The sequence below is a fragment of the Durio zibethinus genome, chromosome 10, assembly GCF_047325235.1.
Source record: "Durio zibethinus cultivar Kanyao isolate XHJ-2024 chromosome 10, ASM4732523v1, whole genome shotgun sequence".
Classification (NCBI taxonomy): domain Eukaryota; kingdom Viridiplantae; phylum Streptophyta; class Magnoliopsida; order Malvales; family Malvaceae; genus Durio; species Durio zibethinus.
In genome coordinates this window covers 10936779-11008867 of record NC_143171.1, presented here as the reverse complement: position 1 = coordinate 11008867, position 72089 = coordinate 10936779, and the positions used below count along the sequence as shown (strand labels likewise).

Here is a 72089-nt window from a genome sequence, read left to right as displayed (position 1 = left end):
TCTAAGTTTGGGGGTGGTACAATTCTTAAAAGCTTTCATTAAAGATACAGATCCTAAGTAAGGCATGTTTAAGGTTATGAACCTAAATTTTTTTTATCATACCTTAACCTTAGTCTGACATTACAATTTTATTAAAGACCTATTAATCTTTAGTTAAGTGTGGCTACATTAGTAGAGAGAGATGTGAAAAGCAAATTTATGAAGTTTATGCATGCTTTAAGCTGATGTGTTGAATTTATGTTTGCATAATTTTAATTGAATGTCTTGCATTGTTAAGAGATAGATTATTCATACACACATAGAAGCTTGTAATTAAAAGAAAGCTTACTCTTGAATGAATTTGGTGTTTAAGCTACTATGCTTTTGATTTTCTCTAAGTTATATTTATTATGCAATTTTTGAGGAACTTATAAGAATCTAATAAATGAAGTATATATTATGATCTCTAGCATGTTATTTTCTACTATAGCTAAGTTTTATTTTGCTAAAGGATAAAAGTTCAAGTTTGGAGGTTTGATAAGTATATGAAATAGAATTATCTAGACTTATTTTTAGTGCTTAAATGGGCTAATTTTGCTTAGTTTTTTGCTAAATAAGGTTTTTTTTTTTTACTTTTAATGTGTTTAATTTGCTATTTTATAGGAATTTTAAAGAACAAATTGAATCTTGATGAATCTTGAATACTTTTGGAGTTTTTTAATCAATATTGGATGATTCTTGATCCATATGGAGTAATTTTGGACTATTTTTTATATGTTCTTGTTAATTCTTGAAAATCTTGAAGTTGAATTGATGAATTTTTGTAAGATTTGCTTTATCAAACCTAAGAAGTAAGAATTATTGAATCTTGATGAAAAATTTAAAAAATTCATGCAAGAATCAACAAAGGCATGTTTGGTTATGATTAAGGTCATATTTGTAATTTCAAGTTGAATGCAAGTCCATGGTAACTTATATAAGCATGTGTATATGGGATTACTAATGGATGACATGACAGCAAGTCTTTTCTCATTAGCCAAGAAAGATAACTTGAAGGCTTATGTGACATGATGACTTGGCAATTTCATTTAAATTAGAAAAGTCAAAATACCCTTTAGTTTTCCTTCATTGACTTGAAAATCTTATTTTTATTTGGATTGCACTTATTCCTATTTAGGGTAGTATTTGACTTTTAAAGAAGGGTGTGGCATGCACATGATATTAAATTTAGAATTGATTTTTTTCTTTTCAAGAAAAGTCCTACTTGAAGACAAACTCCAAGAAGTCTTCAAAAAGGAATAAGATCTATTTCAATTTGAAGAACACTTTCTAGAAGACTTTCAACTTCTAATTTTCAAGAAAACTTCTTAATTCAAGAATTTGAGCTTGGTTGAACTAGAAAGAGATCTAATCAAAGCTAGCCATTACTTCTACTTATCTGTTTAGGGTTTCTTGTATTCTTGATTCTACAAATAGCTAACTTAGGTTAAAGGAAAAAGCATGGTTGAGGTGACGAACCAATAGTTCGTCTATGAGTTTTCTTTTTGGTTTTCTATTAAGTTTTTATTATTCATGAGCTTTTCTTTAAAACAATGTAAGTTTGTTCAAGTTCAATTATCAAAGCAATTTAAGTTTTTGTTTTCAAGTTTAAGTTCTGTTTTATTTTTTTTTTCAAATCAATTTAGTTTATGCAATTTACTTGCTATTTTTCTTTAAATTGATTTTTGTATATTTTAATTAAAAGAGTTAATTATGTTTGCATGTTCTTAGGTTCAATTTAATTTTGTTAAAGTTTAATTTGTTTAATTTTCATGTTTTAGGTATTAATCAAGGTTAGGTAAGTTTAATTTGTTTTGATTGCATGTTGTTAGGTTTAATCAGTAATCTAATTGATTTAATTAAATTGGTAAGTTTTAATTTAGTAATTTGCGTATTAAATAGTTGAATAGGTTATTAGGTTTAAAGTTTTAAGTTAAATTTAATTTATAACAATAGCATGTTTTAGGATTTAATCAATTTGATTTTGTTTATACTATATGAGATTTCTTGAGTTTATGCTTTTTTCAAATTCAACTAAGTAAGTTGCATAGGTCTAAGTTAATAGAAGTTTAAGTGGTAGTTGGTTCTGTGTTAGTTCATCTTTGCTTATGTAGTTTTTGTTAATTTGTTATATTGGCATTATTTATTTAGGTTACTACATAGTCAATTCATAAGTTTTAGTTCTTGATATCAATTAAACTATCTAGTTTGCATAATTAGGGTTCTATTTAGAGTTGATACAAGTTTAAATTGATTTTTCATTCTTAATTTTTAATTTTAACTTGCTAGTAAGTTCGATTTAGTTTAATTTAAGTTATTTGCATTGTAATTTATTTAATTACTTGCTGTTTACATTAGTTTAGTTTTAAATTCATATTAATTCATTGTTATTGCATGTTATAAGTTTAATTACATTGTTTAGATTTTGTTTTGAGTATTTAATAAGTAATTGCATCTCTATTCTCAATTCTTTAAATATAAGAAAAATGAATCAATTTCGATACTTGTATATCTCTTTTCCAATCTTCGTAGGAACGATCTTAATTTATTACTTGTATGATCTATGTGCTTGTAGAATCTCAATCAACATTCTCATCAATTGTCAACTACTCACGTCCTATTATTGCCTATTTCTTATATAGAAGATAAAAATAGATCCAAGTATATTATTATGAAACTTCTTCTCTAAGCTTACTTTATTACTCTTTATATTTCACTTTCTTTTTAACTCTAACTTCATTGACCTTACTTACTTGAGCTTTAGAATGCATGCCAAAAACTAAACTTCAACTCCTATTGATTATAGTTTCCTTGTTGTAGGTCTAGCCATTTTTTGTCTCATCATCCAGCAGAGCTTCAACTCACCATTACCCAAAATAACCTCAACAAATATATATATTTTGAGAAAGAAAAAAAGTGAAGGAGGATGTAAATTAAATTAAAAATTTGAAAACTAAAGTGTCAAAGAAAAAAAAAGAGAAAACAAAAAAAAAAAGACGAGAAGAGAAGATGATATGGTGTGGCAATGTAAGTATTATAGGTGAGAGTCACACCAGCTAAGCGAGTGAGTCAAGGGTGAAGCCGTGATTTATGAGTAAAGGCTAAGAATGCCATAATGAAGAATGGTAATGAAGATGTTGATATATTATTATTATTATTATTATTATTATTATTATTATTATTATTAGGTAGCGCGGCATGAAAGATGCTTACTTTTTAATAAGTTAGTTATCCCAAATAATAATAATAATAATAATAATAATAATAATCTATTGCTTCTTTTTATAATTAACACTACTCCTACTATTAACAAGAAAATTGAAAATGCATTTCAAGAAAAAAATATTATATATGAGAAACTGTAAATGCATTCCAAGAAAAAAAAAAGGAAAACTAAACCCAAAACTCCACTAAAAAGCTCATTCCCTCTAGAAGTGTTAAATGGGTTGTACTAGGCTAGCATAACTCATTTAAATATTAATCCATATATTAATGGATTGTGTCGACCAAAAACTATTTTTTAACATGCTGTGTTGGTACGACCAATGAAGGTTAAAGATATGGCCCAACATGATAAATGATCCATTGTGTTGAGTTGAATTGCACAATCATTAATACTTTTCAATTATTTTTTTAAAAAATTCATCTATTATTATTAAAAATAACATATGGGAGATAAGTAAACACATAATGAAATAAAAAAGATACATAATTTACATGATTTGGCAAAAAGCCTACATCCAAGGAGATGGGTAATTGAATTCACTAAATAAAGATATTGAAATTACAATCCTAATTTAAAAAAAAAAAACATATACACAAACACTAAAAAGAGATTATACAAAATAAAATTATTATTTTATTTTTCATTCTCATCATCTGATAATTCATTTATATATATGTTTTGTCTTATGTTTGAGCTTTTCCATCTAACCAATCTTTAAGTAATATGCACATTTTGATAGTATCTACTCTCATTTTAATCTTTCTTTCATCAATAACTCTACCACCTACACTAAAACATGAGTTTGAGGTAATTATGGACATGGGTGGGTTTGGGAAAGCACGTGTCGTGACTGAAGTGGCTGAAAGTATTGGGTCATGTATGTTGGTTGTTTTTCCACCAAACCAAAAGATCAAAAGTCTCCACTTCATAATGTGTATGTGATAAAATTAACGTTCAGAATAAAATAAAAAACTAAAAATCAGAACTAGAAGTACTACTATGATTTTGAATTTGTTTTTTACCACTACCATATAATGTATACATAGAAGATAGAGTTTCATGAATTGATTTTTTAACACTATCAATTGTAATCAAAATATGCATATTTTTATAATATGAGTATAAATAATTATACACAAGTTAATTTTATTTTAGGATCCGTGACTATAGCTAAGCAACTTGCAAATAGGAGATTTTGCTAATATTTTTGTAATTTAAATTCCATATCAACACAAAATAAGTTGAACCATTCATGTTTTCTAAATGATGAAGAACATGTACTAATTTCTCAAATATTAAATAATGTGATATATTTAAAGAATTATAGTATGAATGTTATCATCGATTCATATATACGTATAGATCCAAGAAAGGACAAAATAAATGGTAATTCCGTGATAACCATGGCTTTCAACCTTTCGAATAATCTTCACTATTAAAGAACTATAATGTGTATAGCATCTGACCGATTTAGACAAAAGATGATTTGGTGCTTGGCTGCTCCATAAACCAACAATAATAGATATGATAGCTAGTATATTCACCATTTACAAAAGTGATAAAAAGTGATAGAAGTAAATATTATGATGATATACAAAACATAACTGTGGTATGATATGTTTGACATTCTTCATAATTAATGAACCTAAAAAATGTAATAAGAAAGTTAAAGACAAAAAAATGGAAAATTTTGGATGTAAAGGATGGTCAATATGATCTTTTAATAGGTCATGACTCTTTTTTTAGCTCTTTAACCTTGCAAAAAGAAATGATGACCAATAAATGATCATAAAGATATCAAGATATTCTAAAAAAAAAAAGGTAAAACTGTAAGAATGTAGTAAAAAATTGAAAATTGTTGTTTTTACTTTATTTTATAGAAAAAAATTATCTTGTTTTTAATTTTTCAATGGAAGGTCATCAATAGTGGTTTTTTTTTCAACACCTAGTTGGTGCAACAATTTTTTCTATTGGCTAGAAAGTTGAATAAAAACATGAAAAATGTGGGTTATAAATTAAAGAAAAGTGGATACAATTTGCAAGGAAATAAATATATAAATAAGTTGATATAACCATTTGTTTTCAACTTACATTCATACCTAAACCTTAATTTTTTTGCAATTGTTGATTTGGTGATAATTTCTCTTGAACAGACACTTTTTTTCACTGTAGTTAAAGTAATTCTCCTATGTTGAAAGATGTAGAAAGAAAAACAAGGACAACACATTAATCTTGTATGAAAAATAAAAGTATGATGTTATAAAAGCTATAAAGAAGGATTTAAATGTTTGAAGAACCCATGTTAAGTAGACATGATGATTCATGTATCTTATCATGTGAAATATTGAAATTCTTGTATTCGTACTATATTTTACTCGAAAATTACGTGTCATAATTCATATCGACATGAAAATATAAATTTTTTTTTATTAAATCAATATATAGTTATTAATAAAATTTTAAACCGTGTCATTTTTGTATCGTACTCGTGTTTTAGATTGTTAGGTCTAATGTTAAGCTTATTTATATCTAGACATTAAAAAAAGTGAAGATGAAAAAACTTGATTCCTTATTGTTTTAAAGGTGTTTTAGGAGGGAACAAATCAATTAAAACATTGAAGGCTGCTTCTGTGCTTGTCAATTCTTCTCCAATGGTTGCTTTATATTGAACATCTTGTGTTCCTAAAATAAGTATACCAAATGAAGAGCTCCCACCAATTGCCAGTAATGTTAGTTCTTAATGAAGGAAAAAAGTTTTGTTAACTATAAACATGGGAACACCATATTCGATTGCTTGTTTTGTTAGATTGATCTTGAAAATTCTCTCTTAGCTGATAAGATTTTTTATCATTGCAAGAAGCACCATCCTATCAAGTGTTTCTTCTATAGCGATTTGCTCAATTGTTTTCCAAATGAATTTTTCAATTATTGCACTAAAGCAAACTAATTTTGTGGCACTAGTTTCATATTGTTATAGAGAGTTTGTAATTAAAGGAATGTTCAACAACAAAAGGATAAATTAGTTATATAAAAAAAAGAGAAAAGACAAACATATATTCATAGTAAATCTAAATGTTTGAAATAAGATAAAAGAATATGTCCTTACAAAAGTTTTGGAACTTGTTGTCCATATTTTGCATTTGAACAAAAATTAACCATTGATTATTCTCAAACTTTTTGGATATTCAATACAGGAATTGTAAAAACACCTATTAGAAATATCAATTTCTATAATCTTGGCTTGACATGTGAAGAATAAGTCCTACAAATTATTACAAAACAAAAAAATAAAGGGTAAAACAGTAAATAAAGGTTTTAGAATTTAAAAATAAGATTTACTGAATAAATTGATTTATGGATCTTATTTAACCTTTAAGTTTACCAAGTTGATTTTCATTAGCTGATCTATTGTTTGCCTAATTTCATTAATGTCATTTAAGGCGATAGCTCGTGATTGACTGTTATCTTTCAACAATTGTATAACCTATGGTGTAGATTCATACCTAAGTAAATGTAATAGAAAATATTATAAGATAATGACTCATGCAAACAAAATAATAAGAAATATAATAAGATTGTAAAACTTGATTTTAGAATTTTGATATCAATAATTGGTAAATCAATGTATATTTTGGAGCTAGAAAAGCTGTTGAGAGTTGGATTTGTTTATTTAATTCCTCAAAAGATTAATTTAAAAAGATTAGATGTAGTTTGTTAAAAAAATATATAAAAAATTAGTCAACATATCAAGAAATAAAGAAGCTTACTCTAGAATTGTCTAATGGTCATATCAACAAGGATGGTGACAATGTTTGATTGTGATTAGAGCAAATTCTCTTTTAAAATATTAACATTTATAGCCCACGTCACATTTAAAGGGACACTACTGGGAAAAACAATAAATTATAGTGATGTTACTTTAAACATATATTAAATATACCAAGAAATTATGACATGCATATTAACTTTTCATTTCACAACAAGATGTTTTGCCTCTCAACTGCATATTGTTTGTCTTTGCCATAAGCTTTGATAACATGTCTAACACTTATAACGATCTCTATAACATTTCCAATTAAATAAAGGCATAAACAACATCAATAAACTATTGAAATGTGAGGTAAGAAGTTGAATAATGATAGTTAATTTCGATGGTTAAGTGCAAAGGAATAAAAATAACCTGTTAAAAACAAATTGGTGTCAATACGTTTTAAATCAATTCAAAAGGTTGGAATTCAAAATAATGCATAGGGCAGCATCTAGAAGGATAAAAAAGCTAAATAATTTTTGTTTTACACACAAAGTAGATGACAAATCAAGCTGAAACAGAGTTAAAAGTTGATTTCTTTGACCCAAGAAAAAAATAAACAATTTCATACAAATATTTTTCCTTCAATTTTGGTTTGAAATATTGGACATCACTTTTTTTTTATCGAAGCTTCTATGGCATCTCTCTAGACTCATGAAATAAAAACCATCATCATGATTATAGCATGTAATTTTCAACAAATCATAACCAAATCATTAATGCTTTAGCTATATCTTTACCTTTTCATGAGTAAACAATACATCAAGGCTCATAAATTCTTTCAAAACTAGGAAGCATTGAGTCTCACATTCTAACAACATGTATTTTGATTTTTTTAAAAATGTTCATGTTGTTTAAGTTAAGCCAAAAGTTGACAATTGCTTATTTCCTACATGTATAAATAATCAAAAGTAAAATGATGTAAGCAAGGATAGAATATAAAGAAAAAAATATAAGTAAAATGCATATTCACTAGCTACACACATCAACAAATTAAATCAATTTAAAAGATTTGTTAGTAAAGAAACATACATATCATCAATAAAAAAAATTAACAATCTGAAAGGGAAAAAGATTAATGATATTCAATTCACAAAGTAGAGAAAAAAGTAGTTCATTGATACTAAGAGAAAAGAGATGTTAAATCATGAACAAATAATGAAAAACATATAATAAACAACCTAGTGTTAACTCATAAAAAATTTCTTAGTACATAATTTTTTTGTGTAACAATTTGCTTTTTCATCTAAATTTTCTATTAGTATTTTCAAATCACCTTTATGGGTCACCCTAAAAATTGCAACATATAATTGCCCATGAGTCAAAACAAGTCTGGGTAAATAAATTCCAGCAAATTCAAGAGTTTGACCTTAGCTCTTATTAATATTCATGCTATATAAGAACTAAACAAGAAAAAAGTAAATAGCCATTTATGATTTTTTACTATAAAACATATTCTAGAAATGAAAACTTTATTTTCAATATGAATACTTTCAGCTTCAATAAAATTTGCGGGCAATTGTGTGAAAATAATTCTTATGCCATTTCATAAACACAATATTTGATTGAGATTTCTAAACAGCATTATGACACACCATAATTTTAACTGAAGTTCATGGTTCGACAATCTTGCAAAAGTCAATGAATTTAAGAATTTTAAAGGATATAAAGCATCAACATTGGCAATATTACCATTAGCATTCACAATTAAATCATAGTTATAATATATTTTAACATCATTTGGAATACAAGAAAGAACATTAGCATTAATTGAATCCACAATTTCATTGAATGAAGTTACTATAGCTTTCTCTCTAAGGTATGAAGAATCAACAAACTTATATTTTAAATCAATTTAAACAGATTTAATCAGAGATAGCACGGTGACTCATCACTTTTCAATAGCAATTCTATCGATATTTTAATCCATATGCGTTCACCATCAATGTCATCAGTAAAAGATTCAATTGTTCTATCACCCATATCAAGCATCCATCAAGCAATTTCTTTCATTTTCATTCTTGATTGATTATTAAGGAATTCATATCTTAATCTCATTTTAATCTTCAGAGTAAAATTTTTGCAATGGGCCCATAAAGATGATATGTTAATTGATGCATTAATAATCTATGCTTTTGTTTCAGATGGTACAACAGGTAACATATGTCTAAAATCCCCATCGAGCAATATAATTTTGCTTTCGAAAGGTTGTTCTGATGGTGGATTACCACCTATACACATGATATCATAAAGTGTTCATTCAAAGGCCTCAAAACAGTGCCTATGGATCATAGTTGTTTCATCCTAAACAATAAGAGCTATTGTTTCAATTAATCTTGCAAGTTCAATTTCATGATTAATTCGATAGGTTGAGATTTCATCGACATCTAATGGAATTTTGAATCTAAAGTGAATAGTCTTGTCACTAGGGAAGAATAATGATGCAATACCAGAAAAAGTAATAGCTAAAATAATATTTCTAATTGACCTTACTACTACTATGATAGTTTTTCAAAGGAATGTTTTTCTTTTACCACCATGGCCATAAACAAAATACAATCACCTTTATTTTTAGTAAATTGACTTTAACACAACATCATAAATCACTTTTTGATCAAGATTAAATTTGGTGAATGAATTCTTATGTTCAATTTGCAAATCATTCAAATTATAAGCCATTTTTTCTTTTAACAACTTGTCATTTATGAGGTTAACTACTTATACTATTGGCATAGGCAATTTATATTAAGCTAAAGAAAACCCATTTTATCAAACAATTCTTCTGAAGACACCAAGACATGACTTTTTAATACATCTTTTAGAATCTGAAACTCATCCATTCCAAACAAATGATTCAACCTATATTTAATGTCTTCAGCCAAAAATCCCAATTATTTTCTAATAATGCATTCGTATTAGTAACTTCATAGAACATGATCAATGTCACAATCCTATTGCCTAAAAGGATGCTTGTTACAAAGCTTTTAGCCATTCTTTATCATCTCTTAATAAATAGCGAATTTGACATGTAGCTTGAAATGATTGATAAAAAACTTCATTCATAATTCATAATTCTTCAAAGCTTCTTATACTTTTGAAACATTTAAAAGCATCCACAAAAAATAAAGTTCACTAGCTGATGGATAAACAAAATTGCTTCGTCTTATCCTTTGTCTTACTGTCTTGGTTTTCAAAATTTGTCTTTATTGATCCATAGCCATTTAGTCATCAAATCAGTGTAAGTCAGCATTCGAGCATCTAGGTATATTTTACTCATTCCATCCATTAATGAACATAATTTTATCCAATAAAGGTTGTCGAGTAACATTAGTAAGATAAGCATTTTCATAAAAAGTAATGTTATGCTGATTTAGTGAATGGATAGGTAATTTGACAATAGCAAGTTCTCTATGATGTACATAAAATCCAAAAAAACGCTAACATGCTTCATGAGTTGAGATATATCTATAATCTACATATGTTTAAATTTCATCAACTTCAATTGAATCTTGTCGAAAATCAACAGTTTGACTATTATACACTTGTTTATTGATAGCTTTAACTCTATCTGGTCATTTGTGTATGTATTTAAATAAATACTTTATTGATTTGGTCTTGTTATAGATTTTAACATTGATGTGAGCTTGGTGTCACGTAATCAAATCTACATTGTGAGGCATAACAAGCCTTGCATCCAAATTAACTATACATTTTTCACAACCATTGTGTCACTCTAAGGAGGCCTTCTCCTATATGAAACAATTCCACCTTCTTGCATGATAGTTTCATCTTGATATGATTTTGGATAAAATTTAGAACATTTTTTTTATCCTTCATACATGTAGCATCAGGATCAACAAGACTTTAAGAACCATACATCATAAAATTTGTAATAGACTCATAAGTTAGAAGGTCTAAATATTTATCTAAAATTTCAGTAGAGATGATTCTATCAACATCAGCAGTAGACAAGCACTTGTCTCGTGAATGTAACCATAATAAAATATGACTATGTAGCAAACCTTTTCTTTAAAATTTAATCATATAAATCACTATATAAGTAAAACAAAAAAGGAAATAAAATCAAATTGACTTTTCAAAGAACAGATGACAAACAACGAGATTAACATGAATCACAAAGAACTAAATAAATAAGCATTAATCTAGATAAGAAAATATACTTGCCAATACTTCAACAAAATGTTTATTTTTTTTTATCATGTTATCCATTAAACATTTAAGCCTCAATTTAAATAATCTTGCAAGAATATTAGGATTGTTTATAATTCATTGGCCACGATCATAGATAATGCTTAAACAACTTTAAGCTATCTTAGATTACATGTGAAAGTAATAAAAAGATTTGGATGATCGTACTATCTGCATGTCACCATGTCATCTTGATAATTTTGGAACAAAAATTTAGGACCAAATACAAAACTAAATGGAAAAATAATTTTTTTACCAATAGCTCTAGCATTGACAGCACCTTTATTGATTGCATCTTTAACCCCTTGATAAACTTTAGATCTCACTATGCTTGATAATCTTGAATCCATTGTAAACATATCCATTCAACATATAAATAAGCATTAACTATAAATTGCTAAAAAAGTCTTCCCTTTTAGCAAAGTGCATCCAATTTTAATGTGTTGCTATATCAAATAGGCATAATATTCCTTCATCATGATAGTTTTTCTCTTTTTATCATAGTTTTGTGCACCCTTCAATTATGACATTTGATATTTAATCCCTAATAAGAATCCATCTTTACCAGAAAGAATAAAATAGGGTATTACATTGCCATAAATAAAGGGTGTAACTCACTAACCCATCTCAAACCATCACTAGCATGTTCAATAATAATATCACACTCATCAATAATAGATTCATCATCCCTAACCAATAATCTAGCAATCTTTGCAATCAAAAGATCATCATATATTTTATCTTGTCTAAATCTAGTTTCAACGAATTAATCTCTCACTATTCTAAAAGCTTTTACAATGTGATTTGATTAATTCAGCATGTCCATTAAACCATTGACATAACAAGGTTGATAGGAATAGAGGCAGAAACAGAATAAAAAATAGCCATCCTTAATAATTTCATTGGTTGTGTCATAAATGTATAATTACACAAATTTTGGAAGATGACCTTGCAAAGGTAATAAAGATCCCATCCAATTGTGCATTTGACCACCAATTTTGAACACACATAGATTAGGCTTTGCATTTATAACTACATCAATCTTATCACCAACTAATGTAAATTGAAATATCAAGTTATAAATTCTAATATTGTCTCTTAATTTAGTAGTTTTTCTACCTTTCTTATAATCTAACAAAGAATTAAGAAACGGAGGTGTACATCTAGTAAGTGACAATTTAACAGTTCCTTCTTTGTAATAAAGAGTGAAAACAAGATTGTTGTTTGGACTGATATTAGGAACCCTTTCCTAAAGTCACATTCGTGTACTATAATAAGAACAAATGTGATTTAACCTACAAAGATTTAAAGGTTCAAAATATTTTCCTAAAAAAAAAAGTGGATACAAATGATTACGATATGACAACAAAATAACAAAAATATTTTAAAAAAAGAGAATAGAACTCACTATTAGCAACATAATGGCCACTTTGAAAATGAGGACTATGGTCAGGCAAACCAACATTTAATTGGAAAAATCTAATATTAAAGACTGCCTGTCTAACAAGATTCACATTACAATGGTACATAGCACCCATGTTTGATATAGATTGATGATGACTTTTAGCATTAACAATCAAATGCAAGTTGCCATGCTCACTTAGTCTTGGATGCTTAGATGTAGGTGAATTTTTCAACCATTGATTAGCAATCAAATTGATGAAAAAAACATTATCTTAAAGCTTATCCTATAAGGTTGAATGACCAGGGGATAGAATCACATTAGATGAAGAAGAATTCTTAAAGTGGTTAATCTTATATAACATAAGAATGTTTAACCATTTAAATCTAGTGGTCCTAAAGATCTTATGTAAATTCATTAGCAAAACAACAAACAAAATCAAAATAGAAATAGAGAAAACCAAATCAATGCATATAATAGGAAACCAAAAATGCAATGAAATAATTACTTTTATGCAAAAAAAAAAAAAAGCATTCAAAACATCAGGAAAAAGCCATCAAAAAACAAACCAAGGCATAAAAGTGATAATTTTAATAAATTGGTGAAACCAAATGCAATAAAAAAAAGGTTCGATAAGACAAACCTGATACAACTAACAAATGCACTAACAATCAATAAGAGAATAAACGTAACCCAATACGAAGAGAAATTTTCACTGCAAACAAGAGGAAAAAGAGAGAACATATTTAACATAATAATAATAATAATAATAATAATAATAATAATAATAATAATAATAGTAATAATAATAATAATAATAATAATAATAATAATAACAAAGGTTAAAAATGAACCAAATCAACTTAATAAGAGTCAAAACTAATAAAAACATGTTAAGAGACAAAAGTTCATATAACATAATATGTCTATTAACAATCACTTATAATAAATAAACCAACATGGAAACAACATATATGTTAAAAAAGAACCTAATAACAATGAATAAAAAAACACTTTAAAGCTATGCATAAAACCATGAAAACATTGACACAAAATAATCTCGCAAAAAAGAAATGCATAGAAGACTTTTAGAACACAAATGAATATAAGCCCGCGATGCATTCATTTCAGTTGACAACAGAACAAATAGACAAATTTAGCATTCTAGACATATAAAAGAAGCTGTCTCTTATCATTAATGAAAAGCTATCAAAGCATCCAAAACTATTCTACAGCAATTATCATAACATATAGATCCATGGACCTATCACTAGATATAAACTTAGAAGTCGTCACCAATCTTTTTTGTTTAGATGCGATTAGTCACCTAACTAAATCTATCCCATTTTAAAAAGGAGTCTTAAATTTGACTTAGGTATCTTTAAATGGTAGATTTTAGTCTACGAAATCAAATTCAAGTTTGAGAGTGCGGTTACGCATAAGGAAAGTTATAGCATCCTCACGATATCCATTCAAATGATGGTACCAGTTTGATTTCAAGTTATCCAAGTCTTAAAACATCTTTATAGTTTAGCAAATAATTTAATTATTAAAAATTATTCTTGAAATTACTCCAATAGTTTGATAGTAATTAAAGATAATTTTCTCACCTCAAAAGTAATAATAGATACTAGTGTCCTACTTTGAAAAGACCCTGTCGTTGGATTCATTAATATATTTTTTCAAGAAATTATTTTAAAAAACAATCAATAAATCTTTCAATTGTTTGATAGGATTTATATTAACGCATACCCGTCAATCACTTGGTGGGATTTTTATTTGAAAACTTTTTTATGAAAATTTTTAAAAAATGGTCATTAAATGTTCTAATAGTTTGATAAGATTTAAGTTAGATATTTAAATTCTCTAATTGTTTGGTAGGATTAAAAATTATTTTTTTCAAAAATTCATTATGAAATTCTCTAATTGTTTGGTAGAATTCATAATTCAAAATTAAAATTCTCCAATCATTTAGTAGGATTAAAAAGTTTCTTTTTTTCAAAAATTCATTATGAAATTCTCCAAATGTTTAGTAGAATTCAAAATTCAAAATTAAAATCCTTCAATCATTTGGTAGGATTCATGAATTTATTTTTTTGAAAAAATAAGAAAATATCAATTACGATAAATAAAATTTACACAAATAAATAAACAAAATACCAATTAAAATACAAAACATTTGAATAAATAAAATAAAAACATAAAAATATAAAAAATACCAAAAAGAGGATGACTCGGCTTAACTCACTTCAAGGCTTGACTACAGGAATGAAAGCTAGTTGGATCAGCTTAAGCAGTCGCTTTGCTTAACTAGAATACTGGTTGTTGGAAAAGTAATCTCACGCTGTGGGTCGGGTCATGAATGTGGTAAAACACGCAAATCTCAAGTTTTATTAATCTTTAATACGACGCCATATGAACCAGATATAAAAGGCTAAAAATATTTTATTTTTTCATAATTCTTCTGCCCTTTTCTCTCTTTACTTTTTTTTCCTATATTTCCTCTTTCTAAAGTAGATGAACACTGGTCATCAGATTCTGGAAATCACCTTAAAATCTAAAATTTTCACCAAAATCTCATCGGGAGCTTCAAAGATGCCAAAAAATTCAACCATTTTCTAGAAAAAAAATCCAAACCTAGAAATTTAAATCAAATTCCAAAAGACCAAAAATTCAAAAATCCACGACTAAACCCAAAACACCATAATTGAATTCAACAACCTATAAATTTAAAAAGAAATTCAAATTAACCTAAACCCAAGAACAAAAATTAAATCCTAGACAATTCTTAGAAAATCCCATACTTAGAATGATTATTAAAAAGCACCAAAAAGTCAACTTAGAACAAGAAACCAAAAACCAAAACACTTTGAATTGCTTTGAATTACTTGATATTGCTTTCTGTGTACGCTTGTTGTTCATTTTTTTTATTTGCTGATTGTTTATCTGTTTATAGGGATTGAATCCCTTTCAATTTTGAAAATAAATCAATTCAATTAAATCTTTATTGTGATTCGAGTTTATTTGAGCTTCCTTCTTTTTGCATGAATTGGTGCACTAGTTTTCCTTAAATCATCAAACCATTAAGTTTAGAATCAAAAATGAGATTGAATTGAATCCTAAATTCCATTTTTTTTTCATTTTTGGGTTTTCTAAATTTTTTTTTTTTACCTTTGACTAAAAAAGTAAAATCAAACCAAAAATAAAATCAAATCAAAATCAAATTAAAATTAAAATTAATTTTTTTGGGCTTTTATCCCATTAGGCCCAAAACTTTTTGATCGTGGCCTAATTTACAATTGAAGGCTTATTTCAATTTCAAAAAAAATTTTTGGACAAAATGGGTATCTACAGTTGCCCTTCTTTATGCATTTTTTGTGAAACAGGAATTATACAAAGACAAGAAAACATCCATTTTATTCGGGTCAAGAGAAGTCGTAAACTCACAAGAAGCTGTTGACTTGAAATCTAAAGTTTCACAATATGGAAATTCAAGGGTTTGTCATGAAATTTAAAGGTTTGCAAATATTAAAAGAATTCAAATATTCAAAAAAAATCATGTAAAAGTTCCAAGATTCATAAAGGTTTCAAGATTCATAAAGATTAAAAGATTCATAAAGATCCCAAGTTTTGCAAAGATCCCAAGATTTGCAAAGATTCTAGGTTTAACAAAAACTTTAGTTTTGAAAGAATTTTCAGATTCACAGGACTTTTATATTGATAATAATTTTAGATTTGCAAGAATTTCAACTTCGTCATTGTAAATATTTGCAATTGTAATTTTTAGGAGTCCACATCCAAAATTTTTAAATTCACATACAAAATTCAAAGATTCGTATTCAAAAGCTTTAAAATTTTAAAATGTTTTTCTTTTTTTAAAAAAAAATCTCATCATAAAAAAGATCTTCATAATTCAAGGATTCAAAAGTCAAACATTTTCTCCTAACAAATTCAAAATCTTGTATGTGATAAATGTCATGATAATAATGCAAATACCTTTTAAATGATGCATACGCAACAATCTATATTCTCACTAAATGATGCAAATGTATATCCTAAATAATAATGTAGATACCATACCATGATTTAAATGTTCATTTTATGATGCAAATGCATGCCCCGACCATGATGCAAATGAAAAACAAGGATTCAAATATTTACCAAATTATGTACATGTACCTGTTTAAACAACCATGCAAACACAATGCATGTAATGCATATATCATTAAATCAATGTAATGAAAATTCTATTGTGGTAACAGGGTTCTCATGACTTTACCATCCCATATATTCCTTCTTAGCTTCTCTACACTAATAATCTCAAAACAAATTCTGTCAACTGATCCATATTATTTTTCTATTTTAGTTATAACTCACAAGTTATGCTGACCAATCCATCACTGTATTTATCACGGGGTCACCTTATTTGCTCTTTTCAAATCATCCTTTCATTTTTTTCATTTTTTTTGCTCATGTCATCTTGGATTTCTTTCAAAGGAATTAAAGAATCTTTTACGGACATTATTATTCACTTATTTATCATCATGACAAATATGATTTGATCATACATTTTTTCAATCCATTCAAGGGATGCACACTTGGGAAAGAATAAGAAAAATGGGTAATCATTATCAAAATGAAGTCTAGTCAATGACAAATCAAAGATGAATAAAAGCAAAATACTATAATTGTTTAAATGGGATATCAACATCTAGAATAATGATTGTTTAGATAATTTTGAAATCTAACTCAAAATTCTCTTTAAAAAATGCATTCCATTAACATTCTTGATCTTTGAACCAAACATTATCCATATCCTTGAGATCCTTAAATGAAGCTATTTTTCCAAGTCTTTATTTTTACTTAAACCAACCTTTCGATTTAGTTTAAGTCTTTTTTTTTCTTTGTTTTTTACTTACATATTTTTTTCATCTTTTCTTCATATTTCTCTTTCCTCTTGATCCCTCAGTGACATTTCGATCAAAATCTCAAACAATCCAATTGTAAACCTACTTTAGTTTAATTCATGATTCTCTAATTCGAGCATTTATATTTGATCAAAATAGACTTTTTAACATATGTAATTTAGGCTAGGGTTAAAAGTTATGAAAGAAATAATAAAATAGGCCCAAAATGTATTTGAAGGGTAATCAAACCGAGGGTAATTTCTTTTCATGTAAAACACCTTGACATTTTATCCCATCAATTTTTTCTTTTTTTTATTCATTCTTTTTGTTTCTTTTCATTTCTTTTTTTCTCTTTTTTTTTTCTTGTAAATTTACACTTTTCATCATTTTTTAAAAAAGATCTAAGCACAAAGGGTTTTGCCCTTGAAATCATTAAAAATCTTCACTTTCTTTTTTGTGAGCAAGCTTCTTAAACTTCGCCCTTAGTATAGGGTTGATCCTTGGTTAAGATTTCTTGAAAAAAAATTTTACTAGGTTTAAATAGGGTGATAAAGGACAATTTTACTCTTTGTGTGAAAGGTAGAAGAAAGATAGTCATTTCTCATTTCAAACATAAATAGTCTCAATGAAAAACATTTATTGACCAAAAATAAAATCACATATTGTATCGGTTTCATTTTCAATGAGCAAAATGTTTTGTCAAATTTGTTTTCTTTTATTCAGTAATCCTAATAGATTAATAATATCAACTTATTAATCATACCAACATGAATGATGCTCTCAAAATCAATTCATGAATTATTGTCGTTATTTTCTGAACATTCATTATTTGAAATTGGGAAAATATAGTAAAAGATATGAGAAGGTGAAAATATATAATGGTGATTCACAAAAAAGAAGATATGTCATGATAATGCATTATATCTACCATTTTTATTAAAATGATGAAAAATAAAATGAAATCCTAATACACAAAATAGATCATTATTCTAAAACAATCATAAAATGACAAGCAATATCACTCAGCCTTTTCATATCTTTCCCAAAATTTTACCCCTAGGTGATTAGGTAAAGGGTTTTTATTTACATTCAGCTCCTCTAATTCGCTGAAGCTCATCGAGCCTACTCAGATTAAACTTTGTATCTTGTACTCGAAAGCAAGGCAGGTTTCTATAAAATGACTCACATTTTAATTATGGTAATCGTATGTAGCACTAATATTGTATCATCTGGGATAAGGTGGTTTCAATGGTTCCAAATAAACTAGAGATACCAAGTATTCTTAATCAATTCTTGGAATAGTTTAGTATATGTTATGGGTATAAGATCAATGTGAGCTTTTGTTTTTTGATGTTCTTAGATCTTCTCAAACCACTCACTTGGTTGTTAGGTCTTGAAATTGGTGGATTAGGCCCATATATAGGTGTTTGAAAAGTTGGTTGGTAAGTAGGTGGATAAATTGGTTGTTGAACAAATTGGTAAGGGACTTGTGTAATACTATTAATAGTGGTATAGAAAATAGGATGAACAATTTGTGGATATAGAGCATAGCTTCTAAACTATTGCCTTTCCAAAGTCATAGCTTAGGCTTTAACTTCTTTCTATTAAGGCATCCCTCTTTTCTTTGTGCTGCTTATATCTTATTTCTAAAGCTTATCATTCTTGATGGCATTTTCAATATTTCCTTTAAGATCACTATGTCAACAAAGTTATTTGTTGCATTCCTTATTATTTTCTCATAATAAAGTACTTTCAAGGTATAAACAAATAGTACTATAGTCTTTTTCTCAGTTAGAAAAGGTTGACCTTAAGCAACCATATCTTTTACCTATTAGGCATATTCTTTGAAGGATTCTATTGCCTTCTTCTCCATGCTTTGTAAAGAAAAATGATTAGAAGCTAAGTTTATGATATACCAGTACTAGGTAGTGAATGCTCGAGCAAGCTCTTTCTAAGAATGAATACGGATTCCATCTAATTAGACATATCACATCGCAACTAAGCTAATAAGGCTGTTTTAGAACACATTCATCAACAACTTTTCATCACTGGTGTAAACAACCATTTTTTGACAATACATAATAACATGAGTTAATGGACATTTCGTGCCACCATACTTCTTAAACTCAGGGACTTTGAATTTTGGTGAGATTACAATATCTGGACTAAGCATAGGCTGGCTACATCCATGAAGCCATAAAAGTCTATAACCTCAATGGCTCATAGTCTATCTTCCAACAAGTTTATCTTTTGTTCAGACTTTGAGTCCTTTGAACTTTTAACTACCTTCAACTTCAACTTTTCTTTCTCTTTTTGCTCATCTAAGGCCCAATTTGGATTTAATTGTGTCTACTTTTACATGCGATGAGGTATCTTTTTGATGTAAATGAATAGCAGATTTTCGCTTGGGTAACAAAGTTACAGCACAATTGTGTTGACATGGCACCAATGAAACCACGATTGTTCATTGGTAAGAAAGAGGTGTTATAAGGCACCATACCTTCTTTTGGACTCTTTTGTCCTCCTTATATCCTTTTATTACTATTTAACTAAAAAAAGTTGATAATTTAATATATATTTAAAAAAAATAATTTGATATATTACTATCATTTTTATTAATTTATAATTATTTATTAAAAAAATTATTATTTGACATAAATATAATTTTAGTATTTTTAAATTATTTTCATAAATGTCAAATAATTAAAATTTTTTATTACATATAAATTTTAATCTAATATCTTTCATAGTCATTTCTCTTTTCATCACAATTCATCTTACCGCCATCATTGTGTTTACATCCAAATGCATATCTCTATCATTGATTCTAATTTCATCGTTATAGTAATTAATCTAATTACTACAATAACAAATTTCACTTTCACTACTATTTTCAATCTCACCAGAACTAATCTTACTGCCCATCCAAATGGACCCTTGTTAGCTCAAATATTTGGAATAAACTAAGAGGGGGGTGAATTGGTTTTAATGAAATTTTCAAAAACAATATTCAATAAGCATAAATTTTGCTAAATAATTAAACACAATAATTGAAAGTAAATAAGAGATACGGTTAGAGAATTTGACATTGAGATTTATAGAGGTTCAGTCTTTCCTTAAGCACTTACGTCCTCTCTCTTAGCCTCTCTTACCAAAGAGTTCAATCCACTATGATTTGAAGATTATAACTAAGCTTTTCAAAGCTTTGCAAACTCAACAATACACACTCTTAAGGGTTATCCTCCCCCTTAAGCTTACAAACTCAAAATATAAAATTTTTAAATTGTTTTGCAAACTCTAAGAACTTCTCAAGGTTGGGTGTTTGCTAATTTAAAGTACATAACAGTTTGCACAAGAAAATAGAGAAAAACTTATATGAATTCTACACTTTTCTAACTTGGAACAACTTTGAATGCTTGAGCAAATTGGTAGGTGATAGCAATAAGTTTTTTTCGCTCTAGTTGCTCTTAGTCTGCAATTTAATGCTTAATTTATAGGTAGGAAGAAGTTGAGAGTCGTTGGAATGCATTTAATGATTCAAACCTGTAGAAATTTTAGACAAAAAATAATCGTTGAGAGTTTTTGACCTTCAGACACGATTTTGTGCCTAAAATACCTTACCCGATTGATTCCTTCATCTAAGGGATCGATCCATTTTTTAGGTGATCGATCCCCTATATAGGGGGATCGATCCCTTTTTTGGATTTTCAGACTTAGGAGCATTATGTTTAAGCAACTGATTGATCTATTGAAGAGGGGATCGATCCTTTGCCTTAGGTGATCAATCCCCTATGTGGAGGGATTGATCCATTTTCTGGAAAATAGCATGATGAAAACTTTTTGTATGAAAAAATGATCGATCCCTTGAATGAGGTGATCGATCTGGTCAATTTGAAACCCCAACCAATCGATCCCTACAGGGAGGAGATCGATTGGTTTTTGCCAAAATATAAAGAATTTTGATTCTGAAAAAAGACAGAATCGATCTCTTTTGCTAGGGGATAGATCTGGTAAGGAGGGGATCGATCCCTTCTATCAAAACTTACACTTTTCAGGTTTTATTCCTAGAATTTGACTTGTTTTGGTTCTCAAATGTATTTTGGCAAGATAGAATGGTGGAAAATGTTCAATTTAAGCTTAGAAAAGATTGATTCAAGTTAAACAAATTTTTGTTTTGTCAAATAAAACTCTTGATCAATTCACGGCCAACAATCTCCCCATTTTTGATATGACAAAATCAAATAAAAAATTTACATGAAAAACATTTTTCCTTTTGAAAAACAAGCTCCTCTTGAAGTTATGAAAATCAAACTCCCCTTGAATTTAGGCATAAATTTTAAGGCAACTAGGCAAAACCAATATCACCAAAACCATCAATGTCATTAGGATCATCAAAGCAATCATCCAAGTAATTTTTCATACTAATATTTCTTCCCCTTTTTGTCATAGCAAAAAGGATGAAGTAAAGCCAAATGAGAGAACAATCAATTCAAGGCCACTCAAGTTCATATTAATCATCAAATAACACATCAAATGCCACAATACCACAAGCAATATGAGAATGAAAGAAAAATTGCATTAATATATATATTAAGTACCAAAGGTTACAAACCATAATGCAAAGGTTTCAAAGATAGATTTACAAAAGACAAAGATGTGGGAAAACATAAGTAATGGTACTAATAGAGCTCATTGAGGTAGAGGTGGAGAATGGGGAAACTGATGAGGATAAAGAGAGTGAGAAGAAAGCTACCCTATGTACGGAGGTGTAGACCACATTTGCTCAATGTCAGCACGAAGGTGGTGAACTTATACTACCAATTTTTCTACGTTCCCTCCATAGTTTCCAATCTGGTGTTCATACTGCCAACCATCGAATGCAAGCTATTCATCTAAAGTAAGAGCATCTCTAAGGTACATTGAGTATTGAAAGGTGGGGTAGAGGGTTCATCTTGAGGTATAGGCATATCTAAGGGTTTTTACTCTTCCTCTTTCTCTTTGTGCAACTCCAACATCACCCTTTTTAACCCATTGTCCAGTTGCATTCTAAACATAACCTATGCTATGTAGTGTAAGAGCCCCTAGAACACTAAATGGGTTATTACATATCATCTGTTTGTCTCATATGGTATCCACCTCTAAATGCCTTAAAAGGTTACTTATTGCATACCCATATACCAAAGTAAAATCTTTATTTTGAACTATCCTCATCATATCATGAAAAATAAAGTGCACCAAATTTGGTTTCTGTCCATTCTTAATCTTATACATCCACTAATAATCTTGTTTCCTAATGGTGGAGTATTATGTCCCAAAAGGTGCTAGAACATGAGTAAAAATGAGGTGCAGTAACCTATCATGCATAGATAACCTAGAGGCTTGAGTGGAAGTAACTTGTAGATTGTGATCGCTAAAGATGTCTTGAGCAAGTTATACCGTGTCACATCTAGTGTTTGTTTCCCCCTCATTATCTAGCTTAAAAGCTTTAGCTAGTACTTGTTGGGTAACTAGTATTTCTTTTCCCATCACATAAGTTTAGAATCTATCAAGGTAATGCCTATTTGATCCTTCAATCTAGACACAACTAGCATTACTATAGAAAACTCTTACTAAATTCTCAAATAATATACCTTCCATGCATAAATAATATAGGCAACCAAATTCCTTAAAAACATACAGGTAGGGGAAAGCTATTGATCGGAGGAAATATAGGGAAATTACCTTGCCAGGCTTTACTTCCCGATGCATAAAATATGTCTCATACCGGTCCTTGGCATTTGGATTGTTGAAATTTTGATTAAAAGATGGCTTTATTGTCGAGCTTGAAGCCTCTCTTGGAGGATTTCTTCTTCCGGTAGTGACTTTGGTTTTTGGGGCCATTTTGAGGGTTTTAAGGAGTAATTTCAGTAAGAGATCAAGTAGGAGTGAAAAAATTTACAATAGATGTTGGTAAGAAGGATAAATTTTAGGTGAGAAATGAGAGGAAGTATTTAGGGTTTGGAGAAGATGAGTTTGAAAAGATGATGAGTATGAGAGAAAAGCTGAAATGATTGGTCAAACTGAGGGAGACCTGACTTTATCATGCCAAAAAAGCACGACCCAATCGATCAGTTGAAGTAGGGGATCGATCGGTTATGACTCTTTGCATGGAACTAATCGATCATTTTTTAAGGGGATCGATCAGTTTTACTTGTTTTAGACTTCTTGTAGCTACTAGTTGAATACCCGATTGATATTGTCCCAAGGGGATTGATTGGTTTCCTATGTTGTCCCTTTAATTTGGCTACTAGGTGAAGAACCAATTCATCCATTCCAAAGGGGATCGATTGGTCTATGCTGTAGCAATTGTTTTTTAATTAAAAGATTTGAAAAACATGCAATATGATCATTCAAGCATACAATCATGCATAAATTATAAAAAACTTTAGATAAATACACATTTGATTAATCAAGAGTGCACTATTCATCATAACATCAAGAAATTCACTTCAAGGAACATTTATCATGCCAAGTTCACCTCTAATTACATAAAATATATCCTTATCAAAAGGTTTTGTGAAGATATCAGCTAGTTGATGCAAGGTATTAACATATTCAAGCACAATATCACCCTTTTAAACATGATCTTTAATAAAATGATACATAATTTCAATATGTTTAGTTCTACAGTGTTGAATTGGATTTTAGTGAGATTGATGGCACTAGTATTGTCACATTTAATGGGAATAAGATCCATGGTTATTCCAAAATCCTCCAATTGTTGCTTAATCTATAAAACTTGAGCACAACAACTTCTGGCTGCCACATATTCAACTTCGGTTGTAGATTGAGCAACACTATTTTGTTTCTTGAAAAACCATGATATGAGCATATTTTCAAACAATTGACAAGTACTGGAAGTGGTTTTTTTTATCAATTTTGCACCCACTAAAATCCACATTGGAATAGGTATGTAAAGCAAAAGATGAACCTTTTGGATATCATAATCCTAAATTATAGGTGTCCTTAAGATACCTAAAAATTTTTTTGACAGCAAATAAATGTGATTCTCTAGGTGAAGATTGAAATCTATTACATAAACATACACTAAACATAATATCGGGTCTACTTGCAGTAAGATACAGCAATGAACCAATCATAAACCTATATAGTTTAGAGTTAACACATTTACTTATTTTATCCTTGTCAAGTTTTGTTGAAGTGCTCATTGGTGTTAAGCAAGGCTTTGATTATTCCAATCCAAACCTTATGAGCAAATCCTTGATGTATTTAGCTTGATTGATGAAGGTGCCATCTTTTGTTTGCTTTACTTGTAGTCCTAAGAAGAATGTGAGTTCTCCTATCATGCTTATTTCAAAGTCACTTTGTATAATCTTAGCAAATTTTTAATAAAAAATTTCATTAGTAGCACCAAATATAATATCATTAACATAAATTTACACTATGAGAATGCCCTTTCTTTTTATTTTAATAAAAAGTGTAGTATCAACCTTCCCTCTATTAAAACCATTTTCTACCAAAAAATTTGATAATCTTTTATACCAAGCTCTAAGAGCTTGTTTTAAACCATATAATGTTTTTGTCAATTTGTAAACATGATTTGGAAATTTTGGATTTTCAAAATCGGGAGGTTGCTCTACATACATTTCTTCATTTATAAAACCATTAAGACATACACTCTTGAAATCCATTTGAAAAAGGTTGAAATTTTTAAAACATGCAAATGCAAGCAACATTCTTATGGCCTCTAACTTTGCAACTGGGGCATAGGTTTCATTATAATCGATTCCCTCTTTTTGACTATACCCTTAAGCTACCAATCTAGCTTTGTTTCTAATAACATGCCCATGCTCATCCATTTTATTCCTAAAAACCTATTTTGTGCCTGTAATAAGATGATCACTAGGCCTAGGTACAAGATTCCATACTTGGCGTCTCTCAAATTGGTTTAATTCCTCTTGTATGGCCAAAATTCAATGATCATCTCTTAAGGCTTCATCTATATTTTTGGGTTCAATATGAGATAGAAAAGCAACATAATTACATACATTATAAGAGGATCTAGTTCTTACCCCTTGAGTTGGATCACCAATAATTTCATTATCTTTGATATACTTTCTTTCTCTAAGGTGATTTGGCTCTCTCTCTATGTGTTGTGGCTCATCTACAAACTAATCATCTTTCTTTTAATTGTTCTTCTCAATTTCATGAGGTACATCATTGATCCATTCTTAAAGTAGACCTACATCATCATCATCAAGAAGTACCTTTCTCGAAGGTGGGTTAGACTTATCAAAAATAACATATATAGATTCTTCAACCACTAATGTTTTTTTATTAAAAACTCTATAAGCTTTTGAATTCAAAGAATATCCTAGGAAAATTTTTTTATCACTTTTTACATCAAATTTACCAAGATCATCTTTTCTATTATTCAAAATAAAACACTTGCAACCAAAAGAATGAAAATAACTTATGTTAGGCTTTTTTCCTTTAAAAAGTTCATAGGGTGTTTTCTTCAAAATTGGCCTAATCATAGCTCTATTTATGATATAACAAGAAGTATTTATGGCTTTTGCCTAAAAATATCTAGGTAAATTATTTTCATAAAGCATGGTTCTAGCCATTTCTTCTAAGGTTCTATTTCTCCTTTCTACTACCCCATTTTGTTGAGGAGTTCTAGAAGTAGAAAAATTATGGCTAATACCATTTTCACTACAAAATACATCAAAGCCATCAAACTCCTTTCCATGATCACTTCTAATACTAGTAATTGAATAACCTTTTTTATTTTGTATTTGTTTGCTAAAAGGGATAAATTTTTCCAAAGCCTCATTCTTTGAATGCAAAAAGAGAACTCATGTGAATCAAGTAAAATCATCAACAATAACAAACCCATATTGTTTACCACCAAGACTCATTGTTCTAGTAGGGCCAAAAAGATCAATATGAAGTAGTTGAAGAGGTCTAGTAGTTGAAATGCAATTCTTAGGTTTGAAAAAAAATTTTCTATGTTTTCTTTGAGCACATGCATCATAAACCTTATTATTTTTATATTTCAACTTTGGCAAACCAACAACCAAATCATTTTGAGAAAGTTTTGAAATTACATGCATACTTGCATGTCCAAGCCTTCTATGCCAAATCCAACTTTCATTTTCTTTTTGAGCCATAAAATAAACATTTTTGGAGGATAATTCATCTAGATGCACTACATAAATATTTCTTTGACGATGTCCAACAAAAACAAGTTTGTTAGTGTTGATATCAATTACTTGATAGCACATAGATTCAAACATAACCTTAAATCTTTTATCACACAATTGATTAATGCTAATTAAATTATGCTTGAGACCTTTTACAAGTAAAACATTTTTAATAGTAGTAGAAGAATTGTTACCAATGAAGCCAATCCCTTCAATTTGGCCTTTTGAGTTGTCACCAAATGTAACATCTCCTCCACTTTTAGCTTTCAAGTCTTTAAAAAGAGTTTTATCCCCGGTCATGTGTTTTGAGCATCCACTATCAAGGTATCATGGATTGTTCTTGCTTGAATTGGCTTTGTAGCAATGTTCATCCACCTACAAAAACATGATTAAATTTTTATTTTGGGTACCCAAATTTTCTTGGATCCTTGAGTGTTAGTACTAATAATTTTTGTGCTTTTTGAAATCCACTTAATTTTAGTAATTTCATCTTGAGATGTGCTAACTCTTTTTGGAATCCACACTTTCATAACGAGCTTACCTCTATAAGTGATTTTCTTCAAGGAACAATATTGTATTGAATGACCTAATTTATGATAATATGCACATATGCTAAATGAATCATTTGGCTTAACAAAAAAATTCTTTAAATGAGTTTCTTTTGTTGCCACCATTATAACCTAGTTCATCTTTATCAAAGAAAGTTCTTTGTGTTTCAAGCATGTCATTAAGCTTTTGATGTCCCATATAAAATCTAGAAAATGAATTATGCAAATTTTTATTTTTCTTAGTCAAGTCATAGACATTCAACTTTAAGAGCTCAATTTCTTTTTCTAAGTCTTTTTTTGCTTTAGTCAATGATTCATTTTTTAGTTTCAATTTAGAGACCATTTTCTTATATTTCATGCTCATGTTCTCAAATTTTATGGCTAATTCATCATAGGCATACTGTAGTTCATTAAATGTGTATGAATTCAAATCACATAGATTAGAGGTTACCTTGGACTTATCAAGAGCCATGAGACATAGATTTGCTACTTCTCTTTCATTTAATTCATCATCAGAGAAGTCACTATCACTTTATGTTGCTACCATAGCTTTTTTCTTTGGCGTTGTCATGTTTTTCTTTTTTCATAAAAAACAATCAAGTTTAATGTGACCTGGTTTATTGCATTCATAGCAAATAATTTAATTTTTTTCTCTTCTACTTAATTCTCTTTTAGTCATCTCTTTTTGTGGTCTTCTTCTACTTGAGAACTTATTCGTCCTCATGAACTTCTTGAATCTCTTTGTAAACATGACCATTTCTTCATCTTCATCATTCTTCTCTTGTCTAAAATTTTTTTCATCTTCTTGAAAGGTAGATTTGAGAGCAATGCCACATTTCTTGATTGGTTCTTGTCCCATTTTGATCTTCATTTCATAGGTGAGGAGAAAGCCCATCAGTTTATCCAATAATAGTGTGAGAAGATCTTTGGACTCTTCAATGGCTATCACTTTGGTTTTTCAGGTCTTTGGTAGACTATTGAGAATTTTTTTCACCATTTTCACATTTAAGTAAGTCTTCCTAAGAGCCTTTAAATCATTAATAATGTCGGTGAAGCAGTTTGACATCTCACTAATGATTTCATCTAGTTTCATCTTGAATAGCTCATAATCGTGAGTGAGCATGCTAATTTTTGTTTTTTCACTTGATTGGTACCTTCATGAGTAACAGCAAGCTTATCCCAAATTTCATTTGCATTTTTACACAGGAAAACTCTATTATACTTACTTAACCCCAATGCACAAAATAGTGTATGCATTACTTTGGCATTGAGTTGATCTATCTTCATGTCATTGACATCTCATTCACTTTTTAGCTTGATCACCTCCTTACCATCCACCATCTTCATTAAAATTTGAGGAGCATTTATAATGACCTTCCAAAGTTCATAATCATTAGCTTGAACAAACAACCTTATCCTAGTATTTCAATAGGTGTAATTGTCACCAGCAAAAATAGAAGGTCTTACAATTAAATGCCCTTCACTTTCAAGAGATGTTGCAACTGTTTCATTTGTCATGAGACGCACCTCTTGTTGGCCATTATAGTTGTTATAGCTTAAAGTTAGTTTTTTCACATTGATTATCATATTTTTTTGAGCTATTTTTAGGATCTCTCTTAGGTTGTTAAACCTACAAAAAAGAGTACTGGCTCTAATACCAATTGCTGGCTCAAAGATTTGGAATAAACTAAGAGGAGGGTGAATTGGTTTTAATGAAATTTTTAAAAACAATATTCAGTAAGCACAAATTTTGCTAAACAATTAAACACAATAATTTAAAGTAAATAAGAGATAGGGTTAGAGAATTTGACACCGAGATTTATAGAAGTTTGGTCCTTTTTTAGGCACCTACGTCTTCTCCCTTAGCCTCTCTTGCCAAGGAGTTCAATCCACTATGATTTAAAGATTACAACCAAGCTTCTTAAAGCTTTGCAAATTCAACAATACACACTCTTAAGGGTTATCCTCCCTTTTAAGCTTACAAACTCAAAATACATAATTTTTAAAGTGTTTTGCAAACTCTAAGAACCTCTCAAAGGTAGAGTGTTTGCTAATTTAAAGTACACAACAATTTGGACAAGAAAATAGAGAAAAACTGATATGAATTTTACACTTTTCATACTTGAAACAGCTTTGAATGCTTAAGCAAATTGGTAGGTGATAGCAATAAGTTTTCTTGACTCTAGTTGCTCTTGGTCTGCAGTTTAATGCTTGATTTATAGGTAAGAAAAAGTTGAGAGCTATTGGAATGCATTTAATGCTTTAAACCTGCAAAAATTTCAGATAAAAAATAGTCATTGGGAGTTTCTGACCATTAGAGAATCGATCCCCTCCTCTAAGGGATCGATCGGTTGATGTTGGAGAAGGCATGATTTTGTACCTAAAATGCCTTACCGATAGATCTTTTCTTTAGGTGATCGATCCCCTATATGGAGGAATCGATCCTTTTTTTGAATTTTCAAACTTGGGAGCATTCTGTTTGAGCAATCAATTAATCTCTTGAAGAGGGGATCGATCCCTTACCTTAGGTGATTGATCCCCTATATGGGGGGGATCAATCCCTTTTTTAGAAAATAGCATATGAAAACTTTTTGTATGAAAAAGTGATCAATCCCTTAAATAAGGAGATCGATCTGGTCAATTTGAAACCCCAGCCAATCGATCCTTACAATGAGGGGATCGATTGGTTTTTGCCAAAACATGAAGAATATTAATTTTGGAAGAAGATAGGATTGATTCCTTTTGCTAGGGGATTGATCTGGTAAGGAGGGGATCGATCCCTTCCCTTAAGGGATCAATCCCTTCTATCAAAACTTACACTTTTCAGGTTTTATTCCAAGAAATTGACTTGTTTTGGGTTTCAAATGTATTTTGGCAAGATAAAAGGGTGAAAAAATGTTCAATTTAAGCTTAGAAAAGATTGATTCAAGTTAGACAAACTTTTATTTTGTCAAATCAAAACTCTTGATCAATTCAAGGCCAACAACCCTAAGTTAAGGACTGGGACTGAAGTTGATTCAATGGCCTTTTTTGTGAAGACACGATTGTTATAGCTTTGAACGTTCCCTTGATTTGGCGTAGATGGCATTTTTGAGTAAATATATCTTACAAGAAATGTGAACTATTATGGTGAAACACCTTAAGTGGACTGGACATGATATAGGTCATAGCCAAAAGGATATAAAGGGTTAACAACATCCTACAATAGATGGTCTTTAAAGCTAGCATCTTCTTCTACAATTTTTCTTTTGTTCAGCTTGCTCAATGCTTTGAGAATTTTGCTTAACTCCCTTTTCGTTTATTCTTGAGCCTGCTTTAACTTTTTAACACCCCTTGCATTTTCTTGCTCCATTTGTTTGACTCAAGCTCAGGTGTTATATTGGTGGTGAATTGGTTGAACTATCTTTGAACTTTATGTATCATAATTTTAAAATTAATGGACTATTCACCCATTAACTCAATCAAAAACTAAATATAAATAGATGCGATGCACGGGAGAAAATATTTGCCCTTTTAAAAATTTTTAATAAAAAAGAGCTTTCAAAATTTCATAAAATCAAACTAGACATTAAGTAGATTCCATGAAAGTTTTTGTTGAAAAATAACTTCAAAGCGAGTATTTTATGCAGTCTTTATGCAAAGAAAAACAAGTAGAGAAATTGCTTATTTAACTCCATAAAGCAATAACAAAGAAATAAATCAGATAGCACATATAAAGAAGGTAAATAAAACAATATGATTCCTAAACTTTAGGTCAATTCCAAAAGGTAAAGGAAATATGCCTCTACCTACCTCTACTTATAGGTTAGGCTCTTAGCTGACTATATGTGGTTTGGGTTAACTTTAAAGGTTATTGAATTGTTCATCACATCATTATCCATCACAGACTAGTAAGACACCCCAATCATCGCTCATCATAAGCTACTAGTGAAAAAAGTTTAATTTGAGTATGAGTATTTTGCTAGCCCATGTAAAGGCATGAAACCTTACAAAAGGGTAGTCATTTTACTCCCTCTTAAGAGACAGAGCTTAGGTGTAAAGCTCATACAAGTAAATGATAGATATGACTAAAAAAGATAAATAAATAAATAAAACATAGACGAGAAGAAAAATTCTTAAGTTTATTAAGTTAGGCTTGGATAACAAAAAATCATTTACTAGCCTGACTTTTAGTATACTCCTAATGGAGTCACCAAGCTATCATAGCATATAAATCTGTGGATCTATAGCTAGACATAAACTTGGAGTCATCACCAATCTTTTTTGTTTATGTGTGAATAGGCACCTAACTAAATCTGTCTCATTTTAAAGAAGAGTCTTAAATTTAACTTAGATATCTTTAAATGGCATATTATAGAATGGGAAACTAGATTTAGGTTTAGAAATATAGTTACACGTGAGGAAGGTTACAATATCCTCATGCCACCCATCTAAAAAATAGTACCAATTTGATTTCAAGTTATCCAAGCATTAAAACATCTTTATAATTTATCAAAAAATTTAATTATTGAAAATTGATCTTAAAATTACTCCAATAGTTTGGTAACAATTTAAAATAATTTTTTCACTTTAGAAATATTAAAAGAAACTAGTGTCCCACACTAAAGAGACTCCATCATTGGATTCATTAATTTATTTTTTCAAAAAATTAGTTTTGAAAACAATCAATAAAATCTTTCAGTCATTTGATAAGATTTTATATTGATACATATCCCCTAATCGATTAGTGGGATTTTTATTTGAAAACTTTATTATTGAAATTTTTAAAAAATGGTCATTAAATCTTTCAATAGTTTGGTAAAATTTAACTCAAAGATTTAAATCTTCTAGTCATTTTGTAAGATTGAAAATTACTTTTTCTTAAAAATTTATTATGAAATTCTCCAATCGTTTGGTAGAATTCATAATTCAAAATTAAAATCCTTTAATCATTTGATAGGATTCATAAGTTTATTTTAAAAAATTTTAAAAAATATCAATTAAGATAAATAAAATTTACACAAATAAAATAAATAAAAATAAATAAAATGCCACTTAAAATCAATTAAAATACACAACATTTGAATAAATAAAATAAAAAAAATATCAAATATAAAAAAACAAAAAACAAAAGGGGATGGCTCAGCTACAGGAATGAAAATCGATTGGATTGGCTTGGCTAGAATACTAGCTGTTGGAAAACAAATCTCATGCTGTGGGTCATGTTGTGAATGTGGTAAAATGCATGGATCCAAGGCCTTATCAATCTTCAAACTAGTGCCATATGAACTTGGTATAAAAGGTTAAAAATCTTTTATTTTCTCATAATTCTTCTACCCCATTCTCTCAAACTAGTGCCATATGAACTTGGTATAAAAGGTTAAAAATCTTTTATTTTCTCATAATTCTTCTACCCCATTCTCTCTTTTTTCCTTTTTTTTGTTTCCTCTCTCTATAGCAAATGAACATTGGCCACTGAATTCTGGAAATCACGTCAGAATTTGGATTTTTGGTTGAGATCTCGCCAAGAACTCCAAAAGGCCATCAAAAACTACAACCATTTTTTAGAAAAATCTAAAAATTTTTCAAAAAAAAATCCAAACCCAAAAATTTAAATCAAATTCTAGAAAACCAAAATTTTTCAAAATCCAAGACCAACCTAGAACACTAGAATCAAATTCAGTAACCCATGAACTTAAAAAAAAATTCAAATTAATCCAAACCACGAACAAAAATTAAATCATAGACAAATCCTAGAAAATCCCAAACTTAGAACAATTCGTAAAAACCACCAAAAAGTCAACCTAGAACAAGAAACCACAAACCAAAACACTTTTAATTGCTTTGAATTGCTTGATATTGCTTTCTATGTATGCTTGTTGTTCATTTTTTTTCTATTTGTCATTACTTGTCTATTTATAAGGGGTTGAATCCTTTTAAATATGGAAAATAAATCAATTCAACTAGATCTTCACTGTGATTTGATTTGATTTGAGTTTCCCTTTTTTTTTTTTTTGCATGAATTGGTTTTCAAGTTTTCCTTAAATCATCAAACCATTAACTTCATAATCGAATTTGAGATTGAATTAAATCACAAACAAATCCTAAGTTTTTTTAATTTTTGGGTTTTTTGACTTTTTCTTTTTTTTTTTTTACCTTTGACTAAAAAGTAAAATTAAACCAAAAATAAAATAAAATAAAAATCAAATTAATATTAAAATTTTTTGGGCTTTATCCCATTAGGCCCAAAACTTTTTGATTAGGGCTTAATTTACAATCAAAGACATATTTTAATTTCAAAAAAAAAAAAATTGAACAAAATAAGATATTTATAGCAGTCAAAACCAAATACATCAACAGTAATTAATAACAAGAAGACATGAGCAATGCAAAACTCACAAAATAAAATAACATAACAAAATAGGGAACAAATAATCGAAAAAAAGAACAAAATAAAAACCCTCATTTCAGTTAGGATAGAGAACAATAAATAAGTATAGAACATTTAATTTTGATAAAATATACAATTAGCAACCTTAAGAAAAGCAAGAACAAATATAAAAAAAAAAGGAAGAAAAAAGGATTAAATCAAAAGGAAGAAAAACCAATAAAGATTGTAAGTATAAAATTAAGAGCAACATACCGAAGCATGAATCGAAGGTAAGAAAAGAGAAAAGCCAAAAGAAAACCAAAGAAAAATGCATGAGCTAATAATGAAAACAAAGAGAACAAATGAACAAAACCAACCAATATATAGCAGAAAAAATATAACAATGATGCAGCCAATAGAAAGGCATAATGAAACACACAATAGGACAAGACTTCTGTGAAAAGAAATGTGAAAAAAGTACAATATGAAAAACCAAAAATATGAAGCAAGCCAATAACTTTTATAACATACAACGGATTTTAAAGAAAAAGAAAAGTTGAAATTGAAAATGGTAAGCAAGATAAATTTAAAAAACAAACAATGATTTCAAAAGATGAATCATAAAGAAATGTTGAAGAATTAGTAAAACCCTTTGCAAAAATTAAGAGGGCTTGATGATGAAAAAATGAAAAAAAAAATGCAAGAGAAGGATAAAAATGATGCAAAAACAAATAAGGCAATTCTTTGTTTTAGATGAGCAAAAAAAAAAAAGAATGACCAAAATTATTTTTTAAAAGGATGAAAACTTTGGTGATTTTAATTTTCTTAAAAGGGTAAAAATGGGAATAAAAATGAATAAAAAAGGCAATATCATTCATTCTTTTATTCAATAATACTTTTCTTTTATATTGAATATAATCTTTAAAAAATAAAGCCATGATGATTAGATTAAAAAAATCTAATAAAAATTCAATCTCTCACCAACTTTTGTCATCATTCTATAAGCAAATTAATTCCTTACCAACTTTTCTCATGAAAAACATTATAAAATATTAAAAAAATTTATTTTTTTCCTACAAGCTCAAACCTTTTAAAAAAACCTTTATTTCTAAAAAAATTAAAGGAAAAATAATAGTTGATGACGTGACCACTCCAAAAGTCTCCATTCTTTACAAAATTCATTAAATGGATGTTGTGCTATATCATCATGTGATTCATAAGGAAAAGTACAACTATCAAATTATGACTTTAGAGTATCATTTAAATATAAATTATGCATAGTCAAAATTTTGATATGAACTACCCATGATGATATTGTAAGAACAAAAGAAACAAACACTACCAAAAATATAACTTTTATTGATCGAATTTTCTATTGGTAAAAGTCAATTTTTTGTTAGTAATACTTTTACTGACGAAAAAATTCCATTGGTATTAACCAAGTCAGTAATGTCTTTCAATTAGTAAAATTGAAATTTAGTTGGTAATTACTAATGGAAGTTTTCATTGGTAAAAAAATTCGTCAGTAAAATCTATTGAAAAAAAAAATCAATTGGTAGTTCATAGGTAAAAATTCCATTGGAAGCATTTATTGGTAATCCATTGATAATGATAAAATTTTGTTTGTAATAACCAAAGTCCATCGATAAAATTATAATTTCATCCATAATTTAATTAATTTCATTATTATTTAAGAAACCTGTAAATTAAAATTAAAACATATGTAATTATTTAAAAAGCTTATTATTTCTAGTAGTATTAATAAAATAAAAAATTCGCATATCAAATCCACATAACATTCTTAACATCTCTAACATCCACAAAATATAATACTAAAAAATGTTCATAACATCCATAAAAATATCTATAACATCCATAAAAGTCCTAAAAAAAAGCTCAATATGCTAATGCATCTTCTGATCCAGAATTGATGTTGCCATCATTAGATCTAGAAAATTGTGTTGGTGAAATTATCTAAACCCCATCAACTGCATCATCTGATCCATGAAAGACCTAAGCTTATTCCTCAACTCAAACCTTAACTTGGTCATTAACTCATCAATTTGTTCTTATATCTAAAGCTGAGAAGGTGGAGGTTGATGAAGCAATGATGATGGACCATAAACAAATTAAGATGTTGCTACTGTAGTAGTGGACTGACTTGAGTAAAATAGGTCATTAAATCTATCCATAGATCTAAAGCCATAGACATGAGTGCATGTAGCTTTAAACCCTAAAATAGCTTCAGTCTATACCTACGGATCGAAATTTGGATGATTGGAAGAGTTTTCACTATATTTTTGAGATAATGCAGTAGCAAAAGTTTTCCTACAAAAAGTTTAAAACAATCATCATTCCAACACAAGTACACTATCATTCCAACGACATAGTTTAATACCATTCGTTTACAATGTTTAGAGTTTCAATTACTATACTATAAAGATAGTTCATCAACAATCACAATATACAACCAAAATCTCAAAGTAAAAATCGTAATAGTTTTTACCTTCACAAAGTCATTGCATCTCAATAAGCACAAGACACTATATAGTTCAATATCATTCATCCTGCAATGTTTAGTTTTTCAATTACTACACTATCTACTTCATCAACAATTACAATACACAATCGAAATCACAAAGCAAAATAAGTAATATTTTCACCTTTTACAAATGTGATCTAATCACAATATACTATAGAAATAATTCGTCAACAATCAAAATCACAAAGCAAGTTATGCAATAGCTTTTACTTTTCATAGAATTTTTTAATCTCAAAACACACGGCATATTATCTATTTCAATAAAGCAATACAACAATTTGAAAGTATTCACAAAGTCATTGAAAAGTCATATACACTGACAACTTCGAGCTTATTCTCAATAAAATCATCACGTCCTCTTGAATGTCTATGAGTGCGATTAAAAACTTTTATAAATATGGGTTCTCATTGCAACTTAAGTGACTACATTTGTTTAGATACATTGAATGAAATATCCAATAATGCAATTTATATAAAATTGACATTTGATGAAAATAATAACTCATGCAAAAAACATCATATTATTATCTTTTTATGAGCAGAAAATGGAATTAAACCATCAATGTGCTTCATAATACTTCTTTTTTTTGTGTTCGATGATTTTGTTTGGCTTTGGCAGAAATGTTTTCCTATTTCGAGATGTTTCACACATTTTTAATAAGAGATCCCAAATTAGAGCTGTGCTCCACCTCTGTTCCATCCATTTACACTCTATGATGTTATCAACTCCACGCTCTTTTACTCCATCTCATCAAACAACAAGTCTTGCAAGTGATTTTTTAAAATATTGTCCATGCTAGTTGAATTAGAGCATCATCTAACTTAGTCCACTGACATTTTTCCTAACATAAGTAATAGTGAAATACAATAAGTGGTTGATAAAAATTTAATCTTTTCATTCAAATCAAGTAAAAATATATACAAAAAAAAATCCAATTACTACCTTAAATTTATCAAACACCATAAACTTTATTGGCGCAAGAACTTTACCCCATGTTAGCCAAAGACCAATAAAATTTACTTGAATTATTCTTGAAATTGTTGAGCTAACCGTCGATTGCTCAAAACAACTATCAACATCCATTTTGTAGTAAGATGACTTAAATTGTATGAATTCTTTAAAAAAAATAACAATAAGGAAAAATTAATTATAAAAAGTATCTTATACCTTTTTCTTAGTGAAGTAATTCATAACTACTTATCTGGATCTAATAGAGTCAATAATCCGTTGTTTAGTCCCCTAGTCCTCTACCTTATTGTCATACCTTTTTCTTCTCAAGTGGTGGTTCGTTAATGAAAGATGGATTTACGTCATGCTCCATCAACGGATCATCCATCATTGGTGCGAAAGATGATCCCTATGGTGGATCATGCTATATCAATGGTGAAAAAAACTCATATTAGAGATCATGCTGTATTGGTGCTGTTGATGACCTGATACATGAATTATCTCTCATCGATCTTGCTATAGAACCATCTTAATGAATAAAGCTTTTTGTACAATGTCCCATCATATTGTCATATAGAACATAAACATCTCGTAAGAATTTAAAAAACATAAAAATAACAAACATATACAATATTACTTAGTATTAGAATATTAGATGAAATGAATAAAATATATACAAATAAGCATATCAAAACATTATATTGAAATAGGCCAAATCAACTAATAGATTTAACGTTACATGCATTGATCACATCAAATAAGTATTATATATACCATTAAAAGTCATAATTACTACATCAATCACTATTAGAGTAAGTAAACTCATGTGTTTCATCATCATAATCATCATCATCATCATTATCATCATCATCATCATCATCATTTTCTTGTTTTTTTGCTCAAATTGCTTTTTCATAAGCAATCTCTTCATAATCACCAGCAACAAGAATTGTAAGATTATCAAGTTCTTTTGAGATAGTAACATTATATGGAATAGAAACTTCAATTTCTTGGTACTTGTTTTCATTTAAATAAATTATTTGTTCTTTATCTCCATCATTATTAGTTATATGATATAAATTCCTGACCTTTGTTTTTAAGACTACCCACTAATCATTTCATTCTCTTCTTCTAAAAGGATAGCTTCTATAAGAAACTTGAAGTACTTACGAAGCTAAGACAAATCGTTTATTATTAGCAAGCATTGAATTGTGTTTAATTTCAATAAGACCATGATGGGAATTTATCCATATCTCCTTCTCTATGTCAAACCAATAACATTTAAAAATTACAACTTTATTTCTTGCTTCAAAATACTCTAACTCAATGATATCTTCCAAAAAACCATAAAAGCCACACACATAATCGTTGTAACAACTTCCTTTCACACAAAACTCATAATTCATCATCTTTTAACTTTAGTCACAGGTAACTATATGAAACTTAAAACCATTCATAAAGTAACTTTTGAAACGTCGAACCATGTGTCTGGGGCCATAAGTTATCTCAAGTAGATGACAATCAATTTTAGTATTTTTGCACTTCAACCTATCCAATTGTAAAACATTCAAATTGATAATTGTTATAATTATATGAAAATAATATTTCTATTCATATATGCTGTTATGCTCTAAACTTACAAATTATCTTAACCATTGCGAAAATCTTGCATCTTGTGCTTTTTCCAATTTCGCATCACTTATATTCATAAATTTTGTTCTCATTGAGTCATCAAGTATCTTATCATTGTAAATTCTGAATTAGAAATATTTAAAAAACTAACTAGAAATGCATGAGTTAACATGTTGACATAGTATGTACTTAATGTAAAGATTTATCTTTTCATAATTCAATAAAACATATAAGTGTGCCTTGGTATGCTTATCCGCTTATCGCCATTGAGACTTATCTTATAAACCCAATGCTTGGCAAGGATGAGTAAAAACTAAAAAACATCATTTAGATTCCATAACTCCCTTATCATCATTACGTGGAACTCAATTCGATCTTATTGACACATTTAGATCAAAATATAATGAGCAAAAAGTGGATATCTCCTTAATAACATATGCCTCACATATAGATGCTTCAACAAATACTCGATTGGTGTATTTTTTCTTGAGATGATGAAGAAATCTAGTTATCATTATAACATAACATAAATATTAGTGACCAAAAATTAAATTAATAAACATTAATGTCTAACAACTGAAATATATTACCTTTCAAATAAATACATCCATCGATAATGAACAGATCAACCTATTTTTGCCTCATTAGATAAGTGAATCAGCAAATGCTTTATAGAATAAAAAAAAAGCTGGCAAAAAAATCTTTTCTAATTTGTATATTGTTTCTACAATATTTTTTTTCCAACACTTTCATATGATATACATGTAGTTTCATTGAACACAGATCTCTAAAAAAATAAGATAGCTCAGTAATTGCATCCTAAATAAAGTTAGGCATCAAATCACAAAAGGTAATTGGGAGCAATCGTTGCATAAAAATATGACAATCATGACTTTTCATCTTATAAAACATGCAATCAGCTATGTTTACACACTGAGCTATATTAAATGTAAAATTATCAGGAAGTCTTAATTGTTTAACCCATGCATAAACATCTTTTTTCTATTCTTTGCTTAAAGTTTAAGAAACTTTAGGCATGAAAACTTTCCTGTTCATTTCAACCAATTCCAATTCGGGTCACTTGCAATATACCTTAAGATCTAGTATAGCCTTTATGTTATCTTTGGTTTTACCTTAAAAATCCATCATTGTGTTAAAGATATTGTAAAAAATATTATGCTCAATAAGCATCTTATCAAGATTATGCCGAATAAGATTGGTAGGCCAAAAAGTTAATTCCCAAAATATACTTCACCCAATTGTAACTTTCACCAAAATTGACTAATTTTTTATCACTATATTTCATGCCAAATGTGATATTAAGAAAGTTATCCAACCAAGATAAAATTTTTTCACTTAATAATGGAACAATAGGCGAATCACAATCAACCTTTTTTTGAAATTTATCTCTTTTCTTTCTAAAAAGATGATTAAGAGTTAAAAACTAACAATAACAATTAGAAAAGCAAGGCTTCTTACCATAAGCCAATTGAAAAAAACTTTCCTTGTCCTATAATAAAGACACGATAAGATTCCATGAATGTTCCATCCAAACAGCATACTCTTTGTAGGAAAATCATTAATTGTCCATAAAAAAATTACCCTCAAATGAAAATTTTATTTTCTATAAGCATCATAAGTCACAACACCATTTGATCACAACATTTTTAACTCATCTATTAAAAATCTTAAGAAAATATCAATATTTTAACTTGGACTATGTTTTTCTAGACTGACCTTATTCAATAAGATATATTCTCACTTTATACACAACCATGATGGCAAATTGTATACCACTATCATTATTGACTAACAAGAGTATAGTTTCGCATTTGGATCAAATAGACAAAAACCATCAGCACATTATCCTAATTTAACATTTTGAACTTCAACTATAAATAATTCATGGCTGTGATTGAAATGTTCCTAAGCTTAACCATTAATAGGATGTCGAAACATACCATCATAACTTTGGTTATAAAAATGCCATGTCATATATTTAGTAGTTTAACTTGACATATAAAGTCTTTGAATCTCGGTATTAGTAACATAAAATGTAAGATTTTATAAAAAGTATGTTTTTTCTTCTCACCATTTGACTTATTCTTTAAATATCGAGGATGACCATATACCGAACAATATGTCAAATTTACTGTTTCCTTATAAAATAGCATGCAATTGTTTTCGCATACATAAATTTTCTTATAACCAAGTCCAAGTTTCGTCATTTTTTTTTTCATTTTATAAAAGTTTCTAGTAATTTATCATCCATTGTTAACATATCATTCACTATGCTCATCAGATGATCAAAACATGACTCATTCATGTTATATTCTTAGTTATAATTTAAAAGTTGCAATATAACAGATAGGATTGCGTGCTTTGTACAGCCTAACTACAACATTTCATCAGTATCATTCAACAAAAAATAAAAGCTTACCACGTTTGCACTCGAATAATCCTCCTAAACTCTTACATCACTAGCATGAGAAACATTCACCTCAAAATTAGGATAGACAAAATCCATAACCATTCTAGTATACAAATTTTCTAATCTTACTTCATTAATCAATTCAAAGGTATTCTTGCTTATTGATGGTTGTCATACTTCTAACTCTTCATGTGAGACCTAACTCTCTAACAATTAAGAGTAAACCCTTTTATAATAAAGGTGCCCAATCACAACATCCCCATTTAAAAACCATTTATTTTTACGTTGGATACAAGGACACTGAATCTTCCCATTACTTACAAATGATGGTTTAGAATAAGCATATTCAATAAATTCCTCTACACCATTGCAAAAACTTTGACTAATGTATCTATTTACATTTAAACCAGAATACATGCAAAAGTGATCTTTGTCCATTTTTTCAACCCTAATTGCATCATCATAAAGGTCTAAAAAATATTACCCTTAGTATATTAAACTAAAAATTAAGTAATTAAGGTCCTAAAAAACAATTATGAAATTTATAAATACATACGCACGCACATAGGTTTTGAAGGTAATTTTATCATTAAAATTAACAATTCAACATTTATTAATTGATACTGTTGACAATTTAGAGAAAAATTTTAAACTATTTCTAACATTATATATATGTAGCTTTCTATTACTTTTATTTATGTCAAATTTATGGAATAAGGTTTCTTTATCATCAACAGTTGTAGATAAAAAGGTTTATTATTAAAAGATTCCTTTCATAAATCCTTTCAATAAAGCACTTCTCTTTTCTAATAACTGAACATAAAAATTGAAAGTTTCAACTTTTGATATGATATTTTTACCTTATTAGTACAAACCAATATCCACAAAATTAGTGTTTTTCTTTTCAATGGAATTAATACGTATAACATAAGAATATCGAAGATTTATTTGGTATAGTTTTCATTGATAGTTCTCAAGAAACCAAATTCGTATAATCATTACTATTTTTATTTGTCACACATGTAATATATATGCACAAAAATGCGAAGGAAAGGATTAAGGGTAATGCACCTTAGCAGAGGAGATGAGTTCCAAACCACTTGAAAGGCTGACAATTAAGGGTAATGCACCAGTGGCAATAACAAGTGCAGTCATAGGCTCAAGGCACGTGCATGGTCATAGGTGCGATTAGGGGCGCATCACAGGCACAGTCACAGGCTCAAATGTCGGTGAGGAGAAGGTGGCACATGCATAAGCACAAACTAGTGATAAATAGAGTGAAGAAAGGAGACAAGCACAAGTTCACGAGCTCACGAGCTTGCGAAAGTGGCGAAAAAAAAGTGGCATGGCACTTGCTAATGGCGAGGATAAGAGAAAAGAGAGGAGAAAAGAGAAATAAAGTTATGGCTCCAATCAAGGAAAAAAAAAAAGGAAGGAGATTTTCATATTTGATTTACCTTTGCTGATCGATTGCCGATAGAAATAGAGAATTCAAAATTTTTTTAACTTTTAGCAATGAATTACAAATGAAATCTATCGGTATTTTTGACTTTTGCCAAAGATTCAGTCTCTAAGAAAAAAGTTTCCTCCCAACTTAATTTTAAAACAAAAATTTAAACTAAAAATTTTTTGTCAATAGAAAAAAATCCGCCAGTAAAGCTTTTAACAATGGATTGTTGACTAACTTTCTCGTCGATAAAAAACACGCCAAATAGTATTTTTTGCATTGGTAAATTCTTTCGATATTTCATTTGTAATTCATCGATAAAATATTTTTATTTTTTTATTTTTCATTGGTATCTGTCTGTAATTACCAACGAAAAAATTTCATCAGTGATGCTAATATTTCTGGTAGTGAAATGACTAATTTAGATTATAAAATAAAATTATCACTGCAACAAAATAAAATAACTAATATAAAATAATAAAAATAAATATAATTCTATTACTAAAATGTCGCAAAAGTTATTGAGAATGCCTATTTTCTTGGGTGTGTCTTTTCACTTTACTTGATATTTGATATCATGAGAAAATTAAGTAAACTAAGAAAAGTAAAAACAAATAGAATGAGAAGTAACTAAGTAATTATGAGAGATTGACAGAAATGTAGATGACAGAGAAATTTAAATGGGTTGAGAAAATAGAATATTATTTGTTTGATGAAAATTGTAAAAGATTAGAAAGTATTTACACATGTAAAGAAAAATAGCCATTGGTTGATTAATCACAATGAAATTAAATAATTTTACCATTTGTTTGTTTATAGCAAATTGTTATCTATTTATTTGAAAAAAAAAAAAAACAATGAAATTAAATATCTTACAGTTTGATTTTTGGATTTTTTTTTTTTTGGAACTAACTTGATTTATAGAGTTAGATGAATGGTTAGCACGCTAATTACAATTGCAAATAAATTTATTGATTAAATATAATTTTTATCTTTATAAATTATAATTGTAAGTAAAGCTTTTATTGTAGGACTAAAACAATGCATTTTATCTTAATATGACATGTCATTATAAATAAATTATTTTATATATATTATAAATTTAAAGATTTTGATCATATAATTTTTAAAAAAAAATTAATTTATTTTTATACATATAACTTTAAATGAATAAAAATAATTCGTTCATCGAACGATTCATAAATGAATTAAATATAATTTATTTATCAATAATTTAAATATTTAATAAATTTATTTATTTAATATAATTTTATTTTTAAATTGATAAAATATAAATATAATTTCATTGAAATATAAAAAAAAAATATAAACATATTCAAAGACTAAAAACTTATTTATAATAATTATAAATCAACATGAGAATACAAATTTGAATTTATATGTTATGTGGTGTTAATCCACACATTACGTAGTGATACTTACTCTTACCAAACAGTATCATATCAAACAATAAACTAAAAGCTTTCAATCCAGTGCATGCGTCTATAAATTTGATCAAACACAACCCACATCAAACCATATTTGATCTAACTCAATTATTTACCAACAAATTATATCAAACACAACCCATATCATATTAAACAAGTCGTGTCACGAGCCACTCAATTCATTTGACATCTCTCTCTCCTTCCCTCCCCATGGGTCATCGCCATCAGAAAACGGTTATGGCGTGACTACCCATTTGCCAGCTGGAGTGGTTGGGCAGACAGTTTTGGACATCAGCGCAACACGTGTTCCCTCCATTTCAAACACTGCATTTACTCGCACACACTCGCTCTCAAATTTTAAGTTATAAATAAATAAATAAAATAAATATTACTATCCAACTGACGCCTAAGTCCATCAAGGTCTCATAATTTTTTTTTAATTTTTATTATTACTATTAAATCTAGCTTAACAAGTAGATGTAGTACTCCACTAGCAAATATTAGTGGTCTCATAATAATACGTATGTAGTATGTATGTGTGGCATTGACATACTATACTTATGCTATACTACAGTTATTTTAAGAATATAATACTTAAATACTTTTAAATTATGCTAATATGCGCAGTTATAGTGTGAAAATAAAATTATACTCATCACTCTACTAATAGGGGGTATTCCGGAAACGGGAGAAACACGTATTAATAATAAAAAATAAGACACATATATCCAGCAAATGCTTTGCATTTTTGCAGCGGATATAATGGTAATAGAAAAGGACAAAGACATTGGCAACTGAGGAAGGAGTAGGGGTAGATGTTTATAGATAACCGATCAGTTCACGCCTATTTTGTTTTAGTCTCCGCTCTCAATGTCACGTTATCAAATATCTTTTTTTTTTTTAAGTTCATTCTTGCTTCAATACTATCGGATTATTATGATGATTAGTACTTCTGAACTAAAAGTAATAAAATTTTTTCTTCTTTTTTGCTTAAGTTGAAAGCGCTCCTACGCTATGCTATGCTATGCTATGCTATGCTATGCAAGTGTTGGGTTTTTATTTTGGAGATACGGGGGAGTGGGACTGACCGCTAACGAATCTGAATTCTCAACTTGTCCGCCTGCATATAACAAATACTAGTAATTTCTACTCTTTCTGATTGCCGCTATTGCTATGTCTTTTTATTTCTGGAAAATCTTATCTTTATAACAATTACAACAGCTACTACTAAGATTTAATTTAAGTAGAATGATTCATCGTTGTTTTGTTTGTAATAATTGTACTGTTTATTGTTGTCTAAATTCTTCTACTTCTACTACTTACTGAAATAGACTAGGAAATTGTTGCATAGGCAGGCTAGATTGAGAATCCAGATTCAGTTTGGGATCAGGTCAAAGATTCAGGATGACGATGATCTCAATCTCAATCTGGGTTTCTGGAGTACTAGTATATTAGTATAAGCAGCAAACAGAATCAATATTCTCTTCTTTTTCTTCTTCTCGTTCTAAATTTGTGAAATTTGTCCTCCCTGAATTCAGGAATTTCCTCCATACAACATACTACAAACACTCACCAATATGGTTGAATCCTGCGTTGTTCACTCCATAGACGAAGCGGTGGAGGAGATCATGAGAATTCACAGATCTCTGCCGCCACGCCCAGCTCTCGACGAGGTTGAAGCTGCCAAGGCTCTCATCCGAAATGTGGAAAAGGAAGACCAAGCTAGACTAGATGCCATTGGTCGGCAGAGCAAGAACCCTGACGTCCCGGAAGAGCTCTTCATTCTGCTCCTTGAGATGCAAAAGAACTTGGTTTACTTCCTGAGCAAGGAGAAGAAGAGAGAGGCCTTGAAATTGCTGGATCTCGAGACTATCCATGCTCTGTTCGATGAATTTATCCAGAGGGCATCCAACTGTCTATCCTCTTCTTCCTTGAAATCTCGTGATAGGCCCACGCACTCAAACACCTTGCCCCACACCACCGCTCCTCCGCCTTCCAACAACTCACCTGCTGCTGCCACGTCATCCTCCGCCTCCAGGGAGCCTACCTCAGAACTAGTACTCTTCACCAGAGATGACAGTTATGTTAAGAAGGCCAAGTCTTCCTTCTATGCTAACGCCAATGATGGGTTTGGTATTTCCATTTCATCCACTCCTCACATATTGGATTCCTCTCTTAAATCCGGGGGCACCACTGCTGCGGGTTAGCTTCTACTTTTTCTGTCCCTCTCCCCCAACTATGAATTATCAACTACATGTTTCTCGCACCCTCTTGTTCGTTTTTAAGATTAAAAAAAAGGGAAAAGATTTAGACTGAGATTTTAACACTCTTCCTTCCGTCTACTGCTACTACCACTCGTTTCCCTTTTTCTAATAGTCCATGGGTATCACTTTCTTGTGCAGTTCATGATGATGGCAAATTTAGTTTGATTAAGCTAGCTAGTTTAATTGAAGTCTCTTCAAAGAAAGGCACTCGAGATCTCAACCTCCAATCCAAGTTGATGGATCAAATTGACTGGCTTCCTGACTCAATTGGAAAGTTGTCCAGTTTAATTACACTTGATTTGTCTGATAATCGTATTGTAGCTTTGCCTGACACCATTGGTGGCCTTTCATCCTTGAAGAAACTTGATTTGCATTCAAATAGGATTGCTCAACTCCCAGATTCCATTGGAGATCTCCTCTGCTTGGTCTTTCTAGATCTCAGTGCGAACCAGTTGTCAACTCTGCCTACAACCTTTGGGAGATTGGTACGCCTTGAGGAGCTTGATTTGAGCTCCAATCACCTTCCTTCACTCCCTGACTCAATAGGTTCACTCATTAGCCTCAAGAAAATGAATGTGGAGACAAATGACATTGATGAAATTCCACATACTATTGGTCGCTGCACTTCACTTAAAGAGCTTCACGCAGATTATAACCGGCTTAAAGCCCTTCCGGAAGCAGCTGGGAAGATAGAAACCTTAGAGGTTTTATCCGTGCGCTATAATAACATAAAACAATTACCTACAACAATGTCATCTTTGGCAAATCTGAAGGAACTTGATGTCAGTTTCAATGAGGTTGAGTCTGTGCCTGAGAGTTTATGTTTTGCCACCACACTTGTCAAGATGAATATAGGCAACAATTTTGCTGATCTGCGGTCGCTGCCAAGGTCTATTGGGAACCTTGAGATGCTTGAAGAGCTGGACATTAGCAATAATCAGATCCGGGTCCTCCCAGACTCTTTTAGAATGCTAACACGCCTTCAAGTTCTACGTGTGGAAGAAAATCCTCTGGAAGTGCCTCCTAGACACATTGCTGAACAGGGTGCACAGGTAATATTTCCCTTGCTTTTGGTAATTAACCAATACATGCTTTTCTTTAAAAATGAAACAATAAAAGAAAAATTTACCCCATGGCTAAAGCTATTTCTTGATTTCCTCAGGCTGTTGTCCGGTATATGGTTGATCTTGTTGAGAAAAAGGATGTAAAATCAGAAACGATGAAGCAGAAGAAGAGTTGGGCTCAAATATGCTTCTTCTCGAGGTCTAACAAAAGGAAACGCAATGGAATGGACTATTTAAAAGCCTGATTTACAGGACTTTTATATTGGGTGAGTTGTCAGGAAAACAATTGTCTGATCGTTTTGTTGCTAAGTTGTTGAGTTGTCCTTCTGTCCAACCCAGACAAACATAATGAAGGATTTGGAATACTTGTTTTCATATTTGCATAATAAAATCTTGGTTCAACCTTTACACCGAACTGTAGTGGCGAAATCTTCATTCAGGAAGCAACTAGCTGGATTGACTCTCATAGCTGCTCTTGGTTTTGTTTTTCATCTTACAGGTTTTTTAGCAGTTGGTCAGATAAAAACAGTTAGGAAGATGCAACAGTCTCAGGCATTGCTCATGGCTCTGACTTTTCTTCTCAAAATTGTGGATTTCTTTTCCCTTTTTTCCCAATCAATTATAATTGTTTACCCCCCTCGATCTTACGCCCACTTTATTTATGTTGTTCTTGCACTCTATTGAGGTGTATAATTCAGCCCCAAACAGGGGGAAGAGCAAAATGTTGTAATCTGTATTTCTATTGTAAAATTAAGTTTGAGCACCATTTTAACAAGTGGTAAAGAAATTCATTCTTTGAAGACGGAATCATTTTAAAAAGTTTCTCATGTGATGCACGATTTCTTTAGTTAGTTGAATTTTTGCAGCTATCTTGATTTAAGATTCTCTATGTAGGATTCCTGTCTATGATTCCGAAGTGAGAGAGTCACCAGATTAAACACCTTTATAGGCCGTGGTAAGATCTTTGTTTCCTTAAATCATGGTTGATTTAGCTAGGGAGGGATGTAAACTAATTGAGCTAGTAAGGCTCAATTCAAAATTTGAATTCGACTCTTTTGTTATTGAGCCTACCTGGATAACAAGTTAATGAATTTAAGTAATCTAATATTTGAGTAAAAAAGATTCACGAGTTTAATGGAATTTAATTTAATTTTTAATTTTTAATATATTTAATATATATAAGTGAATAATAAAAATATAATATTTAATATTAATATTTACAATTATATCAAGCCTGTCAAATTGAGTTGGAATATCTCAAATAAATTAAAAATCGATCTCAAATATAAAAAATAAAAATTAATCGAATTTAAGTCAAATTTTGAAATTTTATTTTTTAAATTGAGTCTAATTAAACTTATTGTGGGAATTTTAACTTAATTTGACTCATTTACTCCTCTAAACCTAGCCCGACAGCATTTACGAACTCAACAGAAATCAGCCTATTCTAGGGACAGTTATATATGTTGGGACAAAGTCCTGTCTCTAAAAAAAAGAAAAAAAAAAAAGCAACAAGATAGAATTCTCAGAAAAAAGAAAGAAGGGAAATGGCATTTGGAAAACTGGATAGCATTTCATTTGGCATTGGATGAGGGGTTATTGAGGTGTACCGTGTTGAGTGTAAGCGTAGTGAATATTTTAAGTCTATACTGTATAGGAGTAGTAATATCTTCCTTACAAGTTACAACCAGTGAAAGCAAGTAAAAGCGGTTTGGGGACTTTGTTTGCAGTCGGCAATGCAGGAATGCAAGTACAATAGAACATCAGTTTTCCTGAGGCTGGTCTGGTCTCGCACTGTGAGTCGTTGGCTCATCTCCAGATTGGAAAGTTGAGGATTGGTCGCGCCCACTGACAGCCCCAACGGATTCAGGTGGCTGGTAATGGCAGTACCACACGCGCATTTCTGACAATTTGTAACCTATATTCAATAGTGGATCACCTTTGGCAAAAAAAAAAAAAATCCAATTGATCACCTCACTTTATTTTTCATTTTTCTTTGTTTGTTTTAAATAAATTCCTTGGCTTAGTAGGTTTTTGGATTGTTGGTGGATTGAATAGATTTTGCGCACATTTCAAGCCCAAAAAGAACGGCTAATCTCCATTTACTCATTTAGCAAGCCGTATATGGTATTCACAAATTCATAAAAAATTCCATGCCGCAAGACCTGGTTTAGGCTTTTAGATGCTGGAATTTGATACTTACTAGAACTTCCTAATTTTATATATTAGTGTTGTGAAAATTCACATTTAATCTATGAAATATTATTTATTTTGATGTAAATATCTCATTATTTTATCTCTTAAAAAAATTTTACAAATATAAGGTTAAGTCTTTATATATGCACGACGTATTCTTATATTTTTTTTCAATATGAGATTGAAAAAGTTATCATTTTTTCGTTAAAATTTGATGTCTTGTCAAATAGATATCAAGCCCTAATCGAGATTTTAAAAATAACTCCTATCATGTAAAACTTAACTATCACTCATTGAGATTTTAGTTGTCACTCCCATTGTGTAATACTTAACTTTCACACTTTGATTGATGATTGCTTTAATACCAATTATGAAGACTTATACTTAATCTATGAAATATTATTTACTTTGATCTAAAGGTCTCACGATTTTATTAAGCAAAAGTGCATCACTAGTATGAGATTAAGGTTATATATATTATAACAAATTCTCTCAATTTTTAAAATGGGATAAAGTTTGTTATAAGTATATAGCAGAACTAGAACTTGAAGTTTAACTCAATTTATTCATATATCTATCCTTAAGATATGGCATTTAACAGGTTTGGAATTCGAATCTCATCACTTGTAACCCTTTTTTTTAATTATATTAGTATTAGAATCCGAAGTTTTGCTCAATTGATTCATGTAGCTACCTTAAAAATGTGGCATCTAATAGGTTTAAAATTTGAATCTCACCACCTATGACTTTTTTTTTCTTATTTTTAGTTTGCATCCTTTTGCAAAAAATAGTTTCTACTTAATGTAAACTCAAACCTCTCCATGCCATTTGATTCTAGAACCAAGCTCAAGTAGACACTAGAATAGTTTATAAAATGGTTAATGTCATAAATGGCTTTTAAACTATAGTGAAATATTTAATATGATGTATGAACTTTAAAAATCTCTACTATGGTACCTAAACTATGAATCGATTAACTAAAGTGGTATTTGAAGATTAATTATTCATTATGTGTTATCATTTGAAACTAACCACATTAAGAATAAATATTACGTTAATTAAAATATTTATAATTTATATTTCATGTTAAAAGTCATTTATCATGTTACCCTTTCAAAAAATATAAGGTAGGGCATTAGGTGGCAATTAAATGGAAGCCACAGTTTCTTGTCTTGAATTACATGACAGTTTAATGTTAGTGGATAATATGTTGGCTACTAGGTCTCCACTCCCTCTCTATGTTGTAGATTCTGAGGAACAAGTAATAATAGTAGGTATAAGGGACAAGGCTGACTGTCAAGGCCAACCTTAATGTTCTAAACTAAAACCTCAATCAGTTTTCACCCTTATACCATCCAATTCCTCACATTGGTTACAAGAACTTGCTGACATAAAACATGGCATCTATGAATTGTAAACTTGGTAATTTGTGTCATCATGTTGTATTTTGTGTCAAACATAATTTCAAACACAACACATATAACATTGATAAGAACATGAAATGAATACTTAAATGACTTGAATAACCTAAACACGAACATGATACATTTATTATACGTGTTACATGCGACATAACTAACACATTTTAATCTATTTTAAGAATGAGTAATATGACACAACATGACAAGATTAATATGATTATATATGATTAATACTAAAATATCTTATCAACAATTCAACATTATAACAAAATGATAATATAATAAAAATATTAAAATCCTAAACATTGTTAACACTTTAATCATATGTTTTCCTTGAGAAATGAAACATAAATATAATAATCCTAGCAAAAATAATTCTCATAACCATGATAATAAATAAATAAGTAACACAACCACAATCATAAGTCCACAACCATAACCACTAACCAATCCACATATCATAAGAAAAAAATAAAAACTAATAGCAGAACTATAAAAGTCACATTCACATATTAGCATACAAATGAATCCTTTGACACATATCAACATCTCAATTCTCCCTCCCATACACTGTTAATTGCCACATACTTATAAAGTAAAAAATATATATTAATTAAATTGAATAAAAATAAAAATAAAAATCTAAAGAAAAAGTTAAAAAAATTTTAAAAAATTACTTTTTGCATTATTAAACTTTCATTAATGAATCATTGGGTAGAGACGAAAAGTTAAAGCAAAACACTGATAATGAATCTTCTTAATTTGTTAATATCCATCTAGATAAGATCTTCTGTAATTTAATTTAACTTCAACTATGCACCTTTTACATTGATAAAATTATATTCACAATTATGCTAGTGCTAGTTATGACATTAAGAAAACTAAAAGTTCAATAAAAAAAAATATCATTATCAATTTCTCCAAAAAGTCAATCTTTACAACAAATAATTCCTTACACAATATCTAGCTTAAGTGAGTTACAATATTGGTCAAGAACCTTACCACCAATACTAAAAGCGAATTCAGATGTCACTATGAAGACATGAATACCGAAGATATCTTGCGCCTTAGAAGCAAGATCAAGATACTAGAATTGATTTGCCTTTCAAAATTGTAAGATATCTAATTAATGTTTCCCATCATCCTTTATTCATCCAAATAAAGCTATAGTTGAGATTTTTGTACAATATTTCCAAACTCAATGCCATAAGAATTGAATTACTAATTAAGAAAAAAGTATAAAAATATTAAAATAAAAAAATTATAACAAAACAATAGAAAAGATATTAAAATTGAATTACTTTGAAAAAATCATTTGCACATGTGTTACTAGATTCCTTATCAAAAGTTTGATTGTTAGAAATGTTAGAGGATGAACCACAAATAAAAGGTTTGATAGCATATTCATCATAAAGAGAAAACAAACTATCTCTAACATTTTTTAAATCCATTGAATCATTCCCATAAAGCTTTTTGTAACTCCAATCAACAAACTAAAGCTTGTAATAAGGATCCAATATCACAGCTCTAGCTAAAATCAAGCTATATTCATATCAATATTTATCAAACTTAACAAGCATTTGAGCAACCATGTTTTTAACATACACATCATCATCATTCAAGTGTTTGATCAAAGTCAAGCGTGCCTTGAAAACTAAAAGGAAGCATAAGTTGGCTATGTGGTACTTTGTTCTAGAAAACACATAAGTAATATCATAAAAAATGTCTAAGAACTTGGAAATTTCTTAACTTCATCCCACTTATCTTTAGATGGAAAAGTCTTTTAATTCAAATCACTAATTCCCATGTGAATAAAAGCCATGCGAAAGTAAAAAGTACTTTGAAGCATGAGAAATGTAGAGTTCACCTAGTTGGAACATCTTGTCTCAATCCCTTTTTTGCATTTAAGCTCACTAGGTTAACATGCTCTAAAAATTTTTGTTTTCTCACATGAGACTCTTTCACATATTTAATATTTTCCCTCACTTTTTTGATAGCTTTTGTAACCTCTTTCAAACCATGTTGCACTATCAAATTAAGAATGCGAGCATAACATCTTAAATGAAAAAAAAAAAAAAAACCTTATTCTATGAGTGCTTTCTTTACATTCAATTGCTCTTTCAAAAAATCAACAAAAGTATCACTAACAGAAATGTTATCTAATATCACATAAAATAATTTACTTTCAATTCCCTATTCAGCTAGCAATGTATATACCTTTGCACTTGATGCAACACTATTATGTAAAGGTGGCATTAAGGAAAATTTCAAGATGCTTTTTTGTAAAACCTATATTTGATCAATAAAGTGAGCAATAAGAGACATATACTTGTCTATAATGATAAGTGTCCACAAATCATAAATCAGACAAATCCTACTAAATGTTTCTTCAAGCATGTGTCTTATCTTACTTTTTTTTTTATTATGCATATTAGTTAAATTAGATTTGGCAATGTTTTTATAAATTGAAGTGACATCATCACATAGATAAAAAAACACAGGAAACATGCCATTATACTTTACAAATGATAATGGCAAATTATGCATGACAATTGTAACTGTTAACAATTTATGAAAATTTTCAAGATCAAATTTTGAGAACTTTAATATCATAAATCCATGTTATGAAAAAATGATCATGTGATCTATGTCATGTGTGTCTATACTAACATAATTGCTAATATGGCATTTTAGATTGCTAGTCTCATACTTGCTATTATAATTTTTAACAAGACCACAATACCTGCACTTTGCTTTTGGAGTACCATTAACTATTTTTCAAGCAATAATTGAAAGACTAACCAAACAATTGAAGTTTGTTTCCTTTTATGGCTATTTGTCACTTTCTTTTTCTTTCATTTCTCTTTCTCTTAGATTCAGTCACCTCCATAATATCAACATTATCTTCCTCCAAATTCATACTGACAACTTTGATTGAAAGCTAATGTCAATATCATCAAAGTCCACCTAAAAAACAATTATCATTCATCCATAAAATATGATACTAATATAAATAAAGATATATAGTTATTAGCTTCTAATGGTAGATACTTCAAGATTTTTCACCAATGTCTTTTAAAATGTGATAAACCAATACAAATGTGAGCTAAGCTTGGTTTATCTATTATAGTGTGAAAGACAAAAATGAATTAAAACTGACTTAAAAAAAAATTATTCAAAGATTAAAAAAACATATTCGTTTTAGAAGCTTAGGGTAAAAAAGAAAATTAAGCCAAACATTTTTTTAAAAAAAGGACAAAACTTGAAAATATGAATGCAAAATAGAGTGGATAAGTAGTAGATGATCAGTGTTCAATTGCAAAAAGTGCAACCGACACCTATTATTGCTAGGGATTTAAGGTTTGCTTTGGACTTTCATCGATGAAAGAGAGATAGAGATGAATAGTGAAAAAGATAAGAATTAGAATAATGGAGTTTGTTGGAGTCGTGGAAGTGGCTGTGATAAGGAAAGATAAGTGAAAAATATAAGAATAAGAATGAAAAAGCTTGGTGGCAGTAGCTGCAGCAACAAAAGATGATGGGAATTAGGGAAATTTTATTTTCAAGAATGCGAGAAAAAGACAAAAATGTCTTACATATTAAGGTTTTACCACTTTAGCCAAAATAGTATACTTTTTGTTTAATAGTTAGGTTAATTGGATGTCACTTATGCTTGTCACAAATGTGTCACTGATATATGTTGACACGATAACACATTAATTAATTAGTCATGTCTTAAATGTGTAATATGCATAAGATATAAAACACGACACATACAACGTCATGTCTTAAACGTTTTAATATGATTAAAACACAATTATACAAAACACATATATGATTTATTACACACTACAAGAAAAATTTATTTTAGTAATGAATTTAGTGAGAGTTGCACATTGACCTTCACTAAAAGCTTTTATGTAGTGAAGGCCAATAGCAGCCTTTATTGGAATAAATTTTTAGTGAATAGTATGTTTTGACCTTCACTAAATGTTTTTTTTTTATGAGTCACATATAACCTTACTAATTTAATACCTTATGTAAGGATCCAAAATTGACCTTTACGAATATATTTCACTTATATAAAGTTTCATTTTGGTTATGATGAAAGAGAGGTCTGAAAATTAATATAAATAGATTTAGTGAGAAAATATTTCACCATCACTAAATAAAATTTTATAAATTTTATGAATATATATTTTTTTAAAAATAAATATAAAAATATTTAAATATATTCTAATACTCAATGTTAAACAAATTTTTCCCTTAACTTTAAAAAAACAAATAAAATAAATAAATAACATAATATAGCAAATCAAAATTTTCAAAAAGAAATCATTGTGCATGAATCATGATGGTGATATGATTAGATAGCTCATATGCTTCCACACCATTTTACCTTACATGTCCTAGCAACATGTGGCAAACAACCAATAAGACCTACACTCAAGTACGAAAAAAAATTTTAAAAAATATATAATAAAAAAGAAAATTTTCTTACTATGGACCATCTACTTTGATAGGGACAGATTTGAAAAATAATGGAGATTTTAGAGCAATAGCAAATTATGGGTCCATTGGAAATATCATATTTTGAAAAGACTCCACACTAAGATTTCATCCTTTCTTTATAGGATTTTTTTTTTTTCTTACTTTTATTTATTTCATGTTCATTTTAGCCTATGAACATTTTTTCTTCCTTTTAAATAGTAATATATACATTTTTCAATAACAAATTACTAAATAAATTTACAAAAAATTACAAATGGGGCTTTTCTATCTAGTTTGGCTCTTAATACTTACATGTTGATGGTTTTACAAAATAGGGTAACCTCATCATTTTTATCCATTTATTTTAAACCATTTACTTTTATCCATCTTTTTCACTATTTCCCCCATCGTTTAGGTACCCAGCTGATAATTCATTGGTGGTACTATAGTGAAATTGTAGCTAATAAATTTCATACATTTTCTTTCCTTTTCTTTGATCTCATTATTTCTTTTTTTTTACTTTCTTATTCAGGTAAATCTTTTATCTTTACTTTTATTTTACTTCAAATTAACCAATCTATGCATTTTGATGTTTTACTGATATAGAGCTAAGATCTAAGAGGCTAAAAGTTTCTAGAATACTTATTAGAGTTAGATCTAACATGACATGCTTTTCTTTGTCGATGGTGAAGCTAAGATCTAGGGTTTAAAAAGTTTTTAGAATGTTGAAGCTAAGATCTAGGGTTTAAAAAGTTTTTAGAATGTTTATCTTTGCCTTTATTTTACTTCAAATCCATTGATCTATGCATTTTGATATTACTAATGATGGAGCTAAGATCTAGGCTTCTAAAAGTTTCTAGAATGTTATAAGAGTTAGATGAAATTTGATATGCTTCCCTTTGCCGATGGTAAAGCTAAGATCTAGGGTTTAAGAAGTTTCTAGAGTATGTAGTATACACTATATATGTAATATGTTACAAGTATTATTTTCTTTAATGGTAGCTTTCTCCTTTGAATAATGTTTATAATTTGGATACTAATTTCATTTTCTAACTATTCACTTATGGCTTAAAAATTAGCAATTTATAGCCTATTTCATTTTAAAGTAGGGGTTGGGCAACTAAACATTGAGGTAGGAAAGGTTTAGAGAACGTATATGTTGGAATTAAACAAAGCTTTATATTATTATCATTATTATTATTATTATATGAAATATATTTTAAAAGTTATTTTATTAGTGAATCTTTTATAGTTTTAGAATTTTAATATGATTATATTATTTTATTTAGAGATTGTAAGAGATTAAGAAGTTGTGATGCTTAGAAAAAATGAAAGTATGATTTATTTATATTGAGGGTTACTATTTATCCAAAAATTATACTTTTATTTCAAGATAAAATATAATTTGTTGCTACTTTTTAGTCTTCTCTGTCATCATCACCAGTGCCTAGGCCTAGTAAAAAGAGATTTTGACTTCTATTAAAGAACTATTGTAACGAAAACTTGACTGCATGCATTGATCCTTCTTTAATTTGTAAGTTCAATAATTTTAAATTATGTTTGGTTATTACTTATTATTTTCACAATACTATTCTTATTAAAAGTAAAATCCATGATACACAATATTTATTATTTTCACAATACTATTCTTATTAAAAGTAAAATCCATGATACACAATATTTTAAATACTTTAGTTTTTTTATTATTTTCATAATATTGAATATTAAAATTATGTCACGTAGTTTTTTTATTATTTTCATTTTTATGTGATTAGATGTGAATGAGACCTACATTTCAAATTTGATGATGCTACTTTGGTTTTTTTTTTCAAAGGCATTAAGAATATATATTATGTCCATACAAAACCAAACTCATAAAGAATACATAAGATATTGAAATATATTCTCATGACATCAATTAATCTCGTTCTAGCTAAAACTAAGATTTGTTAGGTTTTAGGAACATAATAATCACCACAGCTGCCAAAAAAAAGCCTTTTATTGCCTAAAAATTTGCAAACTAGCGCATACAAAAGTAATTCTTAAGTTAATTAGTCTAATTATGTTTTTTTTTAATGTTTGAATTAAAAATGCAATTTCATCTTACTAATGGATAAATGTTAGATTAAGAGTCAACTTTAAGCTCTATGTATTTAGATGGTGTAAAAGAATTTTTTTTAATTTTGCATTTGCTTTTTCCATTGAGTAATGCACAATTCATTGTCCTTGTGTTGATTGTAATAACATTTATTTTAAAAGTCATGAAGAGGTGCAATTTGATTTATTTAGTAAAAGAATAATCCAAAGTTATACATATTAGTACTATCATAGAAAATAAGTGGGTGTAGCAGATGATTTTTTTTTGAAGAGTCCAGTGCAGAAAATATGTTTGGATTGTTTAGTGAAGATTTAGGGATGTCCTATATAGATAATACGATGTTTTATCAATATAATAGTTTTGAGAAGCCAAATGATGAAACATAAAAATTTTTTAACTTGTTAAAAGATTTTGAAAAATGCTTTATCTAGGGTGCACTAAGTATTCAAAACTCTCATTTCTTGTGAAATTATTGCACATTAAGTGTTTATGTGGTTGGAGTAACAATTCCATAACTATTTTACTAAAGTTTATGAAGAATGCTTTTCTTAGTGCCAAAAAAAAATCCCTAAGTCTTATTACAACGTGAGAAAATTTTTGAAAGACTTAAGAGTTGACTATGAGAAGATTGATATGTTTAGTAATAATTGCACACTATTTTGGAAAGAGAATGCAAATCTTTATCAATGTTTAGAATGTGATGAATCTAAATGGAAGTTAAATAAAAAGATTAAAATAGATGATGTATCCTCTTTTCCTTCTAAAAATTATGTAAAAACTCTTTACCAATTCCTTAAGCACTAAAACTTCAAAGATTATTTTTGTTGTCTAAAATGGCTGTTGATATGAAATGGCATGAAGAGAAATGTATGAAGGATGCGGTAATAAGGCATTCAGCTTATTCTTTTGCTTAGAGAAAATTTGATGAGATACATCAATCATTTGCATTGAAACCTTGCAATATAAGACAAAGGTTGGCAACAAATGGATTTAATCCTTTTAGAAGCATGAGCATTGCATATAGCACTTGGTGGGTTATAGTTTTTCCTTATAACATATCATTGTGGATGTGTATGAAAAAACCATTTTTTATGTTGTCTTTACTTATTCCTAGTCATGATACTCTAAAGGATAAGATTAATGTATGCTAACGACCCTTAATAAAAAAGTTACAAATGTTGTATGGGATGCTAGGATTAAAACTTATGATGCATGCTATAGTTCTATGGACTATAAGTGACTTTATTACATATGTTGATCTATCTGAATGGAGTATAAAAGGAAAGTGGGTTTGTCCATCTTACAACAAATACATTTCAACTTTATATTTGAAGCATGGAATGAAGACATGTTACATGTGTCATCAAAATTTTTACTAAGAAATCATGAATGGTGTAATGATAATCATCATTTTGATGGCACTAGGGAATTAAGGGCAAAACCTTTACATTTGTCTTGAGATGATGTGTTAGAACCATTATATAAGATGGAACAAAAAAGAAAAAAATTAAATAGAAAAAAAATCTTTAGAGATGATTGGAAGAATAATTAGAAGAAGAAAAGTATTTCTTTTGAGTTCCCATATTGAAAAGTTTTCTTGTTATGCAATAACTTAGATGTAATGCACGTTGACAAAAATGTGTATGATAGTATGCTTGGTACTTTATTGAATATTGGTGAAAAAATAAAAGATAATATATATACCCGATTTGATCTCAAGGAGCTGGGTTTGAGAGTAGAACTTATTTGGATGGAAATGGATGACAAATTGATCATACCATCTGTATGTTACACAATGTCTTTAGAAGAAATATTGAAGTCGTGTGAATTCTTGAAAAGTCTAAAGGTTCTAGATAATTTTGCTTCTAATATCTAACGATGCGTTAATCTTAAAGAGTGAAAAATTATATTTCTCAAATGTCAAGATTCTTATATTCCTATGCCTCAATTACTTCTTTTTGCAATTCGTAATTTATTGCTTAGAAATATTTGTGAAGTATTAATTGAGCTAAGCAAGTTTTTTAAGGAAATTTGCTTGAAAGTTTTAAAGGTGGAAGACTTGGATAGTCTTGAAAAGAAAATTGTATTAACGTTTTGTAAACTTGAAAGGCTATTTCTGCCATGAGTTTTTGTTGTTCTAATACATTTTGTTCACTTGCCAAGCGAAGCTAAGATAGGTGGACCTATGAATTATCGTTGGATGTATCTATTTAAGAGGTTAGTATGGTTTTCTTAATTTATTACTCATAATTTACATATTATAGGATATAAAAAATAACAACATTCTAACCATATAATGTATTTAATATAGGTATTGGCATACCTTACAATCTTATGTACAAAATAATAAACCTAAAGGTTCAATTTCAAAAGGTTATCTTGTAGAAGAATGTTGGACATTTTGTTCAAGATATCTTTATGTTATTAAGATAAGATTTAATAAAGTCGAAAGAAATTTTGATGGTGGAATGGATATATCAAGTAAAAAGTCATCTATTTTTAAATAGCTTGGTCATGCATTAAGAAAAACTACTCCACATGAGCTCAGTAGAGAAGATTTATCACAAGCTTATCTTTATATCCTTAGAAATTGTATTGAAGTTCATCTTTTCATTCAGTAAAATAAACTTTATAGAAAAAATCTAAATTTATTATTTATTTCAAGAATTACTTTCCTTAAAACCTCTATAACTAATAATTTTCTTTTACATAATAAAGAACATAAACAGTTTATTAGCTCAACTTTAGGAGAAAGTGCAAAAAACTTAGACAATATCCATGATAAAGAGTTTTTAAGTTGGATTGAGAAAAAAGGTAAGTAATATATATTCCTATTGTTAAGATAGATAATTATTGTATAAATTTATTCAACTAATATTATCATTTTAATTATAGGTCACAAAATTGTCTAGACATGAGAATGGATTAGTGAATGCCAAATTGTTACCACTTGCTCGAGATCCTAATCTTCGAGTGACAAGTTATAAAAAGTATATCATTAATGGGTTTAGGTTTCAAATAAGAGATTGTGAACAAGAAATGAATACTCAAAATACCGAGATCTTTATCATAGGAGAAACAAATAATCCCATTGTAAATAATGTAAACTATTTTGGTGTGTTAGTAGACATTGTTGAATTACATTATCTTGATGCTCATTGAGTTTGTATGTTTAAATGTGATTGGAGGGATGTATTTAATGGAGATAGAAGGATTAAAATTGATATTTGTGGGTTTACTAGAGTAAACTTTTTGTGATCCTTACAAACTAATGAACCATATATACATACATCTCAAGCATAACAAGTCTTTCATGTAAAAAATGTTTTGGCTCCTAATTGGTATTTTATGCAAAAAAACTCATTCTCAAGACCTTTATGATATACCAATTGAAGAAGATAAGCCATATCAACAAGATCAAGCTACTTCTTAAAGTTTAACAATTTATATGGATAGTTGTGAAGATATTTTGACTTGGTAAAGGATTGATGTTGCAAAAGAGACAGTGGAAACACATGTTTTATTATAAATGAGAAAATGAAAGAAAATGAAAGGAAAAGAATGAGAAAAAAAAAAAGGCAAATAAAAGAATTAGATGATGAAAATGAACTTTGGTTTTTTTTTTTTTGTATAAAATACACATGCCAATAGGTGATTTTTTTTTAGACAATTCATACTTATTAAATATCTTATTAACAAATTACATTACATGGTTGTCTACTAATAACATGTTTTTCCATTGATGCAAGTTTATGGCTTCTTTCCAAAGTATAGCCCAAGTGTAATTTATTATTCATAATTTACATATTATAGGATATAAAAAATAACAACATTCTAACCATATAATGTATTTAATGTAGGTATTGGTATACCTTACAATCTTATGTACAAAATAATAAACCTAAAGGTTCAATTTCAAAAGGTTATCTTGTAGAAGAATGTTTGACATTTTGTTCAAGATATCTTTATGGTATTAAGACAAGATTTAATAAAGTTGAAAGAAAGTTTGATGGTGGAACGGATATATCAAGAAAAAAGTTATCTATTTTTAAATAGCTTGATCGTGCATTAGGAAAAACTACTCCACATGAGCTCAGTAGAGAAGATTTATCACAAGCTTATCTTTATGTCCTTAGAAATTGTATTGAAGTTCATCTTTTCATTCAGTAAAATAAACTTTATAGAAAAAATCTAAGTTTATTATTTATTTCAAGAATTATTTTCCTTAAAACCTCTATAACTAATAATTTTCTTTTACATAATAAAGAACATAAACAGTTTATTAGCTCAACTTTAGGAGAAAGTGCAAGAAACTTAGACAATATCCATGATAAAGAATTTCTAAGTTGGTTTGAGAAAAAGGTAAGTAATATATATTCTTATTGTTAAGATAGATAATTATTGTATAAATTTATTCAACTAATATTATCATTTTAATTTATAGGTCACAAAATTGTCTAGACATGAGAACGGATTAGCGAATGCCAAATTGTTATCATTTGCTTGAGTTCCTAATCTTCGAGTGATAAGTTATAAAGAGTATATTATTAATGGGTTTAGGTTTCAAATAAAAGATTGTGAACAAGAAATGAATACTCAAAATATTGGGGTCTTTGTCATAGGAGAAACAAATAATCCCATTGTAGATAATGTAGACTATTTTAGTGTGTTAGTAGACATTATTGAATTACATTATCTTAATGCTCATTGAGTTTGTATGTTTAAGTGTGATTGGAGGGATGTATTTAATGGAGATGAGGGATTAAAACTGATATTTATGGGTTTACTAGAGTAAACTTTTTGTGATCCTTACAAACTAATGAACCATATATACATGCATCTCAAGCATAACAAGTCTTTCATGTAAAAAATGTTTTGGCTCCTAATTGGTATCTTATGCACAAAACTCATTCTCAAGACCCTTATGATATGCCAATTGAAGAAGATAAGTCATATCAACAAGATCAAGCTACTTCTCAAAGTTTAACAATTGATATGGATAATTGTGAAGATATTTTGACTTGGTAAAGGATTGATGTTGCTAAAGAGATAGTGGAAACACATGTTTTATTATAAAGAAGAAAAAGAAAGAAAAATGAAAGGAAAAAAAGAGAAAAAAAAAAAGGCAAATAGAAGAATTAAATGATGAAAATGATGAACTTTGGTTTTTTTTTTTTTTGTATAAAATGCACATGCCAATAGGTGATTTTTTTTTAGACAATTCATACTTATTAAATATCTTGTTAACAAATTGCATTTCATGGTTGCTACTAATAACATGTTTTTTCATTAATGCAGGTCTATGGCTTCTTTCCAAAGTGTAGCCCAAGTAATTCATGCCAATAGTTCACAATTTGAGAATGATGGCTCTATCATTCTTTAGTCAGAATCTATTGGTGTCAAGAAGCAATCATTGCTTACAAAATCTATGCCTACTACATGTAAAGTTTTCTAGAAATAGTTTAGATTTGATTTTTTTGTGTTATTGTTCATTATATATGGTATTTTTTTATTAAATTCATGCTTTCACTTTCATGATAAATTTTTTATTTTTGTTTGTTTTATTGTTTATTATATTTATTAGTTTCAATATTAATTAGAAAAAGAATTAAAGAAGTGACTTAACTACTTGATCTTTTGAGAATTACTAATCATGAAAAGTTACATTTGCAACTTAACAAATTCAGCTAAGCTATTACTGTATATCCCATAAAATTTTGAACAACTGTTGGTAAGATTGTTAGGACAGAAGTGCCTCTCTTTACTATTCATTGAGCAAATGTTACAAAAGATGTATAACCACATAGTGATAAATCAAATTAAATTGGAATGCAACTTCACATCTAATTACTTATGTTTATGTTTCTTTTAGTAATGACCTCATCAATTTGACTTTTTATTGTTAGGAAAAGTATGAGTTTGAGAAAACTCCAAAGATAAAAGATTGGATCATGCAACTCATAAGACAAAAGTTTGCTGATCATAAAGGAACTTTAAAGTGTAAATGCATTAAAGATTGCGATACACATGAAAAGATTAAAAATTGCCTAATAAAGTTAGAATGAGAGAATGGGTGTTTTTTGTTAATTACACATTGACAACTAAAACTAAGCTATGATTTTAATATTTTAATGTTTCATGTTAAAGATGGATCTAAATTATAACTTTTTTTACATTCTAAGTGCACTTGAGGCTAGATAAGTTCTTTTTTTTTTATTTACAAACTAGAAAATGAATTCTTAAATATTCTTTGTTATGTGTCATGTTTAAGGATTGCTAGTTTTTTTTTATAATTTAGATAATTATTGAAAGTTTAAAGTTTTAACTCAATTGAACATTTTCTTGAGATTTTTATATCTTTTTATTTGAATAATAGGAGCAATCTGAAAGAAATGCTAAAAATCATAATAAACAAAATTATTCTCACATTTTAAGAATAAAGAGTCATGTTCGAATTAGAGCTGAAAAGGTATATGCACATTAAAAGATTCACATATGTTTGTATTTATTTGATTTTTAATGGATCATAAGGTTTTAATAAATGTTTTCAGTTGTAGTTTATTGATTTTTTGTTCTTGATGTTGTTTAGAATTTGTAATTATTATAGGTTGATTGTATGATTGATAAATAATGGGGAGGTAGGCAAGCTTGATAAGTGCAATAGTTGAACTTAATTTTAGTTTTTTAATTGCATGTAGGTTAAAAAAGATTCGAATAGTCTTAAATCTTCTCAGTGAAAGATGTTTTATTTGACACATGAGTGAAAAGATGGAAGCATGATTTTTATAGCTATACAATAAGTTGTGATAATTTATTCTTTATATGTGCTAGGTTATTGATTATACACGAATCCAAGAGTGTTTTAATTACATTGGTCATTATTTTGAACTTCCAAAAATATCACATTATTTATATCTTTCCAGCTCTCTTATATTTTTTTTTGTAAGATGATTTTGACACTTTGTCTAAATGTGAATTAGAATCTTCTAACGCAATAGATGATAATGAAATTTATTATCAAATGGTAGCAAAAAAGAGTGATTGGTCAATTCTACAAGCACATTGACAAGAGTAAAAGTATTGTTCTCATGAGGACTAGTGAAAAAATCCTAGCTAAATATCTATTATTAACATACCTTATCTATAGTTAACTCCTCAAATACAATAATCATTACTAATGTAAACTTGAAAAGAAAACATGAACAAAAATTTAAAGTACAATAACCAAAACTAGGCTAAAACAAATGTAACAAAAGCATACCATGTAACCTAAACAAAACAATAGCTAAAAGGCATTAATTGAAATCATACAGTAAAGGAAAGTATTCCTAAACTAATGAACATGAAATATAAAGTTTGAATCAAGACAAAACAGCAAGTAAAAAACATGAATATGAAATTCAACCAAAAATCGAAACTACTAACAAGTAAACTCCAAATGTAAATGCAACTTAATTCTAAATGAACTAAATCTAAAAGAGCATTTTAATTGCAAAAATAGTAATTGAAACAAGAATTAAATTTAAAGAAATTGAAGTTGCTTAAAAAAAATGTAAGGAAAGATAAAGAATATCATAACTGAAACGTATATCTAATCTAGTGCTGAAAATGTAAAAATGCTGAGATTGAAATCTAGATCTACAACCTTAGAATGCAATTGAACTTAAAGTAAGCTAAGAAAACTTAGATCTACAAGTTAGTAACAAAAGCAGGTAAAGAAATTAAGTAAAACAATATAGTAACAAGCTCGATCAACTTCAACAAATCAAGTGCTGGAAATGTAAAATATAATAATTGAAAAGAAATTACCAAAAAATAATGTAAATCAATTAATTCAGTGCAAGGAATTGAATCAAAGCAAGTAAACAAGTGAAATAACAAGATAAAATCAAGAAGATAATGGACTAAACACCAAGCATGGAGACAAGTCTCCACAAGTATTGTCACCTCCTACTACCACTTATGCTGCTAGATCTCCAAGATAAATTACCAAGATTTTTAAAAAAATTTGTAGAAGAAACTGCAAATAAAAGTTTTCAGAATTAAAGTATTATGAATTGAGAATTTACGAAAAGAAAAAAATTAGAATAAAAAATCATAGAAAATCGTTGATATATAATATAAAAACCAAAAATAGTGCAGTGAAAGAAATAGCCAAACAACATTGAGAAAGTAAAAGAAAAGCTTGTAAATGTGCAAGAAAACTTAAAGAAAAATAAATTGCATTACTTGAATCTTAAAGTGCATGAAAAGTTAATGCAAAAAATGCAAATTTTGCTGGAAAATATAAAGAATTTTCTCCCGAATAGCCCTTTAAATGAACAAAGAGGAAATTGCTAAAGAGAAAATGAATAAAAAAAGTATAATGCAAGAAATGTAAATCCTAAAATCTACTACATCTCTCTTTGGTCAGCCACTAGTCCTATTTATAGGCCAATGATGATATGTTCCAACCAATCAAATTACAAAAAAATGCAAGCTAGGATACCACATATATAAGATATTTTCAAGTCATCCAAGCTTGCTTCATAAGCTTCCTTGTTTGTTTCTTTTCTCTTCAATTCTCTTAAAGCTCTTTTCTTTTGATCTTTTGAGCTCTAAAAAGTTAGAATTATGACCAATAAGGAGCCTTTAAATTGCCAACTAAACAATTACCTATTAGCCTTCCTAATTGAATCCAAGTTTAGTGCCAACTCCTTTGCTCATCAAGCATTGCGTCCAACAGTTAAGAGTTGCCTATTGCTTTCAAATTTAAGCACCAATCATCTCTCAATTGCTCTTCAATTTTCAGCCAATTAAAATCCATTTAATTGGTAATTAATCCTTATAAAAATCTAGAAACTTCCAGTTTTAAAACCACACCTATTGCATTACCTCCTTTTTATCTCATGCAACTTTACTATAAAGGTGACAAAATAAGCTAAAAAGGCTAATTAAAAAATAAAATTTATAAAGAATAAAACTTAAATTAAAGTTCAATTAAGCTCAAATAAGCAAAGGAAGTAATGAAGTAAAGTTAAGAAAAATCTCCTTAAATGTGGCTTTTACACAAACTTCATACAAGTACGATCAAATGTGAATTTTTGCATTAAAATGCATCCAAAATGACTCAAAAATTGCTTATTTCCCTTTTTTTTCTACATTTTACCTACATATTAAATATTTAAGCAATTAGGAGTATTTTCACCATAAATTCTTAAGGAACAAGCAAATATGCATTAGAAAATGCCTTAAAAAGATAGGATAAAATGCTAAAACTTAAGTGCAATCAAACAGGCATGGTTGTGTTTAGAGGTATAGGTATAGGGTATGGGATATTTCATTCCTACTTTTATTTTTTGAGTAAATCTAAGTCGTTTAGATCTTTTAGGTAAACTAAAAGAAGCACATAGACTCAATGAAATAATGTAAGCAAAGGTAGAAAAGTTGGAAAAAATAGATGAAAATAGAAGAAAAATGAAAGAGGATAGAAAAAGAATAGAGAAAGAAAGAAATAGGATGGAGGAAGATAGAAAGAAGATAAACATGCTGCTTGCTTTTATAGAAGATGTGAGAAATGAAAAAATGCTAGTTAGGCTTCACAATTAGGTAAAATGTATAAAAGAATTGTTTATAATGCTTATTTGGTTACAAGTTCAATGTAATTAATAATGTTTATTATTTTAAACTGGTCATTCACTCATTTGAGTCCATTTACTGAACATTGATGAAATTCCTCTATATACTTGTTCGTTACGCCTTCTATTATTTCTTTTGGCAAACGGATGATTTTTTTTGCAAGTTAACTCTTTTGTGTCACTATTGTGATTCAATCTGTTTGTGTCACTATTGCTTTGTTGTCTCAATCATGAGAGAAATGTAACTATAAACACTTTTAAAATAAATTGAATGGGAGTTGAGAATTAGTGATAGAAGAAAATGTATGAGGATTGAGGAAAGGATTCCTATGGCATTTGTGTCATTTGTAATTTTAGTTAGCTTCTATGAGTAGCCTTCTCTCATTAATCCCTAGATTTCTCTTACTTTTATAAGGTTTTGTGAAAACTTAATTTATACTTAATTAAAAGAATTCCTTGAGTATTAATTAGATAAAATATTGTTTTTTTACAGATGATTAATAATTTGAATCTGTCTGAGTTGAAAGAGGTACCATATCTTTACTTTTTCGAACGAAAATTTGGACTCTTCTCATTATTCAAATCAAACTGGAAGCTATAACTTAAATGAAAGCCTTTTGCTAAAAAAAAGTTTCTTTACAAGTAGCAATAGTGGTAATTGCTACAAATCTCAATGTTTAACTAGCATACTAAAACTTGAAATTTTAGCATGAAAGCTGGATCTTCAGTGGAGCAAATGAATAGTTTTTTTAACATCAATCAACCTAAACATACTAACCATATTCTTTGGAGGATCTTTAACTTCGATGATATTTTAAAATATGTTAGTTAGAGATCATGAATACATAAACGTTAGAGTGATTAGATATAGGGTTCTAAAAGGCTAAAAGCCCTAGATTTCACTTTTTTTTGTCATGAACGCATGCACATTCACACTCCTTAGCCATGGAAAAAAAAATACATTTGTACGGGAAGGAAAAAGAGGAAAACCTTGTCTACCTAAAATGTACATATTTCTTTTGTGGCTTTATTTATTATATTTAGCTAATAATGACTTTCTGCTTGTGTCTATCTTTTTTTCTCATTCTCCCACCTTTACCCCCTTTAAAAGGTATTAGGCATAATATAGTTTTTTTTTCTTCATTGTTTAAACTAATAAGATTTATTCTCCTTCACTATTAGAAAATTATTCTAGTTTATAGAATAACTGAAAAAAAGGCACAGCAGCATAATAACTTCATAGTTTATTCAAGTAATTAAACTATCATAATTATGTATGAACTATTGAACTCACTGTTTCTTGATATGAATTTCTACAAATGTGTAGTCCACATGCATGTTTGGCCTTTAAATATGTTTCATATTGATTGCTCTTTTTACATGTTTTTAAAACTTAGATAAGAAATTTTTCATTGTTTACTGATGAAGAATACCACATCTGTTGATTTTATGTTACACATATACTATAGGCTATAGCAAGCTCTTTTTTTGTCATGTATATAGTTTTCACCTAATGATAGAAAACTCTTGACTACACTTAATTAAATGCATAAGTAATTAGCATTTGTCTCATTGAATTTATCTTATTTGCAATTACAAGATTCACAATGCATAGTCCTTTGTTAGTCAAAAGCATTATATTCTACAATAAAATAGCAAATGAACTTGGTTCATTTATTGTATTTCCCCATGTAGAGAATGGTTTTTAATAACTCTTTGGTTTTGTTAGCATCATTGTCCATTGGTCATAAATTGTATAACCAATATTTTTAGCAAAAAATAATATATACTCATAAATGCTTTTAGTGTCTGTTCATTCTCATTTTGTTATATATGTTGTTTTTTCTTTTATAGTGATTTTAAACGAGATAGAGTTATTATTACGAAAAAAGGTGTTTCTCGCAAATAAGAATATTATATCAGCATTAGATGATTTTGATTATATATTGTTTGGTTATCTTGCTAACTTATCCAAGTTTTTTGGATAAAAAACTATAGAGTACTTTTAAAAAATAGATATGTCCGAGAGATGTTTATATATTGTTTGAAATTAGTATATATGGATGCTTATTTGGTTTTATGTAATTATTTTTTGGACAAATATTATTTATTTATGCTTTGTTTGGAGTAAAAATTACAAATATAAAAAATAAATAAGTCCATTAACAAATTAAATAAAAATAAATAAATAAATAAGTTTTTTTCATGACGATCCTAAATATTTTTACTAAATGATGTAAAGTGTTATAATGAAAAACACAATTCTCAAAATAATTTTAAATGAAAATCAATACAAACCTTCATTAAAAATAAAAACTCTTAATGAACGTCAATAAAGGCCTTCATTACATGCAAAAGATATAATATGAGTCAAATTTAATTTTCACTAAAAGTTTTACATCTAGTTGATAAAAAAATAACCTTCACTAATTATTTATATTAGTTGAAGGTCTTTTAACCCTTACTAAATGATAAATATAGTGAGAGTCACATTTTATCTCTCATCATATATAATTAACAAGAAAACTTATAGCAAAAACTTGTGAGAGTCACATTAACTTAATTAAAAGAATGAGTGAGGATTAGATGAAATTTTAAGGAGAGTCAAAACCCTTACTAAAAGACTTTATTTTGGTAATGACGTATCATTTTCGTATCATGTTCTGTGTCATATCTAAAATTGTTAGGCCTAACGAAATACCCCTCAAACCTTCATATAATTTTCAAACCAACCAAATTCAACTGCACTGAATTTGCACTCTTATTCATTTTTTAATTAAAACAAAAGTTGAAATGCAATTTGATACTGTTTTGTAACTTCACAATAAAGCAATATTCTTACTCAGGAAAACAAGTTTCTAGATAAATAAATATCATAATGTCACCAATGGCCCAACATTTTTTTTTTTTGAAAAGGCATAATGATAAAATAAACCCTTCAACTATATAAAAAATATAATTTTTTATTTTATTCTAGTCAATTGAACCCTTCATTTATTAATTTTTTCTAATGAACCAAATTTAGATGATAAAAGATGATGTGATTAACAGTTTAGTTAACTTGCCTATGTTGGTGTCTACATAAACAAAATCGGATAATGTGGCATATGCATTGTATTAAAACTAACTTAATTTGAAATGATTTTATCACATAAATGACATTTAAATATCAATTTAATAATAAAATATAAAAGATGAAATTTTCTTTTCAACCTAGCTTTACCGTCGATACTTGCTACACCATCCAAAGATCAAGTTCTTTAATCTTAACAAGTGTGTAGCCCACATTACACATCGGGACTATGTTTAAATTGTAAACTATTTATAAAAAAAAAGATAAACTTACACAATATATCTACAATGCGATGCACTTATTTTAGCATCAGCCATAAATAGTATCGATTCATAAGAATCACAAAATGGAGCAAAGAGGATCACCTTATCACTAGATTAATTAAGCCTAACATTATTGCACCAAGGGCTTTTATGCACCCAAAGGTAACTATAACTTCCTTTTCAAGATCAATGACAAGTCCAATATCCTTTTTAAAGCAAGCAACTATGGCATTGTTAAAGTTTGGAACCCCATATCTTTGAGCATATTGGTTTTTCCCATCTTTAATGGCTTGAATTACTACTTTTTTAATAAAATCTAGACCATCAAAGTTGGGGAAGCCTTGGCTAAGGTTTATTGCTCTATGCTTGATAGCAAGTGTACTCATCTAAGTAAAAATTGTAGTTTTGAACTTCTCCAATTGCTTTGCAACTTGACAATATATAAATAGCCACATATGACTTAATTTTTAACATAGAAAAGAAATGATGTTCAAGTCTTAAACTAAATATGATATTCAAGGAAAGGACCATTACTTTATATTACAAACTAATAACCAAAGAATATAATGTTGCTTGAACAGCTTAATATGTAAAGAAACATAAGGAGCCATATGCATAAAGTCATACAAACATTTAACAAATTCTTGAATCTTTAAATCAAAATGATAATAGATTCAAGCCAAGATAAGACAATTGCATATTGATCAAATTAAGATGAACAGTTGTCAAAATAAAAAAAAAAGGCAACAATAATATCATTTTCTACTAATTTTATAAATTTATCCCGACATCGATTTATTACTACCATTTTCATGTGAGATCGAAAAAATAATATGATAAGTCTTCAATTTATTACATTACTACTTATTATTTCCTGGAATTCATAGAAATCTTATAATCTACTCAGTTCATGAAATTTAAAAGTTTAAAAGAAAGAAATTTTGATATTCTCTACATGTAACTTAATATAAAAATTCAAATAAAAAAATGTCCAATAACAAAAAAAAAGTTCATAAAGGAATAAACTTGGGTCCAAATTAAGAATAGACTGAAACAAATTTATGGGTCAGCAACAATGAAGAATAAAATGAATTATCAAAAAAAGAAAAAGGCTACAAAAAAATAATGATTTCATCTATAAATAAAGAAATATTAGCAACTACAGTACAAAAAAAAATCAAAGTATAAAACAATGCATAAACACATTAAATGTTGTAGCATCAGATCCACATAAATTCCCATAATTGCTCAATAACCCGCATATTGAATTTATGTATCTAATACCACACTAAACTCATCATCTTCCAATGGAGCAGGCAAGCTTAAATCTATCATATTGTTGTCAACTTTAGTAGAATTTGCAACAGTGGTAGTATTTGATGAATAAGTAACAAGAAGCAAATGAGATCTTTTGTGATTGCCAAGTGCTGGTCTTAACCCAAACACCCTGTAACAAAATAGGCACTTAACCAATCCTAAA

The 72089-nt window shown here is 28.7% G+C and overlaps 1 protein-coding gene across 1 annotated transcript; it reads left to right on the top strand.

The window, feature by feature from the left end:
* Positions 1 to 44874: 44874 nt before the first annotated feature.
* On the top strand, positions 44875 to 48225 carry LOC111292384 (plant intracellular Ras-group-related LRR protein 4-like). The gene is made up of 5 exons (XM_022884753.2): positions 44875 to 45261; positions 45661 to 46324; positions 46525 to 47438; positions 47549 to 47716; positions 47950 to 48225. Exons 2-4 carry the CDS (start codon positions 45700 to 45702, stop codon positions 47693 to 47695), a joined length of 1686 nt encoding a protein of 561 aa, XP_022740488.1. The 5' UTR covers positions 44875 to 45261; positions 45661 to 45699; the 3' UTR covers positions 47696 to 47716; positions 47950 to 48225.
* The last annotated feature ends 23864 nt before the right edge of the window (positions 48226 to 72089 follow it).

Bases quoted from the DNA above. Each gene is read 5' to 3' on its own strand.
- LOC111292384 (XM_022884753.2), top strand. From the start codon at position 45,700: ATGGTTGAATCCTGCGTTGTTCACTCCATAGACGAAGCGGTGGAGGAG. The intron at 46,325-46,524 runs GTTAGCTTCTAC...TTTCTTGTGCAG, and splicing joins CGGGGGCACCACTGCTGCGG to TTCATGATGATGGCAAATTT. The intron at 47,439-47,548 runs GTAATATTTCCC...TGATTTCCTCAG, and splicing joins TTGCTGAACAGGGTGCACAG to GCTGTTGTCCGGTATATGGT.